At 43.5% G+C, this 72,089-nt stretch overlaps 1 protein-coding gene across 1 annotated transcript; it reads right to left on the bottom strand.

The window, feature by feature from the left end:
• Positions 1 to 27,440: 27,440 nt before the first annotated feature.
• Positions 27,441 to 67,776, bottom strand: TNFSF11 (TNF superfamily member 11). Its single transcript, XM_065901612.1, has 5 exons — positions 67,561 to 67,776; positions 60,226 to 60,393; positions 34,907 to 34,952; positions 34,728 to 34,826; positions 27,441 to 27,862 (listed from the first exon to the last, which is right to left on the bottom strand). Exons 1-5 carry the CDS (start codon positions 67,774 to 67,776, stop codon positions 27,441 to 27,443), a joined length of 951 nt encoding a protein of 316 aa, XP_065757684.1.
• Positions 67,777 to 72,089: the final 4,313 nt, after the last annotated feature.

Here is a 72,089-nt window from a genome sequence, read left to right as displayed (position 1 = left end):
TTATTTAATGCCTCTAGGTTTGCAATTATTGTTTTAAAAAAAAAGGAAATAATGTCTGGTAGGATGGTTCGAGAACTGGAGTCTAGAGTGATGAATGTCAGTGGGATAGTTCTCCAAAGCTACTGATTACTAAGCAAGTGTTGGAGGGTGTGCAGGGTGGTGGCTTATACCAGGCAAAACTCTTGTGCGTTAGGTTGTTCTCTGTTACCATCTCTTCCAACTAGGTGAGTTCAAGCACATCGCTGAAAACCTCAGGATTTTTCTTTTCTTCTTTTAGAAACAAACTTCAGTGCTGTTTCCCTAGTTCCCCAGGGATATATCTGGGCAGAGTGGGTTATAGCTGCCCAGCCTTTTCCATGAGTGATACAATCGATCTAAGTCCCCCAGTGGATGCCTGAAGCCACAGATAGTTCTATACCCTGTATATACTGTGTTGTTTTTATTTCCTACACATTGTTGTTTCCTACACATTGTTGTTTAGTCACTGAGTCGTGTCTGACTCTTTGCGATCCCATGGACTGTAGCCCACCAGGCTCCTCTATCCATGGGATTTCCCAGGCAAGAATACAAGAATACTTCTTCATCCTACACGTACATACCTGTGATAAAGTTCAATTTATAAATTAGGCACAATAAGGGATTAACAATAAAAACAATAGACTAATTGTAACAATAGACTCTGGTAAAGTTATGTGAATGTGGTCTTTCTTCAAACATCGTACAAATTGAATGTCTTTTTCATCTTAACTAAGCCCTTATTGTGCTCTGTGGCCTTATCTTTTGCAGTTTGAGGCGCAACAGGAAAACTAGTACAAATATCTTTTTCCTTCTTTAAAATTTCGTGGATAGAAGATCCATTCTTACCATAGATCTTAGTTATCTCAGCATAGTTTTCTTTCTTTCCTTATTAAGTCAAAACCTTTCATCTTTTTACTTAAAGGAAGCACTTTATGGCTTCTCTTTGGCATATCCAAACTGTCACCATTATTTTGGCTTTTATTTTCCTTCAGAACGTCATTAAATAAAATAAGGATTGCTTCTACACAGGCACCATGATTCCAAGACAATCAATCTGAAAACCAAGGAGATTACTAAGTGACTAAGGAGCAGGATGGGGCTTCCCCGGTGGCTGAGTGGTGAAGAACCCACCTGCCAACGCAAGAGGCATGGGTTCAATCCCTGGCTCTGGAAGATCTCCTGGAGGAGGGCATGGCAACCCACTCCAGTATTCTTGCCTGGGGAATCCCAGGCACAGAGGAGCCTGGTGGGCTACAGTCCATGGGGTCACAAAGAGTCAGACACAATTTAGCAAATGAGCATGCACAATGTATTATAAATGATATAGAATTATTATCACAATCATTGAATATTAGGGTGTGTTTGCTGGGGCAGAGGGATTAAGGAATTGTGTTTGCAGAGGAGCTTGTAGATGCAGGCACAGCTTGGATCATGAAGGATCTGTGAGTCATTAGACTTGATCTTAAAAGCAATAGAAACCATTAAGAAGAGCAGTGATGGAATCAGACATGTCTTTTTAAAGGACAGCTCTGATTGCTGAGTAGAGACTGTACTAAAAAGAGTCGAGACAGGAAGCAGGGAGGCTAGTCATTGCTGGTGTCATTGATGCAAAATACCTATGTAAGGACACAGGAAGTGGGTGGGGTAAAGAGGTGATTTAACCTGCACTCTTTCCAATGAATGATTGAATGTATGAAGAGAAAAACGATTTTAAGCAGATCATGAAAATACTTTCTGAAAACAATCATGACAGCCATGTATAAAGCATGAGAAACATGTTTGCCAAATGGCTTCTGGAGAGAAAGCAAATGTGGGCAAATTTTCAATAGGCCATTTGTCTTCCTGTAACTGCCCACTTTGTTAGTCTGGGGGTGCCTTAGCAGATGTCTGAGGGTTGTTTTTAAGCTCTGGCAATCGGCTGGTGGTTATTCTTCTAGTTTTCCTGTGAAATTTGAAGTCTTCTGATAGATGTCAGCCAAGCATTGAGCAGGTCTTATGGCATTAAAAGATAAGGAAAAGCACTTAGAGTTTCCTCAGGGCATTTTTTTGGTCTAATGCTTCCAGCTTTGAAAAAGCATTGGTCATTGGAGAAAATATGAGTACTGAAGAGGGAGGGAGAGAAACGTGTGATTGTGGTTATATATCTTGAAAAAAATAGCCAATAGGTGCCTGTTTGATTATAAAAATACTATTTATGCAAAGTAAAATCAGGAAAATATGGGAAAATACAAAGAAGAAACTATAATTATTCATACTATCACTATCCAGAAATAAATGTTGTGATATTTAATTTTTCAGCTTCTTTTTATGCCTGCATACATTTTTTTACATTATTTTTTAATTGGAGGAAAATTGTTTTACAATGTTATGGCAGCTTCTGGCATACAACAACAATGCGAATTAGCCATAACTATACATATATCGTCAGGCACTCTATCAGATCTAGTCACTTAAATCTATTTCTCACTTCCACTGTGTAATCATAAGGGATTTTATTTAGGTCATACCTGAATGGTCCAGTGGTTTTCCCTACTTTCTTCAATTTAAGTCTGAATTTGGCAATAAGGAGTTCATGATCTGAGCCACAGTCAGCTCCCAGTCTTATTTTTGCTGACTGTATATTGCTACTCCATCTTTGGCTGCAAAGAATATAATCAATCTGATTTCAGTGTTGACCATCTGCTGATGTCCATGTGTAGAGTCTTCTCTTGTGTTGTTGGAAGAGGTTGTTTGCTATGACCAGTGCATTCTCTTGGCAAAACTCTATTAGCCTTTGCCCTGCTTCATTCCGTACTCCAAGGCCAAATTTGCCTGTTACTCCAGGTGTTTCTTGACTTCCTACATTTGCATTCCAGTCCCCTATAATGAAAAGGACATCATTTCTGGGTGTTAGTTCTAAAAGGTCTTGTAGGTCTTCATAGAACTGTTCAACTTCAGGTTCTTCAGCGTTACTGGTTGGGGCATAGGCTTGGATTACCGTGCAATTGAATGGTTTGCCTTGGAAACGAACAGAGATCATTCTGTCATTTCTGAGATTGCATCCACGTACTGCATTTCAGACTCTTTTGTTGACCATGACGGCTACTCCATTTCTTCTAAGGTATTCCTGCCCACAGTAGTAGATATAATGGTCATCTGAGTTAAATACACCCATTCCAGTCCATTTTAGTTCGTTGATTCCTAGAATGTTGACATTCACTCTTGCCATCTCCTGTTTGACCACTTCCAATTTGCCTTGATTCATGTGAAAAGAAGAGAAGCGAAAAGGAAAGATCTTCCCATTTGAATGCAGAGTTCCAAGGAATAGCAAGGAGAGATAAGAAAGCCTTCCTCAGTGATCAAGGCAAAGAAATAGAGGAAAACAACAGAATGGGAAAGACTAGAGATCTCCTCAAGAAAATTAGAGATACCAAGGGAATATTTCATGAAAAGATGGGTTCGATAAAGGACAGAAATGGTATGGACAGAAGATATTAAGAAGATATTAAGAAATAGAAGATATTAAGAAGAGGTGGCAAGAATACACAGAAGAACTGTACAAAAAAGATCTTCACGACCCAGATGATCACAATGGTGTGATCACTCACCTAGAGCCAGACATCCTGGAATGTGAAGTCAAGTGGGCCTTAGAAAGCATCACTACAAACAAAGCTAGTGGATGTGATGGAACTCCAGTTGAGCTATTTCAAATCCTAAAAGATGATGCTGTGAAAGTGCTGCACTCAATATGCCAGCAAATTTGGAAAACTCAGCAGTGGCCACAGGACTGGAAAAAGCCAGTTTTCAATCCCAAAGAAAGGCAATCCCAAAGAATGCTCAAACTACCACACAATTGCACTAATCTAACATGCTAGTAAAGTAATGCTCAAAATTCTCCAAGCCAGGCTTCAGCATTACGTGAACCATGAACTTTGAGACATTCAAGCTGGTTTTAGAAAAGGCAGAGGAACCAGAGATCAAATTGCCAACATCTGCTGGATCATCAAAAAAGCAAGAGAGTTCCAAAAAAAAATCTATTTCTGCTTTATTGACTATGCCAAAGCCTTTGACTGTGTGGATCACAATAAACTGTGGAAAATTCTGAAAGAGATGGGAATACCAGACCACCTGACCTGCCTCTTGAGAAACCTATATGCAGGTCAGGAAGCAACAGTTAGAACTGGACATGGAACAATAGACTGGTTCCAAATAGAAAAAGGAGTACATCAAGGCTGTATATTGTCACCCTGCTTATTTAACTTCTATGCAGAGTACATCATGAGAAACTCTGGACTGGAAGAAGCACAAGCTGGAATCAAGATTGCTGGGAGAAATATCAATAACCTCAGATATGCAGACAACACCACCCTTAGGGCAGAAAGTGAAGAGGAACTAAAAAGTCTTTGATGAAAGTGAAAGAGGAGAGTGAAAAAGTTGGCTTAAAGCCCAACTTTCAGAAAACTAAGATCATGGCATCTGGTCCCATTACTTCATGGGAAATAGATGGGGAAACAGTGGCTGACTTTATTTTGGGGGGGGCTCCAAAATCACTGCAGATGGTGACTGCAGCCATGAAATTAAAAGATGCTTACTCCTTGGAAAGAAAGTTATGGCCAACCTAGATAGCATATTAAAAAGCAGACATTACTTTGCCAACAAAGGTTCGTCTAGTCAAGGCTATGGTTTTTCCAGTAGTCATGTATGGATGTGAGCGTTGGAATCTAAAGAAAGCTGAGTGCTGAAGAATTGATGCTTTTTTTTTTTTCATTTATTTTTATTAGTTGGAGGCTAATTACTTTACAATATTGTAGTGGGTTTTGTCATACATTAACATGAAACAACCATTGATGCTTTTGAACTGTGGTGTTGGGGAAGACTCTTGAGAGTCCCTGGGACTGCAAGGAGATCCAACCAGTCCATCCTAAAAGAGATTAGTCCTGGGTGATCATTGGAAGGACTGATGCTGAAGCTGAAACTCCAATACTTTGGCCACCTCATGCGAAGACTTAAGCCATTAGAAAAGACCCTGATGCTCAGAAAGATTGAGGGTGAGAGGAGAAGGGGATGACAGAGGATGAGATGGCTGGATGGCATCACCGCCTCGATGGACATGAGTTTGAGTAAACTCTGGGAGTTGGTCATGGACAGGGAGGCCTGGCGTCACAAAGAGTCGGACACGACTGAGCGAACGAACTGAACTGATACATATATCCCGTCTCTCTTGAGCCTCCCTCCCCTTCCCCCATCCCTCCCTTCTACGTCCTCGCAGAGCCCCAGACTTGGCTCCCTGTGTTATGTAGCAACTTCTCACCAGCCGTCTATTTTACACATGATAGTGTATATATTTAACGTATAGTGTATATATTTAAAGGCACATTTTGGCTTGGGATTTCTTTTGTGTCCTGAGTTTTTAGGGTAGCTTGGCCACTATTACCACGAGACCCCCCAATGCAGTGGTTCCATAATGATACCTGCCTTTTTGTTTTCTGTGATCGATGCGTGGTGGACAGGGTTTCCAGGGGCCTAAGGCAGCTCTGTGCCTGTGGTTGCCCAGGGACCCAGGTCTGCACCCACATCCCTGAGGCATTGCTCTGGTCCACAAGGCTGAAGCAGATCTAACAGCATCACATCGCAGGGCAACCAAAGTGAAGGAGATACAGAAGAGGAAAGCAAGCAGCTTCCCTCTTTTAAGGATGTGCTTTAGTAGTGATTTTGTTCTTTTCTTAATTCTGCCCACTTGCCATTTGCCAACATTCAACCACACGGCTACATTTAGTTCTAAGGGAGGCTGGGAAAGGCTAGTGCCCCATTGCCCCACCATGTATCTTGTAAAACCCCAGCATGGCATAGCTTGTTACTAAATGTAAGGAGAAAATTGATACTGGGAGCAATTGCCATCCCAGCTCTCAAGTCTCCTGATCACTGTGTGTCCTGCTGACCATACATAGAACAGACTCACTCCTTCACCAAGGGGACAGCCTCAAACACCATTCAACTACTGGGTCCAACCCACAGTTCAAGATTTCTGGGTGGCATTAAGTCCTCTCCATCAGGGCTGGAGGTGCCCAGATCTGGGAAATTTTAAACTCATGGACATGTTTTCTGGCATCTTCCCCATACTTCAGTGTTCAACAGGGGAGTCAAGCAAGACAGCTGCAATTTAAAAACAAAACCAAATGGAAAAAGGGTAAATGGGAGGGGGGAAAAAAAATCATTATGGTTCTTAAGAGTGATGAAATCTTACTGGGAAGGAGCTACGACGGCCAAGGAAGAAAATTCCTTGGTCTGCAGACACTGCTTCTCTCCTCTGGGAGACAGCCCTTTGTCCACTGACCTCTCAGAGACTCTGCCTGTCCATTAACTTCTGTGGCCACAGTGAGTGTGGGGGAGCATGCCTTACTTGGGGACACACAACTCTCCTGGGGGTTGCTTTAGGGACCAGAAAATTACAGCTTCGGCAGGCCAGGTTTGTGGTTTCTTTGATCCCATAATTCTTTCAAAGTTCTTAGCAGTTTCCTAGACTGTCTGCTCCCAGTCACTGCCATGAGCATGTAAGGATAGCCCACGATCTCGTCTGCATCGGTCTTAAGTTTATGAATGCATTTGTTTACTCATCTCTAAACTTGGACCATTCTCTCTCTAATTCAGTAGCAACTTTGAGGTCATTGAAAATAACAGGCTAGGGTGAGACAACAACACGCTTAATTCTATATTTGCCATCGTATTGGCTCCTCTGGTTCCATTAACAACAGGCCCTGGAGAAAGGCTCCGAGACACAGTTTATCTCTTTCTGTTTATGGTTCTGAAGCAGTTCAATTTTCCAGCTCCATGAGGCCTAAATTACAAGACTTCTAGTCAATTCAGATGGCAGCCCCAAGCACAGGGGACATCCCTACCGGGGTTGTATTTCCTCCTGTCTCAGCTGGAAACACAAATCCTTGCCAAACTGTGTCGCCCTCTGCTAAAAGCAGCAAGAATCAGCCGCCAGAAACCAGCATTCTAGTTTTGTCTCACTTTACCCCAGAGAAGCAGAACTGGTAAGCATGTAACCTGTCTTCCAGGTCATCACAGGAACCAGTCCGACCAGTGTTTCGCTATGGTTTGCCAAAGGTCATCAGCCTTTCTGCCCGCAATATCATCTCCTCACTGCCTGTCCCACAATTGTTAAAGGACCCATCTTAACAAAATTGTTAAGGGATCACACAATTGTTAAAGTGATATAGTGTTGTTTTTTTTTTTTTAACGCCTGCAGGATAGTATTTCTGATCCCAATGTATTTTTTTTTAATGATTCAAAACTAAGCTACTGTTACAGAAGACCCCAAAATACAATATTGCAAAATAGATTGAATTTTTCTCTCATGAAATACGGAGTCTGGGACATGAAAGTGTCTCTGTTCATGACATCATCCAGGGACCCAGGTCTCTTCTGGTTTTTTTTCCTTCACCTGCTAGACTCCTGCTGTAGACAAGTGGTCTGTTCGCTTGTGAGCACCATACCTGCCCCCTAGTTGGGGGCTAATGGAGGGAGGTGATTCCTTTCCTTTAATGGGTGTGACTCTCAAGTCGCTCTGGAGAAGGAAATGGCAACCCACTCCAGTACTCTTGCCTGGACAATCCCATGGATGGAGGAGCCTGGTAGGCTGCAGTCCATGGGGTCACTAAGAGTCGGACACAACTGAGCGACTTCACTTTCACTTTTCACTTTCCTGCATTGGAGAAGGAAATGGCAACCCACTCCAGTGTTCTTGCCTGGAGAATCCCAGGGATGGGGGAGCCTGATGGGCTGCCGTCTATGGGGTCGCACAGAGTCAGACACGACTGAAGCAACTTAGCAGCAGCAGCTCAAGTCACTCACATCATTTCTATTCACTACTCCATTGTGAGGCTAGTGGGAGACCACTGTGTCTTGTTAAAACTTAGGGGGTGGGGGTCTGATACTCAATGCAAGATGGATACAAGCTTGCAAATAGAGCTCTTCCACACCAATGAATCACTAATTCCCAATGCAGGCTGTAATATGTAATACTTTACTGATCTTCTTTATTTAACAGTTTTTATATACATCTCTGGCTGACTTACTTAAGAGAGGTATACTTGGAAAGAGAATGCCACATACAAACACTTAAAAGAATTGACTACTTGCCTTATGAAAAGAGTGTAGTGGGTTGTAATTTCAGTTTAAGTAGTAAATCTGCCTTCCCATATAATCAGTCTCCAATGCTTAATATTTTTATATTTAAAAAACTTCCCCCAGAGGGGCATGATCAAGATAGCAGAGTAGGAAGATCCTTATATATCTTCCGCCAGAAAAGTACTTAGTTATCCAACAAAAGAATAATTACATAAGTGATGGTATTAGAAACACAGTATAGTCTCAAGATTAAGAATGAACTTTGGAGGCAGCCAAAGTTGACTGAACTTGTCTGAGTTTGCAACCCAACTCTTTGTTGGATAACTAAGTACTTTTCTGTATTTTGCAGTTGTAACTAATGATTCTTTGATAAACATCTTTTTACATATATGTTTCTCTCTCATACTGGCTCTTCTATGATAGAATTTCTCTGTCTAAAGATGCTGACTTTTTAGGAAATGATACATTTTGACTGCACATTTTTTTAAAGAAATGTGAATTATCCAAAGAATAATATTAATTTTTAAAATTCTAGTAATAATTTTGCAATATATACAGGTATGAAATCATCATCTTGTATACTTTGAACTTACATATGTTATGTCAATATCTCAATAGGGCTGGAAAAAATGAAATTCAGCCCTCTCAAATTCTAATAATTAATTAAGAATTTAACATGTTCCAGAGCCAATATTACAATTTTAGGTAAAATATACAATTCATAAGGAAGGCATTCTTAGGCAATGTTTATAAATTTAAACTGTCTGAGGAATACTTCTATTACAGACAGCCATGCAATATATTTGTGTTTTTATATTATATATCTTTGGCCGCATCTTATAGTCAGATTAAAGTTGATCCTTATATCTGGAATATATCTGGAACCCACAGCAATTTATTTTGAGGAGCCATTTTCAGAAAAACGAATCAGATCCAAAAAAAAAAAAAAGTGGCCCTGTCTAAACAAGGCACTCCCTGAAGGTGACATTAACAGCAATTGTATGGCAACAGAAGAGTTAAAACTGACCAGAGGGTGATGTTTTCTCAGCGGTCCTTCATCTAATAACATGCATGTCGAACAGTGACATGTGAATAGTATTTCTTCTCCACCAGAAGCTTCGGTGAAAAATATAGATGGATGTAAATGGCTCCCTAAAGCCAGCATGTGACCCCAGTGTGGAAGGCAGCCTTTACTTACGTTTATTTTCACTTAGCATAATCACTTCAGTGCTAGAACATCAGTGTAAAAACCCTCCTCAAAATAGGTGGTTGTTATTTAGTTGCTCAGTCGTGTCTGACTCTTTGTGACCCCATGACTATAGCCCGCCAGGCTCTTCTGTCTATGGGATTCTCCCGGCAAGCATACTAGAGTGGGTTGCCATTTCCTTCTCTAGGGGATCTTCCTGGATCAGGGATTGAACTTGCGTCTCCTGCATTTGCAGGCAAATTCCTTACTACTGAGGCACCAGGGAAGCCCCCTTCCCAACAGAGGGTGGGCAGCAAAAGCCAATACAAAGACCATTCTTGGTCTGGAGAGGACAGAGGGGGCTGAACCTGTAGATCCAAAGCAGGGAACCTAATAAAACAATCCTTTGTGTTCTCAGTCTATAATGCTACCTTTGGGAGACTTCCAGACAGATATCCAGCCCCATGTCCTCCACCAAGCCCGCCAGGCTTTGCTGCAGAGTCTCCCACCCAACCGCAGCTGCCCAGAGTCTGAGCCAGGTCAGGTCTATGCAGTCCTGCCACTGAGGGTTTTAAGGCTCTGCGGGCACTGGCTTACCCTTCTTAGTAACTTTATCTTTGGATTGCTTTGCTTTACAACTAATATTTGATAGGACAGTGGAACGTGAGCTGGGAGCTTGGAGTGTCAGCTCACCTGTGGTCCCACCTCCCGCTGCTTCCCCCATCCCTGCCCCATCCTTCCAGGACACCCTGATGGTGACGGGGTTGTGAGGGGATGGGGAGGGAGGAGAAGCCCACTCTCAGCCCTTGATCTCTGCCCCTAGCAGGCATAGGCAGGGGAGAGAGAAGACCAACTTGCTCATTTTCATTTTGTGCAAGAAGTTCCTGTCCGCTTATGCACCTTCTTCTTACACACTTCACCACATCATTTACTACTTCACGGCTGTGTGGTCAGAGGGATCTCTGTCTGAATGCTGTCCTCCTCTGGCTGGTGGCTGCCGCTCTCCCTGCCTGTCCCAGCCATGGGGGGCAAGCCTGTTCACTCTTTTTCTCTCTCCTACAATTCCATAGTAATGAAGATGCATGCATGCCAAGTCGCTAGTGTGTCCAACCGTTTGTGACCCTATGGACTATAACCTGCCAGGCTCCTCTGTCCGTGGGATTCTCCAGGCAAGAATACTGGAGTGGGTTGCCATGCCCTCCTCCAGGGGATCTTCCCAACCCAGGGATCAAACCCGTGCCTCCTGTGTCTCCTGCATTGGCAGGCAGGTTCTTTACCACTAGCACCACCTGGGAAGCCCCAGTTATCATTTACAGGATTAGTATCTTCATTTTACATGGCTTCTTCGGGGTCACAGAACTAGCAAATGCCAGAGCACAGACTTGAGTCAGATCTTGTGACTAAATCCAGATTCCAAATCCAGCCTTCTCCCACTGGGAGTCACTGGGGGCCTTGATTAGGTAACCGTAAAGGATGATGAAGTCTGACCTCTCCTGCCTAAAGGTAATGACTGCATTTAACTCCCAGTAACTCCTGCTGCCTGCTGTTAGACAGAATGTGGATAGAAAATGCAAGACAGTGTATACCTGGCCCATCGTATTGTGTCTAATACTGTGTTGCCTAGTGACCTGTGGACTATAACTGCCTGGATTTGAAATCAGACTCTGCCGCTTACTATGTGCCCTTAGCCAAGTTTCTGACCTCTCTTGCCTCAGTTTCCAAATCTTTAAAGTGAGGATAATAATAGTAACTATTTTGCAAGGATGTTAGGCTTGATGGGTACCTGGTAATCACTTGGTAAATGTTAATTATCTTTATGTAATAGTATATAAATTATTGCTACAATGTACTCTCACTTTCTTGCAACTTGGCATGGGTGGGGTGGGATGAGATATGTGTTCATGTGTCCTTACTACTTACTGTTTGAACATCAGTATTTTGGATGCTGAAATCTGACCCTGCAGCCAGAACCATCTGACTGTTCTCCCCACACTCTTACTTTCCCACCCTCTGGTCCCCATAATCTCTATTTAGCTTCTAAAGTGACATCATATAGGAAATTCAGCCACCTTGAGGTAGTCATGCTATCAGAAAGCCTCTCAGGCCAACAGCATCAATGGCCAGCCATGAGTGAAGACATCTCTAAATGATTCCAGCTAAATGGTTGCTTTACACAGTGAAGTTTTGGTTGTGTGTGTGTGTGTGTGCGTAGTAATAATAATCAGAGCTGTGACACAAATATTGAAGTTACTGAACATATGAAACACAGATTAATCAGTTCAAAAATAGATGATAAGGGAGAGTAGTTCAGCAGAAAACTATTTATGAAAAAAATCAAACTGAAATTCTAGAACTAAAAAGCACCATAACTGAAATTTACTCCTGAAAAGAGGTTAGTAGCAGTAAGACACAGTGCCAGCCAGGATGAGAGAGCTGGAAAACAGTAGAAAATACCCAGACTGGAGCATGGAGATAAAAAATGACGGAAAATGCAGAAGGGAGTGTGGGATGCACATGGAAATAGCAAACGACCTAATGTGCGTGTGATTGGAGTCCTACGGATAGAGGAGAGAGAGGATACTGTGAAAAGCCGACTTGGGAAGGAGAGCCGAGAGAAACAAAAAAAGGCCTGATCATCTGACTTCTGCATTCAGGCTCAGGGAGATGTGAAAACAGGGGCGTTTCTCTGGACTTTGTGTTGTGACATCCAGGGTTCAGAAATGACACAGAACTAAAGAGAAGGGGAAGTTTATGACTTGAGAAAAGCAGATGGAATCTGAAGTAGAGTAGACTGAGCTAACTAAATTGAAACAGGCCACCAAAGGCCATGTCTAATTCTTTTTTTTTTTTTTTTAATGGCACTTGGCACATGCCTAGCACAGAAAAGATTCTCGGTATAACATTTGCAAGTGAGAAGCATCTGTTCTACAGAGGGAAGGCTGTGGCTTGGGCTGTTTAGGCCGGCTATTAAAGAGCTGCCTGGGGCAGGTAGACCCCCTCCAGATGCTACGGTTCAGATCTTTGTAGTACCCGCAGTCTTCATTATACTCTTGGCTAGAGATAAGACTCAAGAGGGAGATGAGAAGTACCGGCATTTAGGACTGGAGAAGGAAATGGCAACCCACTCCAGCATTCTTGCCTGGAGAATCCCAGGGACGGAGGAGCCTGGTGGGCTGCTGTCTATGGGGTCACACAGAGTCGGACACGACTGAAGCGACTTAGCAGCAGCAGCATTTATGACAGCAGGTTGACCAGCTTCCTTCATTCCCGCCTCCTTCCTTCTTCCTTCCCTCCCTCCCTCCTTCCTTCCTTCTCTCATTAAATATTCCTTGGACAGCTCCTAGTCGCTGGTCACCAGGCTGGGTACCGTGGCCACAAAGGTGGATAAAAAACCATCCCTGCTCTAGCAAGAAGAACAAACAGGAATACAGTTCAACTTCTGGGCACTAAACTAAAGTGCCACAGGGGCCCATAGGAGGGACCAGCTGGCCGATGGTCACGAGAATAAAGATAGCTCCTTGCAGAAGGTGATGTTGGAGCTGCAAGTCTGAGGATGAGGGGCAGATACGAGATGGTGAAGGGGAAGTTCACCCAGAGTAGCAGGCACAATCATAGAAGCGTGAAGGTGTGTTTTATTTTTTTTTTTTTTGGTCACACAGCATGGCTTATGGGATTTTAGTTCCTCGATCAGGACGGAGTCCTAACCACTGAACCTTAGGGAATTCCCCACGGGTGGCATTTTGGTGCGATGGGAGCATAGCCTGTCGAGGTCAGGGGATGCAGCGCTCAGGAGAAAAGCTTGCAGAAAAAGAGGCTGACGCCAGTAGCTGTTTTGCACTTCATCTGCTGTCACTGAGAATGATGTATGGCTCCAGTGAGTGACACGACTGTGACCACGTTTTAGAAAACTGTCCTGTCGTGTGAGAATGTGAAGGAGGTTTGGAAGCCGGCAGAGCTGGGGGTTGGGAAGGGAAGAACAGATGGGGGTTTGGCCACATCAACTTGCCGACACAAATCTGACTGTGAGTCAGTTGAAGCGTGTTTCTCCTCCATCATCTAAACGACCAATTTTTGCAGTTCTTTGGGCCAGTTGCGCAGTTGATCCAAAACAATTGCTAAGTCATCTCAGAATTGACATGACTACTGGGTTCACATTCTGAGCAGCCAAACAGGTTTGGAAGAACAAGCCTCTGGCAAGCCAGGAAGGGTGCCTATTCAAAGAACAGGAAGTTTTTGTACCAGAGCCTCAAGTGTATTGGCTAGAGTGGAAAATTGAAGGAGAATTTCAGATTTCAGAAAAATGTGTGCAGGCTGGAAATCCAGCCCCAAAGCATTACTTTTAAGCCAAGTAAGCAGGGAGGGAAAGGTTCACGTGAAGGTCACACAGCTGGGAGTGGATGAGTGCTCTACAGGGCTTTGCTGCAGAGAAATCTTCCAGTTTGCCTTCTGCACACAACAGTGGCATAAAAACCCTTATAAATATGGTTTTCCAGAAACTAGGCATGGAGTTCCCTCTGCTCTCATCTGGCTTCTGACTAGATGCCGGTTTGTGGGAACTGCAAAACTTACTCCCTTCACACTGGGAGTCCCTCACGGGCATTGGCTGAACCTGGGCCAGTCGTGCTTATTATTTTTTCCTCTGAACATTGTTGTATCTGGATTGGATGCCCAGAACTGCTGTGACCATCTTCTGACACCTAGAGGGTGATGCCAACACACAGAGAACGGATCAGAGAGAACAGTAAGAAGCAAATCCAGAGCCTTGACGTACTGTACCTGTAGTCTGATCATCTGTTGGATTTCTTATGATGCAAAAAAAGCAAATTTCCTAGTCCCCTATATGTTTAAGTCACATTGAGGGGGTCTTCGAATTGGGGGTCTTTTGTTACTTGCAGATTTAAGCATCCTGAGTTATACCTCCCAAATACACAGCAACGCATCACAAAATATTTCTTTTCTAACCAACTTTTGCTTTCTGAAATGCTTCTCTTTATGAGCTATTCTTTTTATTGGGGAATTTTCTTTCTAATGTAATACATATATCTCCAGGAGATCCTAAGACTTTTTATTTTCCTAAAAATTGTTTTAAATTTTGTTCAATATTTTATTGAGTCCTTATGAAATGCTAGACACTGTAAGCTTACGAAGATTTTAGATGGGGATGGTTTTTAAAGACACATTTTTTTTTTAATGAAGAAGAATTATCTCAGCTGCCGTCTCCATGGACTCCCCTCATTTTTACTGAAAGGCTGATCAGCTCCCCCAGGCTGAGGGAAGGAAGTAAAGAAGGACTTGGTGGAAGGGGAGAAGAAGATGGATTTGGTCCTGAGACTCTAATTCATTGCTACATCGAGGACATTTTTACTTTGCCTGCAGGATAAAGAAAGTGATCCATTGCTACTATGGTGAAAATACACTCTCTGCCTTGCCTCCTTTCTCTTCCACTTTAAAAAGGGAAAGGTGGGAAGAGATGAGCTCAGCCTCTGAGATATGAAGCCAGAGCTCAACAAGAGAAAAACCATTTCAAGTGTCAAACTGAGGTAGAACTCCTTTGAAGATCTGAGTCAACATAGAGACCAACACAGGAACCAATCACATGAACCCCTAAAATCTTCCCCGGAAATGATTCCTAGTCAGGAGATGGTGCTAAAGAGGGTGAGAATGAGCTGGACTTCAGGACTTCAGCTGCTAGATGCCCATCAGGTCCAGTTGTGTAACTGGTCTAACTGCCTTCAAGAATTATGACATATTTGACACCACAGTACAATTTATTCCTTCTGACATGTTTGTGCATTCACTTGACTTGAACTCTGAAACACATAAGGTAGGTAAAGTGGTGATTACTATTTTAACTTTGTGAATACAGTAGTGGAGCTACAGAAAGGTTAAGTGTCTGATCCAAAGTTTGAGACAGTTGTTGCAGAGGTAGACTGTCTCTCTGATCTTGAAACATCAAATTTGTTCTCTTTTCCGTTCGGTCCTATCTGCCCCCTGCCATGGGATTTGAAGTGAAGGCACTATACCTAGACAAGCTCCTAATGTGGACCTGGCCCCATTGGTTTCATTCCCCTTCCCACCACTCACCCTGTCCTGGGGGGCCTCAGCAAGAAGTTGGCGCCAAAATTCAGAGAGTTTTTAAGAACTAAATGCACAAGTTGGGTGTAGCTGCTCACGACTGACCGAGGGCCCAAGTGACGTCATAAATCATTTACTCAAAAATCCTATATCAAATTCTTTTCACCCTTCCCCCGTTCTCTGCTCCACATGTTTGGGAATACAGGGGAGGCACAGAGAATGACTCTCCTATAGTGAAGCAGCTCACAGCCCTCTTGGAAGGCAAGACCAAAACTTAGGAGACAATCAAGAGTTGATAAGAGGAATTCCCTGGTGGTCCAGTGGTTAAGAATCTGCCTCCCAAAGCAGAGGACACGGGTTCAGTCCTTCCTCTGGGAAGATCCCACATGCCTGGATCAGCTACTGAGCCCACATAGCCTAGAGCCATAGTGTACAACTGGAGAGTAGCCTCCACTCTCTGCGACCAGAGAAAGCCTGCCCAAAACAACAAAGGCCCAGGGCAGCCAATACATACGCATTTTATTTTATTTTTTTCTTTTTTAAAAAATTTTTTTTTATTTTTTATTTTTTCAGTGGGTTTTGTCATACGTTGATATGAATCAGCCATAGAGTTACACATATTTCCCATCCTGATCCCCCCTCCCGCCTCCCTCTCCACCCGATTCCTCTGGGTCTTCCCAGTGCACCAGGCCCGAGCACTTGTCTCATGCATCCCACCTGGGCTGGTGATCTGTTTCACCATAGATAATATACATGCTGTTCTTTCAAAACATCCCACCCTCACCTTCTCCCACAGAGTTCAAAAGTCTGTTCTGTACTTCTGTGTCTCTTTTTCTGTTTTGCATATAGGGTTATCATTACCATCTTTTTAAATTCCATATATATGTGTTAGTATGCTGTAATGTTCTTTATCTTTCTGGCTTACTTCACTCTGTATAATGGGCTCCAGTTTCATTCATCTCATTAGAACTGATTCAAATGAATTCTTTTTAACGACTGAGTAATATTCCATGGTGTATATGTACCACAGCTTCCTTATCCATTCGTCTGCTGATGGGCATCTAGGTTGCTTCCATGTCCTGGCTATTATAAACAGTGCTGCGATGAACATTAGGGTGCACGTGTCTCTTTCAGATCTGGTTTCCTCGGTGTGTATGCCCAGAAGTGGTATTGCTAGGTCATATGGCAGTTCTATTTCCAGTTTTTAAAGAAATCTCCACACTGTTCTCCATAGTGGCTGTACTAGTTTGCATTCCCACCAACAGTGTAAGAGGGTTCCCTTTTCTCCACACCCTCTCCAGCATTTATTGCTTGTAGACTTTTGGATAGCAGCCATCCTGACTGGCGTGTAATGGTACCTCATTGTGGTTTTGATTTGCATTTCTCTGATAATGAGTGATGTTGAGCATCTTTTCATGTGTTTGTTAGCCATCTGTATGTATTCTTTGGAGAAATGTCTGTTTAGTTCTTTGGCCCATTTTTTGATCGGGTCATTTATTTTTCTGGAATTGAGCTGTAGGAGTTGCTTGTATATTTTTGAGATTAATCCTTTGTCTGTTTCCTCATTTGCTATTACTTTCTCCCAATCTGAGGGCTGTCTTTTCACCTTATTTATAGTTTCCTTTGTTGTGCAGAAGCTTTTCAGTTTCATTAGGTCCCATTTGTTTATTTTTGCTTTTATTTCCAATATTCTGGGAGGTGGGTCATAGAAGATCTTGCTGTGATAAAAACCATATGATTATCTCAATAGATGCAGAGAAAGCCTTTGACAAAATTCAACACTCATTTATGATTAAAACTCTCCAGAAAGCAGGAATAGAAGGAACATACCTCTACATAATAAAAGCTATATATGACAAACCCACAGCAAGCATCACCCTCAATGGTGAAAAATTGAAAGCATTTCCTCTGAAATCAGGAACAAGACAAGGATGCCCACTCTCACCACTGCTATTCAACATACTGTTGGAAGTTTTGGCCACAGCAATCAGAGCAGAAAAAGAAGTAAAATGAATCCAGATAGGAAAAGAAGAAGTGAAACTCTCGCTGTTTGCAGATGACGTGATCCTCTACATAAAAAACCCTAAAGACTCTTCCAGAAAATTACTAGAGTTAATCAATGAATAAAGCAAAGTTGAAGGATATAAAATTAACACACAGAAATCCCTTGCATTCCTATATACTAACAACGAAAAAACAGAAAGAGAAATTAAGGAAACAATACCATTCACCATTGCAACAAGAAGAATAAAATACTTAGGAGTATATCTACCTAAAGAAACGAAAGACCTATACATAGAAAACTATAAAACACTGATGAAAGAAATCAAAGAGGACACAAACAGATGGAGAAACATACCATGTTTTGAATTGGAAGAATCAATATTGTCAAAATGGCTATTCTACCCAAAGCAATATATAGATTCAATGCAATCCCTATCACACTACCAATGGTATTTTTCACAGAACTAGAACAAATAATTTCACAATTTGTATGGAAATACAAAAAACCTCGAATAGCCAAAGTAATCTTGAGAAAGAAGAATGGAACTGGAGGAATCAACCTGCCTGACTTCAGACTCTACTACAAAGCCACAGTCATCAAGACAGTATGGTACTGGCACAAAGACAGAAATATAGACCAATGGAACAGAATAGAAAGCCCAGAGATAAATCCACGAACCTATGGACACCTTATCTTTGACAAAGGAGGCAAGGATATACAATGAAAAAAAGACAACCTCTTCAACAAGCAGTGCTGGGAAAACTGGTCAACCACTTGTAAAAGAATGAAACTAGAACACTTTCTAACACCATACACAAAAATAAACTCAAAATGGATTAAAGATCTAAATGTAAGACCAGAAACTATAAAACTCCTAGAGGAGAACATAGGCAATACATACGCATTTTAAAGGTGATAGGAGACGAGATACCTGATAGGTTTGGTTAAAACACAAAAAGAGCAGTGCTAAATAATTCTTGGTTAAATGAATGAATTATTAGACTGAATACTCACATTAGTTGACTTGGACAGTATATGTCAGTCAAAGTTTAAGGAGAGAAGAGGAATCACTAGGATAGACACACATGCACACATGCACACAACCACAACAAACGATGGAAATTCAATTCACAAGGAAAAGATGGCCGGTGGGTTCATGGGGGCGGTGGGGCTCACACAGCGATCTGAAGGGTGGTGGAAATGTGGCCAGGGAGAAGGGAGGGGACATTTCAGGTAGAAGGAATGGCATCAGTCACAGTGTCTGTGACTGAGGAGTGCTGAAGAAAGCCTGGTACACTGTTATACTCGAATCCCAGTCACACACACACAGACAGGCAGGCACACACACACGTACATCATTCATTATTTATGGGTCTCTAACATGCGATCATAAGAGTCACTACATAGAATTGCAGTGAGGATTAAAATAGATTATGTAAATATAGCCCTAGCATCATGTTCAATATAGAGGAGGCTCTCAAAAACTAAAAAGAGAGTTGCTCAATCATGTCTCTTTGTGACCCCATGGACTATAGCCTGCTAGACTCCTTTGTCCATGGAATTCTCCAGGAAAAATACTAGAGAGGGTAGCCATTCCTTTTTCCAGGGGAACTTTCCGACCCAGGGATTGAATCCAGGTCTCCTGTACTGCAGGTGGATTCTTTACCATCTGAGCCGCCAGGGAAGCCTGATAAAGCACAGATAAGAAAGATTTTCTACCATGTATGCCTGTTTCCTCCCTTTAGCCAGCTTTTAATGATAGAAAAAGCAGAAATTTTGCAATGGTTTTGGGTCAGAGGGTTTCCCTGGTGGCTCAGATGGTAAAGAATCTGCCTGTAATACAGGAGATCTGGGTTTGATCCAGGGGTTGGGAAGATCCCCTGGAGAAGGGAATGGCAACCCACCCCAGTGTTCTTGCCTGGAGAATTCCATGGACAAGGGAGACAAAATGCTGCAGTCCATGAGGTCAAGAGTCAGACACAGCTAGAGACTTTCACTCACTCATTCACTGTGCTTGGGTCAGAAGCTTAACCCTCTTCTCAGGCCAGTAGATGTTCTATAGACACTAAAGCTCACAGGGTTGGACTTCTATGGCCAGTTTTTCAGATTTAAATAAAAATTCCCAGATTTTAAAACATTGAAGTTTCTGGTGTGTGTTTGTTTGGCCGTGCGCGCCATGCAGCACGTGGGATCACACTTCTCTGGCCAGGAATCAGATTTGTGCTCCCCTGCATTGGGAACACAGAGTCTTAGCCACTGGACTGCGGGGGAAGTCCCTGAAGTTTCTGTTATAACAAAGCCTTTATCACCAATCCTTATTATATCACAAACAAAAGTGTTCAGCTGACTTGTTGAGTTCCTTTTAACAATCTAGTTTAAAAAAACAAACAAACAAACAAAAACTCCACACACTTTATTAACCAGCCATGCCACCAGGATGTCATCTTTTCATCTTTCCCCAAGGAGCTTGCCTGCTAAGGGAACATTTCAATTAACGTGTCCCTGTCTGTCAAGTTTAGTCCCGTGTTGAGGGCAGAAAACAGGATGAGCAAGTTGTCAAGCCATCTTTAAAAAATTAACTCAATCCTCTTGGGTTTAACACATTTAGGAAAAGATTCTTCCTTAAACTGTCCTGCTCCCTCATCTTGTCCTCTAAAGTCAGGACGATGGTAAAAAGATGAGTGTCAGGAGGGAATGAATGTTGGATGCTAAGCCAGGTTCCTGCAGGGCATGTTGGCCCCTAATTTCAAACATAATCTGAGTGGAAGGCTGTAAACAGAGACAAAACACTACGAAGAAGTCACTTCCTCTCATTCTAACACACGGTTTCCCCAGGTTTCTAGGGCATTCCACTTCAAAATCACAGACCATTGACCTAGAGATGATCATATTAAGTGAACTAAATCAGACAGAAAAAGATAAGTATCATATAATATCACTTATACATAGCATCTTAAGAAGTGATACAAATGAACTTATTTACAAAAAGAAATACTCACAGGCATAGCAAACAAACTTACAGCTTCCAAAGGAGATAGCAGGGTGAGGTGGTATAAATTAAGAGTTTGGGATTAACATATACACACTATTATATATAAAATAGGTAAACCACAAGGACCTACTATATAGTACCATATACCTACTGTATATACTCAATATCTTGTAATAACCTGTAACAGAAAGGAAGCTGAAAAGGAATGAATGTACTTTGCTGTATACTTGAAACTAATGCAACATTGCAAATTAACTATTCTTCAATTTAAAAAAAACACACAGGGCTACATCATGGGGCTCTAGACTCATTTAGTGTCAAAAGCTTCAGTGTTGTTTCTCTATTGAAAAGACCAGCTTTAATGCTCTTTATTATTTAATTCAATGGTAGTGTAACAACAGTCAGGGAAGTTTTGAAAAGAACAAAATATCCATAATCCCATCTTCATAACACAGCAACAGTCTCATATTTGGCTGTCCCCTCGGGGATCTGCCTCCATGCATGTCACAGATCCGGGAAATTTGGATCACTCCTATAGTGACAGTTTCCCCACTCCCAGCTCTTCCCAATCCCGCCCCGGACACAATTGCCCTTGAAAGGAGGATACCAGGGCATCTGTCCAGTTAATGGTTGGGATTTGGAATATTTCATAGGTTGAATATGTGCATGCTCAGTGCTTGTCGGACTCTTTGTGACCCCTGGACTGTAATCCACCAGGCTCTTTTGTCCATGGGATTTCCCAGATGAGAATCCTGGAATGGGTTGCCATTTCCTCCTCCAGGGGGTCTTCCTGACCCAGGGATCAAGCTCACATCTCCTGCTTCTCCTGCATTGGCAGGCGGATTCTTTACCACTGTGCCCCCTGGGAAGCCCTGGGATTTGAATAAACCCCTTTAGATGTCCGTAGCCTATTTCATGATGTAAATCCTCATTTGGACATTTTTGGTAAGACTTATTTATTTGGTATTTGTGCTTCCTCTTGAGTTGTGTGTGAACTTTTCTCCTTTTACTTATTAGGGTCAGGATGCTTTCCTTCTAAATCTGAATACTCTTTCTTCAACCTGATCAGATGTCCTCAGGACAGGTTTCCCACCCGGAGAAGGCTCAAGGACCCCGCCTCACAGTACCAGCACTTCCACCCTGAGGTTACGGCTGCAGCCAGCTTTTCCCTCCACTCCTGCTTCTGCAGGCTTTGTTCTGTATCTCACGGTGTTCGGGGAAACACTGTCCTTCCCACTGGTTCCTACCAGAAATGCAGTAAAACCGAACTCATGAGGATGCTGGTAACTTACCAAAGATTCGGGGGTAACTCACCAAAGGGTGACCACAGGGTATGGTTCTGAGCTCTCACCCCCCGCCCCCGCCCTTCCTGCCATCAGCCACGTGACCACCCTGCTGCCCTGGAGATGGTCACCGTCTCTCCCCTGCTGTCCCCACGGTGCGGAGCACAGTGCTCTGCTCGGGACAGGTCGTGCCTGGGCAGCTAGAGAGAAAGGCCACTGTGTCCTGACCTGGGACTCAAGACACAGTAAATGGGATGAAAGGATAAAAGCCGTGGCTCCTACTTGAGCTCCTCCAATGCTCTGAGAGTAGGAAATGGCAACCCACTGCAGTGTTCTTATCTGGAAAATTCCATGGACAGAGGAACTTGGTGGGTGACAGGGCAGTCGCAAAGCCGGACACGACAGAGCACACAGCGTACGTTGCTGATCCTGACAACTCTTCAGCACAGGGAGACTCCTGCTTTACAAGGGAGAAAACTGAAATTCAAACTGTGGCCAACCTGCCCAGAGCTAGCTTCTAGGTGACAGAGCTCAGATCCCAAACGAGTCTGGCGGATGCCCACATCTGCGATTCTTCTTCCAAAATACCTTCATGTCTCACGAGGTGCTTTCATTCCAACCTGGGATTGTTGAGATCAGTCTTTTGAGGAAATGAAGCTTCTTCAGAATCCATAAGAAAAGGAAGAAAATGGACTTTGCCCAACAGAATGACATCTCATGATTTTAAGATCCTGAGAAGGGAGACTGAAATTTCTACTATTTTGTATCAGGAGAACTTACTGTCTCTGAAATCAGTCATGACCCCCAATATCTTAGCTCTGGGTGCTACCAATGGAGTAAGTAACTTCTAACTCGTTCCTTTGCCAGCAGCAAGGGAGACCTCTTTGAAGTTTCAAAACAGAAGATTCTACAGGATTTTTCTATAGATATGGAAAGCCAGTAGCATATGAATAATGATGTAAGTGGTCCACATCTGATCATATCAAAGAGCTTCTTACTGCAAATACCAGAGTGCTGGTCAATGTGCAGTAAGAACAGGAGAAAAATCAGTCAACAAAGGTGAGGGAAGATGATTAGGAAATAGAATTTTTAAATTATAAGACTTGGAGAGTAGCAGTATCATAAAAGTATTATTAATCAAAAGGATAGATTTCTGTTTTATAGTTAACATCTAACACTCACTGTGTACAAATTTTTTTATTGTACAAAGTGACACATGGTTAAATCATAATAATGTGAATCAATAACTAATTAGCATTTATAAATGCAACTGCTAGGGAACATATTTCAATTTCATTGCAAGGAAGCTAGAGAATCTATCAACAAAGCTAAATAGGAAATCAGCACATTCTTGGAGAGCCCCCAGTGACTCCACAGGCAAACATGGAACTGCAGGTTGGGTCAAAGCTGAGTCCCTAAAATGTGTATGTATAACCCCAGGCAACTATCTCCAGCCGGGCTTCCCAGGTGGCTCAGTGGTAAAGAATCTGCCTGCCAATGCAGGATACTCAGGTTCAATCCCTGGGTCGGGAAAGATCCCCTGGAGGAGGAAATGGCAACCCACTCTAGTATTCTTGCCTGGAGAATCCCACGGCCAGAGAAGCCTGGTGGGCTACAGCCCATAGAATGCCAAAGAGTCAGACACGACTGAGCATGCATGCACCATCTCTAGTCACATCAATAATTAAGCACAGAGAGAAGATGAAGCATGAGGTGCTTAGGTTCCCCCCAAGTCATTGGGGAAATGGATCTTCTCTGGAAAGTTCTCTAGCATGGCCTGATGGAGACGAATGAGACAAAAGGAAGCAGGAGGAAAGAAAATTTGCTAGACAAGAATGGCTGCACATAGAGTGTTTTGGGGAAGACACATGGATGCACGGACCTGGGATAGTTGTGAAAACTGACTCAAGAGGACAGATGACTTCAAATTCGACATGCTTCCCTTGCTTCACATTTGGCAGGTGTTGGGAAGAAAATTGAAATGGAGTAGTTAAAATGAGCAAATGGTTCCACAGCATCCAGTACGTGTTGCTTTCCTGACATACAGTGTCACCCTCAACATTCACTGCACTGTGCCGAGTGCCCACGTGGTCCATCACAATCAAGTGCAGAGACCTTCGGTTCCCCAAGGGCCCTGGGAGAATTAAATGGTCCTCTGAGGCCAGAGCCAGGGATCAGGGGGGGAAAGAAGAAAGGAAAGGATTAGCATGCTAAGAGGGTAAGAGGGAAAGGGGGTGAATGAAAAGGCAGGAGAGTAAAAAGTAGCATGTGAGTGGGAAAACTGGGGCTTCCCTCGTGGCTCAGACAGTAAAGAATCCACCTGCAATGTGGGAGACCCAGATTTGATCCCTGGGTTGGGAAGATTCCCCCGAAGAAGGGAATGGCAACCCACTCCAGTATTCTTGCCTGGAGTATTCCATGGACAGAGGAGCCTGGTGGGCTAGAGTCCTTGGGGTCAGAAAGAGTCAGACACAACTGAGACTAACCTCCACTTTTCACTTCACATTCAGATCCTGGAAACCCTTGAGCATCACTGGAGAAGAGAACAGCCTTTCCCTGACCTCCTAGCATATCCACTTGTTCCAGCATATCAGTTGCATATCAGTTGCCTCCTTCAAGGCATAAGCCGACATTTCATTGTCACAGATATATTCCAGTGAAGCTCTAAAAATCTTTGACCTATCGGGTTGTCAACATACACAAAATTCACATTATGGTTCGGCTCAATTTCCAAGGTCTCCTCTAGAGGATTTCTCGATTTCTTTTAGCATTACCCATCATCCGCCACATTAGTTCTCCAGTCTGGCAGGTGCCATCACCTATCATCTTACTAGATTCACCTTTGAGAGACTGCAAGTTAGTTGCCTCTAAGATAAAAGTGGGGATGAATATTCCATATCCACTTTGGAGTCATGCAGCCCCCCTCCCATCCACTTTGATTTCCTTTCTAGACCTTCTGTGATCCCTAAGATTGGGTCCAATGGCCTCCTTGCTATTCCTACAGCATTCTGTAGGTGCCCGAGCCCTGGAACTCACCACACTCTTACTAGGCTGGCTCTCCAGTGAAATGAAGATTCCTTCAGGGCAAGAAGAATATCCAAGACCATGCATGCATGCTAAGTCACTTCAGTCGTGTCCAACTCTGTGCAACCCTATGGACTGTAGCCCAGCAGACTTCTCTGTCCATGGGATTCTCCAGGGAAGAATACTGGAGTGGATTGCCATGCCCTTCTCCAGGGGATCTTCCCAATCCAGGGGTCAAACCTGTGTCTCTTACGTATCCTGCATTGGCAGGCATGTTCTTTACCAGTAGCGCCACCTGGGAAGCCCATGGTATCCACAATGCTTGGTAAAATTCCTATCACATAGTTGGTGTTGCAAGTGATTGAATGAATGTTGAATATTCATTTTCGGAAAAGACAGAATCATATTCTAGAAGCTGGGGAGCTAATAAGACTCTCTATGTGACAAGATTTTGTGTCGGTGGAGAAAAAAGAAATTCTCCAACTACCCCTCAAAGTTAATATTTTATTAAATGAAGAATAATTAGTATCAGCTATTTGGATATGTAACACTGAAGTGGCATTTTTTACCAATCTTGTTGTTCTGTTGTGTCCAACTCTTTGCGATCCCATGGACTGCAGCACACCAGGCTTCCCTGTCCTTCACCATCTCCTGGAGCTTGCTCAAACTCATGTCCATTGAGTTGGTGATGCCATCCAACCATCTCATCCTCTGTCATCCCCTTCTCCTCCTGCCTTCAATCTTTCCCAGCATCAGGGTTTTTCTAATGAGTCAATCTTTACATCAGGTGGCCAAAGTATTGGGAGTTTCAGCTTCAAAATCAGTCCTTCCAATGAGTATTACGAAATTGATTTCCTTTAAGATTGACTGTTTGATCTTCTTGCAGTCCAAGGGACTGTACCAATCTACCTCAGACTTACTGACAGTTGGAAAACAATAGGTGTATTTTGGTCAATGGTTAAGTCCCACCATCAAAAAAAATTGCAATTTTTTTCTTTGTAACCTCTGCTATTAATATTTCTTTTCTCCTTCTATCCTGTTACAACCATCAAGACACATTTATCCACAAATGGCAAGTGCCTTGAATTATAGCTTCCCTTGTCTTCCCAAGTGTTCATTTTCTTCTGTCTCATGTGGAGTAATCAACATGGGATTGACGGCTCCCTCACATAAATTTCCACGAGGACAAGCATCTGTCCTGTGAGTTAACATCCCGTCCTGTTCACAGTGTTAACCGCACTGTTAGTGACCCTTCACCGTAGTGAAGGATGCAGTGTTCAGGGGTTCCTCCAGGTCAAATGATTGTTCTGTGGGGCCTTATGAACGTGCGCAAAGCACTAATCTTTTCTCACGATGTAAGCGTACCAATTTTTTCTTTTTTGAGTGGCAAAGTCTCTATGTTTTATCCGGCTATAGTATTGCGTAAAAATCCCTTGTAAATTATTTTTCAAATTCTGAGGTTCATTAATTTAACTGAATCTGTTCCTAATTTTAATTAAATCTGCATTTCTCCCTACTGGGAGAAATAACTTTTGGAAAGATAGAAGCCACATTACCATATTGGAGAGAAAGGATCACAGAGCAAGACAGACATAAAAGAGATGCACAAAATCACAAGGCAGGTTTTCCTATAAATTTATTTTCATACCGAAAAAATAACATTCAAAGGCAATGTTTTTATTGTATAGTATAAAATGACTTCCACTAAATTAAAAATGGAATTTCGTTGCTGTAAGCCACTGATAACTTTTTCATTAAAAAAATTTACAATTTGCAGCACTTGTAGAAAAAAAACACCTGTTTAATAATTATATAAATACTCTTGACAGAGCCCAGTAGCCCATTATGTATCTTCTTGGCAATGTCAGCTTTCTAAAGTCAATTAGCTTCTAAATTTGAAAGGCACCTGGTGGCCAACATTCTGCTTATTATTCAAGGCATCCATTTTAATTTTTTTGCACAGACTTGACAAGTCTGAAAAATCTATTAAGTTAAAAAGAATGGGGAAATATAATACAGTTGATATTAGCAAACAACATTTTTTCCCCTTAGCCGCAAGTTTTCCCCCAGGGGATTTACAAAGTGCACCAGTTAAATATGTCTGTACATTTAAAACATTAAATATGTCAACAGCAAGACAGTTTTAAATATTTTGAATCAAATACTATAGCACAAATATAATTTACAATATTTTGCACAGGAAACATTACATCTGAAATATAACTTTAGATATCATATAAAAATACATATATTCTTCTCTCCTCACTAGAAAAAGTATTTATTTGCAGGTTCCAGCAAGATGTAACAATTCAAAACAATTTAACCCTTTTTCAGAGGGTTATCAGTTTGCAATTAGAAGACGCCCTCTCCACTTCAACTGCAAGATGGTATACAACCAACAGATTATAGAGCCAGAGAATTAACCCCTCCCATTGCCCAAAGGCAGTTTTTCATAAAGGCAGCCATAACTGCTCCAATCTGCTTTAATTCTAGGAATTCATTACAAAATTTATGAACCATTATGTAAGAAAACCCTTAGATTTTTATACACCTTGAGTCCAACATCTCCCATTGGCTGTGAATATATTTGCTCCCTACAGAGTCAAAGGCATGGATAGGGTCTTCTTGTACCCTGTGGGTCATGGCTCTGAGTACTTTCACACACCTATATACATCTTTCTTGGCTTGTTTTGGAAGTTTTCTATACATCCTAGGAAACAGGGAAAACTCTCCCCGACATGGGGCTCAATCTATATCTCGAACTTTAAAAGCCCCAAAGTACGTTGCATCTTGATCTGGATCCAGTAGTGAAGGGTTGGAGACCTCAATGCTTATTTTCTCGCCAGACCGTAGCTTAAAAAATCCTCCCACGTTTATGGAGTAAAAATGGAATTCAGAATTCCCCGACCAATACTTGGTGCTCCCTCCTTTCATCAGAGTGTGAGAGCTGGGGATTTTGATGCTGGTTTTGGTGACATATACCATCAGCTGAAGATAATTCGCACTGAGGTTTCCCGAAGTCTCATGATGTCGGAAGCAGATGTTGGCGTACAGGTAGTAGAAGCCGTCTTGGTTAACTATTAGTTTCCCATTGCTGAAGGTCATGTTGGAGATCTTGGCCCAACCTCGGTCATGGTACCAGCAGGACAGAGTCACTTTGTGGGAACCTGAGGAAAGGAGAGGCATGCGATTTGAAACTTACTCCTGCAACGAGAAGCATAGCCTCACAATTCTATGAAGTTGCAGAAAGATGTACTGAGATGTCATTGTTCCACTGGGAGAATGACTTCTCAAAATTTATTTTCTAAAAGGAAAGTACAAGTACAATAAGATGTCCCTGTGTTGTCTGCTGGGCACCTGAGAGGGGATAAAGACACAGTCTCACTTTTCCCTCAAGGAGCCTGCAGCACCAAAGGATAAGCATGATATATGTTCAGACAGGAAGCAAGGCACGGGCCTGGATAAGAAAGGTGCGGATGTTGCAAAGGGAATTCAAAGGAAAGAGATTACTTCCTTCCAGAAGGATCAAGAATGATTTTGTTGGGCTTGTGTGTTCAGTCGCTTCAGTTGAGTCCAACTCTTTGCAACCCCCGGGACTGCAGCCTGTCAGGCTCCTCTGTCCATGGGATTTTCCTGGCAAGAATACAGGAGTGGGTTGCCATTTCCTTCTCTGGGGGATCTTCCCAACCCAGGGATCCAACCTGAACCTCCTGCAGTGCAGACAGATTCTTTACTGCTGAGCCACCAGGGAAGCCCTACTGAGCCTAATAACCTAAGGAAGTAATAGGAGTCAGTCTACAGAGCATAAAGGTTGAAGGAAGAGAATCAGCCAAAGGCAGCTGAATCAAGAAAGCAAAAAACAAGTATAGGAAGAGAATATCCAGATTTCACATGGTCCCACCTTCTCTTTTAATTCATGGAGAAAGGTACATAGAAGGAGCTGAAAATCTGGGTCACAGCAACTTTGACTAAAAAGTCAAACTCTTAAACTATATTCTCATCACCATTGATTCTCTCCTCCTCCAACAGCCCAAATGCCTCCCAAGTTCACAGGAATGAAAAGCTTCCCCTAGGGAAGTTCACAGAGAAAACATCCTTGGCATTGCCCTCCCCAGGTTCACAACTTCATGCAGTCTTTTGTGAAGACCAAAGGATGGTAAAAATGTCTTCTGAGAAACCAGAATTCTCCTTTAGCCCCTTCTCACACTTGAAATGTGACAACCAATGTTCATGTCACTGTTTTTGGAGTAGTGGAAGTTTCTAGAAGTCATCTAAATGTGTACAATGCTTTGAATGTTTCAGGTCTTTCAATGTATTTTACTAGGTCTTTAGAAATTGTTGTTGTTGCTGTTTAGTTGCTAAGTCATGTTCGGCTGTTTTATGGCCCCATGGACTGTAGCCCACCCAGTTCCTCTGTCCATAGGATTTCCCACGCAAGAATACTGGAGTGGGTTGCCATTTTCTTCTCCACGGGAACTTCTCAACTCAGGGATCAAACCCATGTCTCCTGCAATGGCAGGCTGATGTTTTTTTTTTTTTTTTTTTTTTTTTGCCACTGAGCCACCAGGGAAGCCCTTCTTTAAAAATTGTGACATGATAAATCCATGATAAACCCCATTAATCAAATATTTGTATTTATGTGGATATCCATTATCCAACTGGGAAAGGTCTCATCTCGTGGAGAAAAAAGCTGTTATACTGCAGAAAATCCAAAGTTTTCCACCAGAGGATTTTGTAACTACTTATGCTAAATCAAGGTTGTCTTCTCCTAGAATTCCAACAAGGCAAAAACAGAGCCGAGGAGTCTCAGAATGGGGTTAGGAGTAGTTTCTGCAGCCAGGGAGAAGTTCTTGGCTGCCTGTCAGCCAAGAGAAATCAGTCTATGAAACTTACACTTACAGTAGATTCCATGGATCCACAGAGCCAACAGCCCTTTGGTTAGAGTGGGTCCTTGGGCGAACCCTGTAGAATCAGAACATTTCAAGACTGGCCTGAATCCTGGGGAAACCTGAACACCTACATCATCTTTTTCTAGAACACCTGCAGAGGGCCACTGAGCAGCTGGAATATGGTCTGGGGACCCCAACACCAGGCTGTTCCTCCACCAGGAAGAAAAAAAATGCAGGATGATCCAAGCTACAGTAGGGCCATCCATCCTTAGGCCTCAAAGGCAAAGAAGTCAATGCTTCCAAACCCTCTGTTCAAAAATAGGACAGACTTCCTGAACTGCACATCTTATCCACAGGAGGGCGCTAGAGTGAGTCTGAGACGCCATCACAGGCACTGCGGCCTCCAGAACCAGCAGAACACACACCCTTCTTCATCCAAGGTCCTACTTCAGATCATCCCAAACTAAAGCTCCCCAAATATAAGTATCATTCCATGGTCCCAACTGACTCAGAAATGAGACTCTCAGGCTCTATTCATCACATCCTCATGAACACTAGCAAAGTTACTTCTCTGGGCTGGTAAACAGCCACCCAGTCCATTGACAAAGCTAATGAAACTCAAGGTGTTTCCTATCTCAGATCATCACATGGTTACCTCCTTCTTCCCCTACTTGTGTATTCAATCCTTTATCAAACCAATTACTGGCCTTACACTTCATCTTCCTTTCATGATGGCCCTTAACAGAGAGCAGAGGAATGTCTAGGGTGAGGTCTGTCCTCCCAATGTGATGGATCAGCTCACCTTAGACCAAGGGCTGGGAGATTGGTCTGGGAAGGCAGGGAAGAATATAGAAACCTTGGCTGCATGCCACTCTCATTGTTACCTCAAGTGGAAGGAGTGCCCTAATTTCCTGCTTTACAGACTTACTTTTATCCATTTCCTGATTGATTCAATCATTCAGTAAATATTTGATTGGTGCTTCCTATGGGCATTCATTCTACCCATAATTAAGAATTATATCAAGCAGAGTACCCACAAGGCACTTACGACTTAGAAGTGAAGAAAATAAGAAATGGGCATGCAAAATGAAAAATGTAACATTTTCATCTCTGCATGTCACAGAACACATGGTTGAACTTCAGTTAAAGCAACTTGCAAGTGGAAGCTGCAGAAATTAATGGCGATCAGGCGAGCTCAGCCCAGTGACAGAGAACAGGAAGGACTTGGGTCAAATGTGGATGGGCTGAGAAAAGGCAGAGTATTGTGAGCATTGTGAGCGAGAGAAGCTGTTCAAGCAAAGAATGGAATGCACACAGTATGCAGAGGAGGAAGGAGAAAAACCATCAGTGTGAACTGAAGGGTTCATGAATAGATGCCAGTGGGAGAAAAGAAGAGAAGAGCACCCCCATCAGGTTGGAGGACCTCACGACGCAAGCCTGAGCATCTATCACTAGAGGACTTTCAGCCTTCCCAGCCTCCCCAACCCCTAGAGTCACTGCTATTAGCTATTAGAGAAGTCTCTCTCCAGCTATTTAGCCTGAAATCCCCTTAAGAAAGCCATGAATATTCACAAAATACTCACAAAAATACTCCCCAATAAAAATTCAAGAAGCTTTGAAATATATCAGTATAAGGCAGATTCTGATTTCTTTCATAAGTGTAAACAAGTAAAAATAAGTATGAAATGGCTCCTCTGTCCACAGAATTTCCCGGGCAAAAATACTGGCGTGGGTAGCCATTCCCTTCTCCAGGGGATCTTCCCAACCCAGGGATCAAACCTAGGTCTCCTGCAATACAGGCAGATTCTTTACCATCTGAGCCCCCAGGGAAGCCCATGGCTCAGATGGTAAAGAATCTACCTGCAGTGTGGGAGACCAGGATTTGATCTCTGGGTTGGGAAGATCTACTGGAAGAGGAAATGGCAACCTACTACAGAATTCTTGCTGCAGAATCCCCATGGACAGAGGACCCTGGCGGGCTACAGTCCAAGGGGTTGGGGTTGCAAAGAGTCGGACACAACTGAGCAGCTAAGCACAAGCATGAAACAGAGACGCCAAGTGAACATGCAAACGTGAAGCCATCTTTCTCCCAAGTGTCCAATCTTGGTACAAACTAGGAGATAGATGAACTCAAGGAGGCACTGACCAAGCCAGAAGATCAAACTCTATTTTCTTAAACAGAAGCACACACTAGCTCATTTCACTCTGTCTCAAGCTCAATAACCATCAGAAAATGTCCAGGAGTTTTGCCTTGTTTTTGGCAATGATTTGATGCTATGTGCCTGGAGGGAGAGCTTTATAACTAAAACATGCTTGTTATTGCCAAATAGACTTTGGCACACAGTCTAATGCAATATTTATCATATGCCATTTAAAATGAACTGAAAAGATAAATGCAGAGTACATTCACAGCACACACAGATGATAGATCAGTATTAATTTGATTGCCTCTGCTAACATGCAAAATCGTTTTCCACTCAGAAAATTAAAACAGTTCCATAAGGCACATACACAGAGATAGAGAGAGACAGAGAAAGAGTAAATTTGTTTATGAAGCAAATATCTGGGACAGGAGAGATAGTTGAGGAAAATCTTCTGAAAATCAAAGAGTTGGTTGCTCATTTTCTATGTCTGCAGTCAGGCAAAATTCCTTTGTGGTCCATACTATTAAATATAATAGTGGCTTCAAACTGTTTACTAAAACTTGGATTTTTAAAAAAATTAGCACTTCCCATATGGCCTTGATTCCTGGTTCCATACAGGCGGCCCAGGTTCGACTCCTGGTATGGGAGTGGTAACCTTTTGGGTTTCCCAGGTGGCTCCGTGGGTAAAGAATCTGCCTGCAATGCAGGAGACTCAGGTTTAATCCCTGGGTTGGAAAGATCCCCTGGAGAAGGGAATGGCAACCCACTCCAGTGTTCTTGCCTGGAGAATCCCATGGACAGAGGAGCCTGGCGGGCTACAGTCCACGGGGTCACAAAGAGTCGGACACGACTGAAGTGACTGAGCGCAGCACAGCACAGGAAAAATTTGCCTTGAATCATTTTTTGGGGAAAAAAAGAATATTTATTTAATTAAACTTTCAATAACAAATTACATTCACTGAGTGCTTACTCTATGCTCATTTCCATGTAAGCATGTTAGTACATGAGCTGGTTAAATCTTCATAGCTGCTGCAGGAAGTAGATACTATTACCATCCCCATGAAGAAGCTGACATACAAAGGATTTCGATAATATACACAAGGTCACCCAATCAGGAAGTAGTTCAGTGGGGCCTCAAACCCAGGCAGTCAGACCTGAGACATCTGCTACTAAAACGGCATTCATCTACTTCTTACAGGAAAAGAGGAACATAAGAACGCTGCATGTATTTCCCTCTGACAAAGCCAACTGGCCACAAGGTGCTTATGTGATAATCTACAGAGCAAAAAGCACGGACTTGGGAATCAACTAGAGTGGAATCCAGTTCCTAAGCCTGCCATGTTGTAGCCTGGATCAGGTAACTTACACTAGGTACATCTTGGTTTCCCTATTTGCAAAATCTGGTAATCACTATTTTGCAGTGTTGTAGAATTAGAGATAATTAGATGTAGAGATAATGAATACAAAGCAAAATGCTTGACAGATAGTGTGTATTCAACAAATCGTATAACAATAGTAATGTTCCATGTTAACTCTATTGTTGACTTAAAAAATTTTCACAACAATTGTGAGAGTTGCAAGTTAAGTTGTATGCGAGGTAAGCTTTATTTGGGGCAAAATGAGGACTGCAGCCTGGGAGACAGCACCTCAGACAGCTCTGAAAAATTGCTCCACAGAGGTAGGGGGAAGGTCAATATATATGGTTTTGGCGAAGGGGGAGTTCAGTGCAATCAAGCAATATCTTTGCAAAAGTTTTCTGTTAGTCACGAGGAGCTGAGGTCACCGTGAAGGGATTTGGTGCTTTCCTGGATATGAGAAGATACATGGATCGAGCTCATAAAATCAGATCCTGCAAATGTCTATCTGTCTAAAGACATGTTCTGCCAGTTTTCACAGAGCACAGAGTGCCTCACTCCTGATCTCCACCCTGAACTCCCCCAGGGGGTGTTGAAGGCCGACAGCTACAGCGGCCCACGATCCAACCCTTGTAGAGGCAGATGGCAAGTGCCAATGTGGAGTCGACACTATCATGAGGTTCTTTGCAATCTTTTTTATGCTCACCTAACCTGATGTGAAGTAACCACGGGGGATTATACGATGGAGTACGTTGGGTAGATGTAGACGCAGAGCTGTGAGTCTCCTCATTTCCAAAAGAAAATCAGGTCTCCACTCCACTGAGCTAAATTTCTAGCCAGAAAAAGAGTGATAAACCCCTGGAGAAGAAGAGAGCCTCATTTTCTAGAGGGCCCCTGCCTCTGAAATATCACTCTGCTAAGCTTCCACCTGGCACTCTGCCGGAGACAGCTGAGTGTATGACTGTGCGTGTGTACTCAAGCACTTCAGGCGTGTCTGACTCTTTGCGACCCCGTGGACTGCAGCCCACCAGGCTCCTCTATCATGGGATTCTCCAGGTGAGAATACTGGAGTGGGTTAACATGCCCTCCTCCAGGGGATCGTCCCAACCCAGGGATCAAGCTCACATCTCCTACTCCTCCTGCATTGCAGGTGGATTCTTTACCCACTGAACTACCCGGAAGGCCCCGAGTATATGACCGCCTGGAGGAATTCATGCACCTCATAGGCCAACCATGGGGACATGTCAACTTTGGCTTGGGTAAACAGAGATGAGTATACCAAGAGACCCTTCTTCTCGGCTATGCCACCTCAGCTGGCAGCTGTTTAACATAAAGTCACTCTGATGGCCTGAAAATGAATATAGTGATGATGTGTGTTCCTGCATGATTGAGAATCACTGTTTCCATGGTGTGGATGACGAACTGAAGACCAGATGAATATAGCGATGCTGTGCATTCCTGCGTGATTGAGAAGCACTGTTTTCATGGTGCGGATGATGAACTGAAGACCAGAGGACTTTTCTTCTGGCCTAGAAGTTACAGGCTCTCAAAATTTTGGTAACAGGCTAAAATAGACTGAGTATTCAGTTGGGCTGACAAATGACTCTTGAAATATTGTTCAGGCTGGATGCAATCGAAACTTACCTGATGGGATGTCAGTGGCATTAATCGTGAGATGGGCAAAGGGCTGAATCTCAGGCTTGTTCCTTCTGTCCAGATCTAACCACGAACCTTCCACCATGGCTGGAGATAAAAGAAGTCATGTTAGCCCAAGGAGGAGTCACCTCAGGGGTTTTCAAATATTTGAACAGGTCCACGCTTACCTTTTTCTGCTCTAATGTGCTGCGATTTAACAATATGTTGCATTTCCTGCAATAAAAAGAAAAAAAATCTTATTTATACACTCACTCTTTAGACAAGGCAGTTAAGAATTCAGGACTGTTAGACATACCATAAATTAATCCTCTTTCCCTCAAAAGATGCCAAAAATACATAGGTAGTAAAATTTCTTGATGTTCTAAGTAGCCATCAGGGGACGTTCATCCCCAAAGAATTATCTTGATGTGCTTAAAAAGTAGATTAAACACATACTATCTAACAAAATAGTTCGGACAGTATGAGGAAATAAAAGACAGTGTAAATTATAAAACATGGAATCACCAAACATAATTAAACATTTGTAGCAGGTACACAAATGAAGATGAAGTTAACTAGGAAAATACCAATTATCACAGAATATATGACCGTCTTAAATCTTTAGGGAGGCTCTTTTTATGTCTATTTCATTAGTGAATTCCCGTTATAACATTGAAACTCAGCCCATAAGAAAGAGAAAGATGCCTGGCTCCCAGTGGTTAATTTTTTATTTTAAAAAGTCACAGTGTATTTAAAGTACTACATGGACGTCCAGGAGCTTTTAGATTACCAATAATTAACTTAAAATATTGCCACAAATAGAGGTGTAGAAGCTCAAGGCAGAAACAGAAAGAGCTCAAGTACATAAAAAGCATTGTTGTTGTTTAGTCGCTAAGTCGTGTCTGACTCTTGGCAATGTCATGGACTGCAGCCCGCCAGGCTCCTCTGTCCATGGGATTTCTCAGGCAAGAATATGGAGTGGGTTGCCATTCCCTTCTCCAGGGGGTCTTCCCGACCTAGGGATCGAACTCATGCCTCCGGCACTGACAGGCAGATTCTTTGCTGCTGGCTCCTGGGGAAACCCCACACAAAGAGCTCAGCTAAGTGCATGTCTCCATTTGAGCCCTGACAGTGAGGGGGCCAATAGGTAACTGCAGGCCCACCAAAATCAAGACCTTAGCTCCTATTACACAGTAAAGCGATGTGGATGAAGCTTCAGGCTTTGACTTCAGGTCAAATCCCTTCCCAGTCCCCTGGGTGTACTCACACACATACTAACAGCACCTTGATCACAGGTGGCCGCTATCACAGGCGGTTGTGAAGATTCAGTGAGCTCACACACGTAGGCACTTAGCAAAGGGTCTGGTAAATCCATACATGTAAATACTACTAGAGGGACTTGCCTGGTCGCCTTGCAATGCAGGGGACACGGGTTCGATCCCTAGTCGGGGAACTAAGATCCCACGTGCTGAGGGGCAGCTAAGCCCTTGGCCACAAGTGTGCAGCCTGTTGCCACAAGGAAAGATCCCGCATGACACGATGACCAAGACCCGATGCAGCCAAATAAATAGATAAATGGACACTTTACAAACAAATAGTCATATTAACACTAGAAACACTCTGGAGAGAATCCGAACTTCTGTGTTATTGGGGTGATGATCCGTGCTAACTACCCCACCCTCCACGATGTTTAAGATGGGCCAGATAGCTCAAGTTCTTTGAGTGTCTGGAGACAAGGACTTTGAGACAGATGATGGATGGGTAGATAGAGGCAGAAACACAGTTTCAACTGCTAAGAGTTAGAAGTGATAAAATTACACTGATTTTTCTGTCTGCCCTCAGGACCCCCAAGAGAGAAGAGAACCTATGCTATTTTTTTTTCTGTTTTTTTTTTTTCTATTTTTTTTTAACTGGAGGATAATTGCTTTACAAGAGTGTGTTGGCCTTGCCACACATTAACATGCATCAGCCACAGGCATACACAGGTCCCCTCCCTCCCGAACCCCTCCCTCCTCCCTCCTGAACCCCTCCCTCCTCCTTCCCCCCCACCCCTCTAGGTTGTCACGGAGCACCGGGTAGAGCCCCCTGTGTCACTCGGCACATCCCCACTTGCGATCTGTTTCACATGTGGTTGTGTATCTGTTTCCATGCTATTCTCTCAACCCGCCCCACTCCCTTCTTCCCCTAAGAGAAAGACAAACATCACATGTTAACGTATGCGTGTGGAATCTAGAAAGACGGTACCGATACACCTATTTGCAGGGCAGCAATGGAGACGCAGGCATGGAGAATCTTATTTTTAAAGGCCCCTGGAGGACACAGCAGAGCTGTCTTCAATTACCTGTTCTAACAGCCTAAAGAAGTCACAGTGTGACTAACTTTCTTTTTTTGCTCATTGGGATCATTAAAAAAAAAAAGATTTTATTGGCATATAGCTGCTTTACGCTGTTGCGTGAATTTCTCCTGTTCCGCAAAGTGAACACATATCCACATACCCCTTCCCTTTTGGACGTCCTCCCCCTTCAGGACACCACAGAGCGTCAAGCAGAGTCCCCTGCGCTGTACGCAGGTTCTCATTAGTTATTTCACACACAGTATTGATAGTGTATATATGTCAGTCCCAAGCTCCCAATTCCCCCCATCTTCCCCTTTCCCCTTTGCTATCCATAGATTTGTTCTCTGACTTTAATGGAAACTTTTCAGCCTCATCCAGGACTGCCTCCTGCCCTTATTGCTCACGGGCGTCACTGCAGGGCATTTCTAGGCAAATGGTGGCTGGTGCTCTGGGGCTGTGCGGTGCAGTGGTCCTCACCAGGCCCTTTCCCTCTCCCCACTCCATCCAAGATTTATTTCTCTCCCCTGTTGACTGCCCATCCCTCGACTCTCTTCTCATGATCTCTGGGTTCCCAATGGGACCCTGATTTCTGGAATTTCCTAGTCTTCCCTGCAATCTCAACAAAGATTTATATATGCACTACCTACCTATTTTACAGTGTGTGTGTATTTATGTACTTATATATACACAATGATACATTATATACATCTCTTGCAAATGTGTAATATATTGCATACATAATATATCTGTATTCATTATATATATTTATACATATAAAATGGAGATATATATTGGGTTGGTCAAAAGGTTTGTTCAGATTTTTTCTGTACCATCTTATGGATGAAACTTTTGACCTACCCAACACATGAAATGTATATACAGTGTATATAGCTTTATATATTTATGGTTAAATATATCTTTATACATTGTGTATCTCTTTATCTATTTATATAGGTGTCTATAACGAAACTTCATCTGATCACTACCTCTGAGAAGACTGGAACAGGAGTTGGAACCTGGATGACAGGAGTTCTGAGACTTCAAGCTGCCTCTCATTTTCCCTCTAGCCCTGATGGACCTCATCATCAGAAGGAAGAGGGGGCAACGGGGTTCAAGAGGGCGGAGTAGAAGGATGCACTCATCTCCTGCTGGAGCCCCAAACTCACAACCAGCTGCTGAGAAGGAAGTGGGGAGGGAAGAAGGAAGCAGGGCCCAGTGTGACAGAGGCCTGGGAAGGCCTGCTCGGGGCTTTCCTACTGAGAATAGCACACTTGTTCCTGAGAAAGACAAGGAAAGAGCCGTCGTGCTAGCTCCGCGATTCTCAACCTTGCACGTGAAGCCTGACTTCCCGGGGTGGAGTCTGAGAATTCACATTTCTCACAGATGAGCTGGCGTGGATGACCTGGGGCCTCCATTTGAGAAGAGCAATCCCACTCTCCTCCCCAAAGATCTCAGAGGTGCGCACCTCTGAGATTTTCTCAAAGCTTGAGACCGGCCAAAGAAGCAGCAGACAAAAGCCACCGATTAAGTGGGCAGAGAAACTGTGTTCTCTCCCACCTGGGAATGAACTTCTGTCCATTTAATCAGCAGCTGCTAGGTCAGTGCTGTCATAGAATCTCTTTATTATAAGAACATTCAATAACCAGAGCCATTCAGAAGCACGTTCAATGTCTGCTTAAAAAAAAAAAATGTGTCATGACCCAGGATGAATTAAAACTCAAGCTAAAAACCCATGAGGTAATGCTACTTCCATGTTATACAATTTTGGGTACCCAAGAATTGCAGTTTCTTCTCAAAAACCATATAGGGAAGCATCCACATGAAAAGCAAAGTACAAAAAATGTAGACTCAATGTCTGTTCTTATGTTCTTACCCCACCTCCAATCTTCTGAACTCTAAGATCACTCTTATTTATGTGTACACATATTAACCATGAACATAACAAAAAGACTATAGTTTCGGGGTGCCCCGGCCCAACTCCAGCCAGTCTAACTCAATTAGATATTGACTTGCTAGTTTTTTTTTTACAATAATCTCCCCAGGTGATTCTAATATGTAGCAGGCATAGAGAAATACTACTATTCGAGCATTTCCATGAATGGTGGTTTGGTGAGAGCTCTATTTAGTCATTTATTATTTTCTCACGAGTTATCTGGGAAATCCCACAGATAAGGAGCCTGGTGGGCTACAGTCCGTGGAGTCACAAAGAGTCAGACATGACTGAGCATGCACATGCTCCTCTTTAGAAGCCTCTAGGAGGCTGGCAGGAAAGTATCAGTGGCCTGTAATGGAGTTCTGGACACACTGCCCCCAAAATAGTGATTTAGCAAATGGAATATTTTAAACCATATGATTTTGAGAAATGGCAGATGCTGGAGGAACTACCTGGCTTCCTTCTCCTCCCCTGAAGTAGGTCATAGACCCTCAGGTGAGAGGTACCTTCCCCATCTGGAAGAAAGGAGCCTCTTTATCTATTAAGACAGGGAGGACACCCAGAGGAATCTGAAGGAGAATGGATATATATGTATGTATGGTTGAGTCACTCTGATGTCCATCTGAAATTATCACAACATTGTTAATCGGCTATGCATGCATACCTGCTAAGTTGCTTCAGTCAGGTCTGACTTTTTGCAACCCCATGGACTGTAGCCCACCAGGCTCCTTTGTCCAGGGGATTCTCCGGGCAAGGACACTGGAGTGGGTTGCCATGCCCTCCTCATTAATCGGCAACTATATGCCAATATAAAATAAGAAGTTTAAAAAAAAAGGTTACACAATTTTCGTATAAAGGAACAAAGACTATGTGGGCAACAAATATTGGAAAAATCATATTACAGAGCTGTGTCAGAGGTTGATTAATATAAACAGTATCCTGTTTTTTTCTATTTGGGGAAAAAAGTGATTGCTGCAAGATCTAGCTTAAATATGAAGGAAAAAAAAAATGAAGGAACAGGCCTTGCCAAGTTTCCCCCAGTGTACCCGCCTTCACTCAGACCCTGTCCTGTCCTGTCCCATTTTTTCCTACACCTCTCCACTCTTCATCAAACTTGAGTATAAAAACCACTCAGCTTAACTATTCCTGTGGGTCTTCATTTCCTTATGAAGGCTCCTGTGTAGCATAAAACTTACATTAAATAAATTGGGATGGCTTCTCTTATTAACTTGTCTTTTGTCAGTCTATTTTATAGGACCCCCACTGGTGAACCTACGTGGGGGGAGGGAAAAAGTCTGTTTTTTCCCCTCTCTCCACCTGTCAAGAAATCCTTAGAGGGTGGTTCCCTCCCTGAAATAGTAATTCTGAAAGGAGGCCCACCTTGACCAAGAATCTGACAAAAAGGAACCTCAATATCAGGAAACATGGTCTCAGAATTCCTGGGGCGGGGGGAAGGGAGTCTTCAGAGAACAGCAGGCTCAGAACCTGCCCAGGCGAGTTCAGAGCTTGCCTGCCGGGTGGCAGAGCCCCCAGATTCGGCCATGAGGACCCCGGGCATGGGGGCCTCACACCTCCACTAGTGACTCCTCAAGGCCCCGCCACGGAGCAGGGCCAGCACCGTCACTCTTCTCAAAGATGAGATGCTTGACTGTGCGCATACCATGCAGTTCTCTCTTGAATGGCCCCCTAGTATTCTTAATTTTCAAGATTATAGGAGACTCTTCTGAAGGAGTACAATTCTATTTATCTCCCAAGCTTTGCATTTACATTTATTTTCATCCACAGTCGTCCTCTCTTTTTGTCACATTAATTAGAGTGTTTTAAAATTCGCAGAGTTCTTTAGTCCTAAATCTTATCATTCCGACACTGCTTCTGGTTTTTTTGAATTCAGAAAGATCTGATCTGTCTAATTTGGGGAAGACACTACAAAGAACATCCCAACTCCTTTCCTCTGAACAAATTATTCACATGAAAGAGATCTTTTAAAGAATGTTATATGGGTTTTATCTTATTTTAAACCCAGCTGTAAATTTCTTTTTTTAAAAAGTTAACTCCCTGGATACACACTGAGAAATGGAATATTTCCTGCTGGATCAGTAAACAAGGATGCCACCTTGTTCACCGGCGATCGTAGCCACCACCGATGGTGATGGGATGGTGAGGGAGCCCAGGAAGGGGAGAACGCCTGCCATCTAGCAGCCACCAGGCTGCAGCCACTCCCTGTGGTGAGACACTCAGGACGGGAAAACAGGAGTGTGGCCCCAGATAGCTGAAAGCGTGAAAAGTGAAAGCGTCAGCCTCTCAATTGTGTCTGACTCCTTGCGACCCCATGGATGGTAGCCCACCAGGCTCCTCTGTCCATGGAATTCTCCAGGCAAGAATCCTGGAGTGGGTACCATTCTCTTCTCCAGGGGGTCTTCCAGACCTAGGGGTTGAAACTGAGTCTCCTGCACTGCAGGCGGATTCTTTAGCATCTGAGCCAACAGGGAAGCCCCAGATGGCTGAGGGGCATATCAAGGGAATGATTTGAGTGAGCCCAGACTCTTGCATCTCCCCATACATAGAAAATCACTAAATGCCTTAACTTGGGTTATCCGTCTCTTTTAATTAACAGTAACTTTTTGACGTTCAGACTCCCTGGCCGTTGTCACGAAACTTCTGTCTAACCTGGCTCCTGCCTTCGCCTCCTCAGGGACGTTCTCTCACGGTCACTTGAGATGCTGTCTCCTGGCTTGAGGTCCTAAAAATTCCCATTGAATAAAACATAACTCTCAACTTCTAGGTTGTGAACAGTTTTTAAGCTGACACACACAATACAATCATATGTTGTCTCCCTCCTGTCTCCCTCCCTCCAGAATGCCCACAGCTATGTATAAAGAAGTATAGAGAGTTCTGACACACCTCCCAGCAAACAGCCTCCAGCAGAAGCCAAAAAGTCTCCCGGGTGAGAAAGCTGGGCAGACTGCCCTCTCCGCTATCTTCTGTTGGCTGAGAACTCCTAAAGAGGACCCAGCGTACTGTTCCCCAGGAACATCGGCGATCTGCCTTCTCAGAAGAGAGCATGTTTAGCATCTGTCACATTCAAGGACAAAGAGAACTACCCCCTGGCTTCCAGAACCTACTCAGGACCATTAGGATCGTTACCTGTAAGTCCCTAGGAAAATCCCACGAACGAATGAACCTATTTGTGGTCACACTATAACAACTAGGCTTTTCAGCTAATTTATGCATTTTAAAATAAGCATAATTTGCGTCTAAATTGCGAGAGCTTCATTTAACCCTTTTTCAAAGTGGGACAAAAGAGAAAAACCAAACTACTAGTAGACCGCCAAAGAAATCACTGCCAATTCAAGGATAAAAGAAATCCTCTGACATGCTGCCACCTAGCGGACACTGTTTAACATCGACGAGCCAGACTTCCAGGTTTGAAACCGCCGCCTGACCCGACTCCACAAAGTTCTAAAAACAATAGAGATGAGGAAATTACAAAACAGTTTGAAAATCTTCTCCTTGTGGTATTTTCCTATTTAGACTGCACTGACTTTTTCATCTTCGCCGTCACAGTACATTTGAACAGACAAGAAAACAACCGGTATGATTTTTTCTTTTTCTTTAATTTCCACTTTTTCTTTCACTCATTGAAAAATGTTGGGATTTCACAATTTCTCCTTCAAGAGAGAGAGGACACAAGAGATCAATAGGATTGTGTAAATGTGGTCTCTCGGATGACTTCTCTTCAACTTCCTCCTTAACTCAACATCTAAGTACAATTCCTGGGAGTGTGATGGGGAGACTGTTCTGCCAGGCGCCCGTGAGCATCTTACAATATTTTCGGATCATTTTGCCAAAGAGAAGCAGGGGAGAGACATCCCAGAACTGGCTCAATCTTGATATATCAGAGCCACTTAGGAGAGATCGTACTCAATAAAAATAAACACCTGTCAGTACTTTCAGCTCCTTTTGAACAGTCATGGGAATTTTGCTCCAGGTTATTTAAACTTTGACAGCAAACGCTTAAACCAGCCTCTGCAAACTCAGCTGGATAACCGCCCCCAACAAGACTTTGAGAGCCTTCCAATTCAAGAGTGAACGTTATTAATTTGGTCTTATAAAATCACATGGATAAACAGATACAAATCTTCACTGAAGATACTCCCAACTGTAAAGATGACCCTGAGAAAAGTCAATTCGCTGGAGTCTGGTCTCATCAGATAGAAGAGCCCACCTGGGCATTGTGACGTGACTGGCGCCATCCATGCGGTAACTATCAGTCAGAGCGCAAGAGGAGCGATTTGTCTCGCCAGATGCCCCTGGCACCAGCTCCTAGCTGGGGTCTCAGGTGGCTGCCTCCCTCTGCAATCCCAGAGGCAGCTGCAGGGACATCTGGCTGGTTGAGCAAGGATTTAACACCCCGTTTGCCAGATATAATGCAGGGTTCATACACTTGTTAACATATGTAATGCATTCATTTTAACATCTTAATGATACCCTTCCTGTAATTCTTCTCCAACCTAGTTACGAGAATAGTGTATTCATCAGCCGAGTTAGCACATGAATGCCACACGCAGGTTGTTTCTGAAAATGAATAGCCAGTTTCCCATTCCTGCAGAGAAATCCTGCAGACTTCCACCTTGTAAAGAGCTCAGAATCCAGCCTCATCTCTCCAGCCACTGCCTTCCTTCAACCTATCATCATTTCTCATTAGGGTTACAATAATAGCCTCCTACCTGCTCTCCTGGGCTCCTGCTTTCCTCAAACCAGCCCATTGCTGCTAGAGCAAACGTCAGAAAATCCGAAAGGGAGCAAGGCCCTTATCTTCTATTTTCTAAAAAATGGTGGGTTTTTTTTTTTTAATTTTATTGAAATATAGTTTATTTACAATATTGTGTTAGTTTCAGGTGTACATCAAAATAATTCAGATACTATGTATCTATATATAGATATATATGTGTGTGTCTAGTCGTTAAGTTGTGTCCTATGCTTTGCAACCCCATGGACTGCAGCACCCCAGGTTTCCCTGTCCTTCACCATCTCCCGGAGTTTGCTCAAACTCATGTCCATCGAGTTGGTGATGCCATCCAACCATTTCATCCTCCATCACCCTCTTCTCTTCTTGCCTTCAACCTTTCCCAGCATCAGCGCCTTTTCCAATGAGTTGGCTCTTTGCATCAGGTGTAGATAAACTTTTTCAGATTCTTTTCCATTATAGGTTATTATAAGTTACTGAGTAAAGTTCCCTATGCTATATATACAGTAGGTCCTTGTTGGTTATCTAGCTTATACATAGTAGTGTGTATACGTTAATCCCAAACTCCTAACTTATCCCTCCCCCATCTTTCCCGGTTGGTAACTGTGGTGACCCCAGGACAGAAGAGCAGATAAAACCCAGGAAGGCCTTGGACTGCAGGAACAGAAAAGCCAGACCCTTATCATCCTTCCCTCCCCCGTGTTGTAACTATTAACGGATTTCAGGTCCTCCTGAGCGGTATAACCTGTCTCCCCTCCTAGTCCATAGGGAGAAGACATTTGCCTTACTCTTTCCCGACCCAGTATAGGTGCCTCATCCAAATGACCCGCAGGACCCCTACCCCACTCCTTGTATCCCAGGTATAAAAGTGGACTAAGGACCCCTGTTCAACGTCGGTTCCCCCTTGAGCCAGCCCACCGTTCTAACAGTGTCTCCCACTCTAATAAACTTTATTTCCCTCTCATTCTGCCTCATGTCTGGAAATGCTTTTCCAACCGGACCACGACAGTAACCATAAGTTAGTTTTCTATGTCTGTGAGTCTATTTCTGCTTTGCAAATAAATTCATTTGTGTCTTTTTATTTAGATTTCACATATAAGCAATATCATATTGTATTTGTCTTCCTCTGTCTGACATTTCATTTAGTATGACAATCTCTGGGTCTATCTCTCCATGTTGCTGCAAATGGCATTATTTCATTCTTTTTATGGCCAATTAATATTATGGCCAAATTACAGATAATGGTCAATTATATACAAATATATATATGGATAATTAGTATAAATATTAATATTTATGGCTAAAGTAATATTCCACCTTGTATATGTACCACATCTTCTTCATCCATCCCTCTATTGATGAAGTCCCTTCTCTTCTGAAAACCCTGCAGGGGCTGCCTGCAGACTTCAGGAACAAGTCTAATTCCTAACCTGGACTTGTGAGGCTGTGCATGACCGGGCTGGTTACCACCCCAGGCTCTCCTGCCATTCCTTCCCTGCAGCCCCAAAGCCCATCACCCCCGAGAACACTCTGGGCATTCAAGCCTCATGGCACCACTTCAGAGTCATTCCTTCTGCAGGTCTCCTGCGCTTCCATCCACACAGACGTGGGGAGGGATCTTACTGTCCTATGGATAGCTCATCTTTAGTCGTAAAGATTTTATTTCCATGGCATTCTTGGCTCACAAAGCACAGAAAGACTAAGTACCAGATGCTATACAACAACAAAGAGACAGGATCTTTTTTAGGCCGAGCTACCTGGCATGTGGGCTCTGGTTCCCTGATGAGGGATTGAACCCACGTCCCCTACACTGAGAGTGCAGTCTTAACCACTGGACTGCCAGGGAAGTCCAAGAGACAGGTGAAGACCTCCTGGCTTGTTGTGAAGAGTCAACAGGTAACACTCTGAAAACACCTCAAGCAAAGAGCTTTAAGGGCAGGAGCCATTAAGGGGTTCCCTGATGCTGGGAAACATTGCAGGCAAAAGAAGAGGGCGGCAGAGGATGCGATGGTTGGACGGCATCACTGACTCAACGGACATGAATCTGAGCAAACCCTGGGAGATGGTGAAGGACCGCAAGGGCTGGCGTGCTGCCGTCCACGGGGTCACAAAGAGTCAGACATGACTTGGGTAATTGCGCACCACCACCTAAACATTTGTTATTCAGGCAGAGTGGAGCCTGTGCTTCCAGGCCCAGAGCCCCCAGGGTATGGGGGTACCAGGACCGGGGGTGGGGGGAGGGGGGAGAGGGGAGGGCTCCAGGGCCCAGCCAGTGTCTGGGTGGGGGACGGGGGCAGGAGATACAACAGACGCCCCACTAACCCTGAAGGTAAGAGCCATCTCAGACCTGAATTTGTAATTTTACCCTTTGTTCCCTAAAATTCTTTATTTTTAACCAAACACTATTGCTTTAAAAAATTCTCTCTCCCAGATGGTTGGGGTGAAGGGGTGGGAGGGAGGCTCAACAGGGAAGGGAAGGTATATACACAAATAACTGATTCACTTTGCAGTAGAGCAGAAACTAACATGACATCATAAAGCAACTGCTGCTGTTGTTCAATTGCCCAGTCGTGTCCAGTTCTGAGACCCCACGGACTGCAGCACACTAGGCCTCCCTGTCCCTCACCATCTCCTGAGGCTTGCCCAAGTTCACGTCCATTGCATCAGTGATGCCACCCAGCCATCTTGTCCTCTGACACCCCCTTCTTCTGCCCTCAGTCTTTCCTAGCATCAGGGGCTTTTCCAATGAGCTGTTTGTTGACATTAGATGACCAAAATACTGGAGTTTCAGCCTCAGCATCAGTCCTTCCAACAATAAAGCAACTATCCTCCAATTAAAAAAAAAATCCCTCAAAGCCAAACAGGGGTTCTACCTCCCCGCCCTCACACACCCCATTCTGAATCTCCTCATCTCTGTTTCCTCACTGAATCACCCACCCCAGCCACAACCATCCCTGGAAATTCTCAGGGAAGAGCTTTACCAAGATGTGGCCCAGTCTCCTCCTCCCCCGCTAAGTACAGCTGGCGAGCGGGGGCTCATTTCTCCCAGAAGAGGCTGCTGATTGGAAAAGACATGTCTTTGCACACAGATAATGGACTCTACCCACCGAAGGGCTGAAGAATACAGTGCCCTTGTTTTCCTAAAGCAGAGTGATGCCTTCCTGGCTGGGCAATGGCTATCCTGGGAATAGAAAATTAGTTTTTATTGTTTAACCTTCATGGTTTAAATGAGGAAGTTTCTGCTACAGTTAAAGGTCCCCTCGAGTTTTCATAAAGTAGCCTTATGACAGCAATATTAGTCTTCATAAAGAGCTCAGTTTTAAAATGTCTTGCGCTCGGGTACTTGTTGCAAAAGTTTCATCTAAGGGCTTAGCTGACTAACTGCAGTGGAGCGTCTTGGGCTAACTCTGCTATTTACTGCATCTCTGCTCTCTTTTGCCACTTTTATTTTTTTGATTAATTAATTCATTATTTACTTCTGGCCACGCTGGGCCTTTGTTGCTGTGCACAGACTTTTCTCCAGCTGCAGCAGCGAGCAGGGGCCACTCTTCACTGTGGTGCGTGGGCTTCTCATTCGGTGGCGTCTCTTGTTGCAGACACAGGCTCTACCGCACACCGGCTCCCGCCTCTAGCCCACAGGTTCAACAGTTGTGGCGCATGGCGCCCCACGCATGCAGAATCTTCCAGGACCAGGGATCGAACCTGTGTCCCTTGCATCAGCAGGTGGATTAAGCACCGGACTGCCAGAGAAGTTCTCTTTCGCTACTTTTCAACATAATCATGTCACCGCACACTGGCAGGGTTTCTGACATCCACAAAGCCTCATCCCCACCCCACTCCCTCCACCGAGGAAGATTATTCACATAGTCTCTCCCCACAGTATCTCTGACAGCTAGGAATGGAGCTCGAAGCCGGACAGAGGTGCAGGCCAGCCACTGTGGACCAGGGAGGGAGGGGAGAGCTTGGCCATGAGGGTTTTCCAGCCTCACGGTCCCTGTCACGTTCATGCCTTAAAGAACCATGCTTGGGAACACCCTCCAGCCCTTAAGGAGAATCTTCTGGGCACTGATAATGTGACCAGCTTCTGGCAATATTAAACCGTCAGCTGCTTGATGACATCAAGAGCAGGGCTGAGCACAGATCACTCATAAATTCATTAAGCTGGTTCTTTAAATATTCCTTGAGCATCAACTGCATGCCTGCCCCTGGGTAAAGAAACACAACATCACAGAGTCTCTTCCCTTGGAAAGCTTGCATTTGGGTGTGTCAGGCCAGCACCAGGCCCCTGGCGTCGATGCCATGCTGGAATGAATGCAAGAAGCCCCAGGTGTGCACCACAGGGTTTCCTGACCCCAAAGGTGGGCAGGCAGGCATCACGGGGGCTTCCCTGGTGGCTCAGGTGGTAAAGAATCTGCCTGTCAATGCAGGAGACCCAGGTTTGATTCCTGCATGGGGAAGATCCCCCGGAGAAGGAAATGGCACCCCACTCCAGTATTCTTGTCTGGAGAATCCCATGGACAGAGGAGCCTGGGGGGTTACAGTCCATGGGGTCACAAAGAGTCAGTTGTGACTGAGTGATGAACACTTTCACTTTTTTGTGTGTAAAGTAACGGCTGAGCTAAATTTTGAAAGACAAATAAAAACTGCACACAAAGAGAAGCCTGGAATGGCACATACAGAACATGCACGGAGACCTATACTTCATCCATCCATCCATCCGTCCATTCCACAGAGCTCGCTGGTGGCTGCAAGGGCCGGGTGTCCTGCAGGAGGTCAAGACACTCTGCATCCAGGACAAACATCCTCTCCACCCTCACTGCACTTAAGTCACAGCAAGGAGGCAGGAAGTGGCGGAGGGGAAGGGCGCAGCCAGGCTAGGAACTTCTAACCCTTTAGTGAGATGGGGCCGCTGAGCACAGCCAAGGGAGGGTGAGGAGATGGAGCCAGAGGATAATGAGGCTGGAAAGGCAGAGTTTGGAAGGAGAGTCCCAGAACACAAAAGACTTGGTGTTCCATTTTCAGCAGCTCAGACTTTATCCTGATGACTACAGGGTCCACTGAAGGATTTTTGTAAGCAGGAAAGTAAGTGACACGTTCCAGTTGGCATCTGAGAAATCGCTGAGTTGTAGAGGGTGGGCTAGAGGCAGTGTGAGTAGGACAGGGTGGCTGCCTAGCAGTGGTCCAGATGAACAGTGATGATGGGGATGGTGACACCTGTACGGATGGGCCAACGGTCGTGATACAGAGCAGAGAGAAGCGCTTGAAAGTTTAGGAGGGTGGGAGAACCCCCAAGGTGAGGATGAGGTAAAAAAGTTAGAGGAAGCCTGCAAGACCATCTTCTGGCTTCTGGTTTGAGGTGATAGGGATGATGGCTCTGTCCTTCACCACGAAAGGGGAGATCAGATGAGATACCCATGGAGGAGAAAAGGTTCTGAGTGCATCAAGTTTCTGATGAATATGAGCTTTACAGTTTCTAATTATCATGATTATTTTTACTGCTGTTTCTGCTATAATACCACCACCATCATTCTGACCATTACCAATACCACCACCATCACCACCATCACCCCACCATCACCAATACCACCACCATCACCACCACCATCACCCCTACCATCACCAATACCACCACCATCACCACCATCACCCCTATCATCACCAATACCACCACCAATACCACCACCATCACCACCACCATCGCCAGCATCACCACCATCACCCCTGCCATCACCAATACCACCACCATCATCACCACCATCACCCCTACCATCACCAATACCACCACCATCACCACCATCACCAGTACCACCACCACCATCACCACCATCACCCCTGCCATCACCAATACCACCACCATCACCACCATCACCCCACCATCACCAATACCACCACCATCACCACCACCATCACCCCTGCCATCACCAATACCACCACCATCACCACCATCACCCCTATCATCACCAATACCACCACCATCACCACCACCATTGCCAGCATCACCACCATCACCCCTGCCATCACCAATACCACCACCATCACCACCATCACCCCACCATCATCAATACCACCACCATCACCACCATCACCCCTGCCATCACCAATACCACCACCATCATCACCACCATCACCCCTACCACCACCATCATCACCACCATCACCCCTGCCATCACCAATACCACCACCATCATCACCACCATCACCCCTACCACCACCATCATCACCACCATCACCCCTGCCATCACCAATACCACCACCATCATCACCACCATCACCCATACCATCACCAATACCACCACCATCACCACCTAGTGCACTCAAAGAGCAAAACCTGAGAACTGAGGGAGCACCCTAGTGATAAGGAAGCTACATGAGGATGGACCTCTCAGACCTTGAACCTTGAAAAGTTCAAGCAAATATTTGCTGCCTGGTCACCTCAGATATGGGCTTCCCAGGTAGTGCGGTGGTCAAGAAGCTGCCTGCCAATGCAGGAGCTGCAGAAGGCCCGGGTTTGATCCGGGTCGGGAAGACCACTGAAGGAGGTTATGAGAAGCCTGGAGAATCCCCACAGACAGAGGAGCCCAGCGGGCTACAGTCCACGAGGTCGCAAAGAGTCGGACAGGACTGAGCGACTGAGAACAGCACACGTCTCAGATCCTGACTGTTCTGTGCAACTTCCAAGGCCCGTCTTCCATACCACATGGGCTGAATCCTGCTTCTCAAATACAGGCATGTCACTCACCAGTGGCTTCCCTGGCCCCCGGTGGCGCTCACCTCTTCATAAGATGCTTGGTGGTGGTTTAGTCACTCAGTCGTGCCCCACTCTTGAGACCCCTTGGACTGCAGCCCACCAGGCTCCTCTGTGCATGGGATTCTCCAGGCAAGAATACTGGAGTGAGGTGCCATGTCCTTCTCCATAAGACACTTAGAACACCTCTTTGGTCAGTATTTACCCTGAAGCCTTCCTTTAGAGACAGACCAGCCCTTCTAAGAAAGATTTCCCAAATCATAGAGTCTCCTCCTGAACTACCAAATCAGAATCTTTGTAACAGATCTGGGAGTCTTTTGTTTCTGTTTTAAACAAGCTCCCCAAGTGATTTTTAAGATCAAGCCAGGTTTGGGAAATGCTGCTCAAGGTCACAGCACTCTCTCTGGCTCCACAGGCTGGCCTCTCCTAGGATGAGACACTCCTGGTGGAGCAATCCAAGCATCCTTCACCAGGTCCCCTCCAATTGAGGACCCTCAGTCTTACCGACTTCTGCAACTGCAGCCCAAGAGCCTATGTCACATAATGAGATGCTCCTCTTTTAGGCATGCCCTTGGTCTTCTGTTTTCTTTTGCAATGTCAAGCCAGAATATCTCTTCTTCCACCCCTGGACTACTTCTGGCAGGAAGATAAGCCCACCTCCTACAGCACCACTCACTGGTTATTTCCCTTTTGCAAATCCTACCTTTTGCCCTGTGTCTCCCCTGTGACTGAGCCCATCACAGCTAATGGGTCGTTGTTGGACGAAAACCAGTAGATGGCTTGGTTTTGTAGGAAAATTCTGTGGGTCATGCTTTGGCTTTCCCATAAAGGCAGCTTTTATAAATGCTAGATATGATTGGGGTTGATGGAATTGCAGTTCCCAAAACTGTTATGGCAGAGATGAAATCCCATTGGAAAACCACTACATGACTAACATCTTGACTTGGGAACGTCACTGCCCCCAAACCCCAGTTGCCTTGTGGGTTTACAAGAAACTTCCTTGGGACACATACTCATATACAAAGGCAAAGAGATAATGAATGGGGTTTAATTTTTCCCCTTGTTTTTGTCATGTGAATTTAACTAAAAAGCAAATGAAAAATAATGTCTATATTAACAACTGCAACGATTATAATTTCATAAGTAGTTAAGATCTACTCAGTTTTACTTGCTTTTTCGTGGACTTTAGTTTTAAAAGTGGAAATATACTTCCTGTAATAATTGACATCGGAATTCTACGGACCCGGCTTTACAGATGGAAAAAACAACCACTCAGTCTGATGGACTTTCTGGTTTTAAATTTATGTTCTTGAACCCACAAAACCTACCAAAAACTGGGAAAGTGAGAATCAAAATTTATTCAAAGATCTCAGATGCATAGGATTAAACAAAGCTTTGGAAGTTCCTCAGAAAGATGCATGCTATTAAATCTACTTTCAAATTTCTCTCTCTTTTGGAATCTAAATAATCCTAAAGTATACTTTAACTTTTAGAAAATAAATTCTTGACTGTTCCAATTTTTTGTATACTTGTATATACATAGAGTTAACTCTTGTTCACATGGTGAGCCCACTTTCCTGCCTAAATAGGATTTAGTGAATATCAGAGACCAGTCATTGTCCTCTTAGAATTCATCCTTTACTCTTTGCAACTAGTTACAGGCAACCATCTTTTCTCAAGCTTTGGTGAAAACAGCAGCTAAGCCAGAAACTACAATGTGTAGTCCGCCTTGCATCAAAGTGTCTTCTTATGAGTAAGTTCCAGACAAGAAGACACTACTAGAAACGATGATGTCTCAGCTTCCAAGTACCGCCTTGACCCTTCCTTCCTCCCTTTTCACTATCGGAATGACAACATATGGAGAAGACAACTTGGATCAGAGATGAAAGTACCTGTTGAGGATGGAGGTGCCTTCCTGCCAGCCCTGAACTTCCACCTTCAGATTTCTGCACATAAGAGAAAAAACTTCTATCTTGTTTCTTCCACTGAGTGATGGGTCTCTTTGTTACAGCAGCACAGACTGCACTAAACAAGTGAACGTATGACCAAGGATCAAAAGACTGCAAATCTCTGGCTACATCATTCTCAGTATCAGGAGATAGTTTCACACAGGAGATAGTTTTCACCCTGAAGGAGATGAGGCCAACTAATGTGCTGATTCCTGGGGAAGAAAATAAGAATTCCAGGTAATAAGAATCAATAATTCAATGATTCTGACTCTGGTCTGACTCCCCGTTTTCGGTAAATCTTTTGAGGCTCAGTGACCTACTGACTCCATGAAATGGTTAGTTAGGAATGTGCTAACGACATAGTTTATTGGTAGTCATCACCACTGGCTTTTATATTCTGGGGTGAAATAGAGAGTTTTGTAAGAGCATATAAGAAGCAAGAGCCATGTTTTCAGTTCCCATTATAGCCCTGCCTCTATATAGGTTACAAACCATGAAGGGGCAAAAAACATGATTAAAGCAAGAAGTTCAGCTGAAGATAACTTTCAACAAAATATGATTGCATAGAAGCAAAAGGAGAAGAGGGCGGCAGAAGATGAGATGGTTAGACAGCATCATCAACTCAATGGACATGTATCTGAGCACAGTCCGGGAGATGGTGGAGGACAGGGAAGCCTGGTGTGCTGCAGTTCATGGGGTCGCAAAGAGCTGGACAATTTAGCAACTGAACAACAGCAACAATGGAGGCATTATGGCTTTAGGCTATACTAGTAATAATTACCAACTATACCATTGGTAAGCAACCAACAAATGAAAATCAGGTGTATAACTTTATGAATGGCTTTATGAATTGATTGATGACCCATGTTTAATTAAAAAATTAGTTGACGGAATTTAAGAAGTCATCAGTTCTTTATTTGTTTTTTCTCCTTCCATCTTGAGCCTAAGTCAGATGTGATATATTCAATGTGAGCAAAAAGGCTACAGCTATTGTCTTGAAGGAGCTGCAGTTTTGTTCCAAGACCTCTACTAAACATTTCTGACTGGGCAGGTTCTTGAGAGAAGGAAAAAATTCAATGCTCCCAAACTTACATATTTTTTACTTAAGTATTAAAACATTGTTGAATATTAGATACATTATAAAATATTCACAAAAATATTCTAACGCTAACATTAAAAAATACATATACATATAAGGGCTTCCCAGGTGGCGGTAGTGGTAAAGAACCCGCCTATCAAGGCAGGTAGATGTAAGAGATGCCAGTTCGATTCCTGGGCTGGGAAGATCCCCTGGAGAAGGGCATGGCAACCCACTCCAGTATTCTTGCCTACAGAATCCCATGGACAGAGGAGCCTGGCAGGTTATAGCCCATAGGGTCACAAAGAGTGGGACACCACCAAAGCCACTTAGCATGCACGCATTCATACATGTAAGTCACCATGCTTCCTTCCCACAACCTAGGGGGTCACCTTGAATGCACTGAACCCCTCACACTGGAGAACAAGGTGATTGATATGATTTGTATATGGATTCTCTGCCCCATATCACCCTTTCAGATACATTTCAAAATAAGTTTAGGGAACTTTTTCATGTGAAATTAGCAAGCGAGCACAGAAACAATCAGAGCTTCCCAGGTGGCACAAGCGGTAAAGAACCAGCCTGTCAGTGTAGATATAACAGGCATGGGTTCCACCCCAGGTCAGGAAGATCCCCTGGAGGAGGGCATGGCAACCCACTCCATCCTTGCCTGGAGAATCCCATGGACAGAGGAGCCTGGGGGGCTATGTACGGTCCATTGGGTCGCAAAGAGACACGACTGAGCGACTAACACTTACTTAACAGTAACATCAAGTAGAGTTACCGCCCCGGTCTCAGGATATATAAATAGTGTATAAACTGAGCCTGGCCGGGAGGTCTGAGGGCCACGCACTCTGCTCAGGCCTGAGCGCCCACATCGCTCTTCAGCCTGGCAGAGGCCAGAGAGGCCACCAAAGCCGGAACAAGAACTGCTTTATAAATTGGACACTGTATTTGTGCTAGTGTTTTCTTTATTGTCATAGACTGTTATGACAGACTTCGTAAATTGTGGTTGGTAGGGCTGGATCACTAAGAGGCTTTCAGAGTTCTGTGCTAAAGGGGAAAAAAAGCCAAGAAAACCCAGCCACAAACAAAAAAGGGAGAAAAACAGCATTACTAGTCTGACCAAAGAAGGGCTGGGTAAACACCAGCTTTTGCACACATAGAATGTGATACTGTGCTTATGTCTAGCATTTGTTACCACTGGACGGGGCGAGCTCTCAGTAATGACTGCAGCCGCCAACGTGGTTTTGTTTCATGGGTTCACCCAATATCTGTATTAGAACTAAAACTAAGAGACACACCTACCTTTGCATGCCTGCTACAACTATTCTATTTTTAGCATCAGCAAGAGAAATGAGAAATCTGATTATTCTGGCAAGATGTGTAGGCTGTCACATTAACCAATAATCTTTATCATAGGATAACACATTTGGCAAATCACTATTTGGCCAAGGTAATGTGGTTCAGCTGGTAAAGAATCTGCCTGCAATGCGGGGGACCTGGGTTCGATCCTTGGGTTGGGAAGATACCCTAGAGAAGGGAATGGCTACCCACTCCAGTATTCTGGCCTGGAGAATTCCATGGACTGTACAGTCCACGGGGTTGCAAAGAGTCAGACATGACTGAGCAACTTCCACTTTACTTCACTTCAAGGGAAAGGTAAATCTTTGGTTATTGGAGAAGTGACAGCAAAGTGCCTAGCACAGTAGCACCCTTAATAAACACTGCTTGACTCTAATGATAAGATATGAATAGCACACATCTTCTGCCTGAAGAGTCTCTTGTCTGGGGGAAAAAATGGCATCTTCTGCTTTCAAACACCCAAGGGTATATTATGAGAGCTTCTTATTCTTTAAAAAGGATTACCTGTGTGTAACATTGTTACCAATGAATAACAGGTAAAATTCTATAGCACATCAAAAATAAATGTGAAATTAATAAAAAGTTCTACTCATCCCATGGGCTTCCCCAGTGGCTCAGATGGTAAAGAATCCACCTGCAGTGCAGAAGACCCAGGTTCGAGCCCTGGGTCGGGAAGATCCCCTGAAGAAGGGAACAGCTACCCACTCCAGTATTCTTGCCTAGAGAATCCCATGGACAGAGGAGCCTGGTGGGCTACAGTCCACGGGGTTGCAAAGAGTTGAACACGACTGAAGTGACTGAGCACGCACTCAGGACATAAGGTAACACTATCACTTTTTTAAAATAGCAAACAAACTGTCCTAATTCCATTCTTTAATAACCTAAACTATACCCACTTATACAAAATAATTTTATATTTTATTAAATTATATATATACTTATATATACACACAATCATATTCACACACACATGCAATGAGGTCTACTTTAAGGTGTTTGTTCTCTTTTATGGATTATGACCTCGCACAGTCATACATTATCCAATTATCCATTATCCATCTTTACATTATCCAATTCTATTTTAAATGTCTCTGTAGAGTTTTCTAGTTTTATTTTCATAAGCTTTGTATACTCCTTGTTAATGCATTTTTTGACCTTTTTAAAAATTATGAATGAAATCTTTCATTCATGTTTTCTAATTATTGTTTGACATGGAAACAGCTAGTGATTATTACCTACTACTTTTGTAAACTGATTTATTTTTCTTGTAGCCTCTCAGTTCCTTTGAATTTTCCCAAGTATACAATCACATCACATTCAAATTTTGCCTTCTCTGTATTTTATTTCATTCCTATATGTAATTGCATTTGCTAGCACATTCTGAACAAAGTTAAATAACATGGGGACAGTGGGTATCTTCGCTGTGTTCCTGATGGTGAGAGAAATGCTCCTATTTTTCATCATTAGCTAACTTTTAGTTTGAGCTATTTAGGATAACATCAAGAATCCAACTAGTTCTACTTTCTAATGGATTTTAAACATCAGAAATATGTGCAAAATTTTGTCACTCACTTCTCAGTATCTAACAAATGATAATGTTTTTATTCTTTTACCTATTAAAATGAATCATCCTTGCATTCCCATAAGTAAACATCAATGGTATCTGTTCTTAATATTACTTATTTTCTAAATTATCGTGGTTGATTTTGAATACTCATTTTTCCTGAAGAAACCCAAAGTATAATTTTTAAGAACCAGGGTACCAATGAAATTAAAAGTTTGTCTTCTTTCCATTGTAAGGAGATTCAATATATATTGATCTAAATAGAAAATTAGGAAGCAATCATTTACATAACCAGAATTACCTTAATTAGGGGTTCAGTTTTGAACTAATACATTACCTCTAATACATGTAATTGTTGTTTATAGATAGGTTACTCAATATCTCAGAGGCGGGATTAAAAGCAGACTAATAAAAATGAAACAGAACAAAATAATAAAAATGAATTAGAATTTGTCTGTCTGACTTACTTCACTATATATATTCTCTAGGCCCATCCATGTTGCTACAAATGGCAGTATTTCATTTCTCTCTTAATATTATATCACTTATACATGGAATCTAGAAAATAATACAAATAAATCTATAAACAAACAGAAATAAACTCACAGACAGAAAATAAACTTATAGTTACCAAACGGATAAAAGAAAGGAGGGCAAATCAGGAGCACTGGATTAACAGATACAAACTACTATACATAAAGTAGCACAGGGGAGTATACTGAATATCTTGTAATAATCTATAATGGACTACAATGTGGGAAAAGTAACTGAACTACATCACTGTATATCCAAAACTAACATCATATTCTAAATCAACTGTACTTCAACAGCAAATTGAGTGTTAAGATTTCACAGTGTACAGCTCAGAAATCCCCTCAGTAAGCATGGATGAGAATTTTTTAAGAGAATTTTAAATTAAGGGTCTTGCAAATGTTATGTCTTTCCTCCCCTAATATACTGTCCTTCACACCACAGCTTATAAATGCCTTAAGAACAGGCTCTCTACATTCTAAATTACTCTATTATTTAAATCAAGCCAAAGTCTTAAATAGACCTGGAAGTTTCCTAAGGATAATAATGTACTTAACACGTTAACTGCTGCTAGTAATAAAAACATCACGATTTTCTGCAACCTGCTTCAGGGTTTGCATTGTCTTAGGAAATGGAAACCCACTCCAGTATTTTTGCCTGGAGAATCCTGTGGGCAGAGGAACCTGGCAGGCTACAGTCCATGGGGTCGCAAAGAGTCGGACAAGACTGAGCGACTTCACTAATGTAATTTTAGAAAAATGATCAAACGTGCTCTATCTAAACTTTAAAAATATGTCTTTGATTAAATCATCAACAATAACAATGAATTAGTAATAATGGTGGTAAAGTAATATATAAACATTTAATGAGTGCATACTCTATTTCCAGGACTGTGCTTAGGTCCTTTACATCTTTTATTCAAATCAACCACACTCCTATTACTGAGGGATTGGGAACTCCAGTTTTTAAAGGTGAGGAAGCCAGAGTGAAGAAATATTAAGTCCTTTCCCAAGATCACATTTATTCAAATATAAATCTGTCTGACTTCACATGCTACAATTTCTCCCACAAAATATACATGACTTAAGATGATATGAGAGCGTGTTGTCGCTTCAGTTGTGTTTGACACTTGGCAACTTTATAGACTGTAGCCCGCCAGGCTCCTCTGTCCATGGGATTCTCCAGGCAAGAATGCTGGAGTGGGTTGCTGTGCCCTCCTCCAGGGGAATCTTTCTGGCCCAGGGATCGAACCCCTATCTCTCACATTTCCTGCACTGGCAGGCGGGTTCCTTATCACTAGCACTACTTGGAAAGACCTGAAAGTGACAGCGAAAGTGCTGGCTGCTCAGTCGTGTCCGACTCTTGTGACCCCGTGGACTGTAGCCCTCCAGGCTCCTCCGTCCATGGGATTCTCCAGGCAAGAGTACCGGAGTGGGTTGCCATTTCGTTCTCCAGGGGATCTTCCCGACCCAGGGATTGAACCATGTCTCCTGCATTGGCAGGCGTATTCTTTACCGCTGTGCCACCTAACCTAAGATGAGGTAAATACAGTATAGCTGTCATTCAATTTCAATTCATTTCAATTCAATTGCTTCCAATAGTGAAAAATCAGATGTTACTCATTTTTCTCTTATTTTTAGTCGTTTAATTTTTTGCAAAAGCAGAGAAAGAAAATGCCATAGAACATTTAAAAATGAATTAGACTAATGGAATTACTGTTGCTATATAGCTCAAAAATTACAATAGAAGATCAAAAGAACAAATTTAAACCTACATTTTAAAATAGGCATCTGCTGCATAAAGCTAAGCACATACACACTAATTATAATGAAAATGCAATATTTTTAAACAGCATTCTTATAGATATTAGAACAATATATAGTTCCTTGATTCTATGATACATATTTTTTTATATTTCAGAATCTCTGAACTGGATGCAACTAGAATCTATAATGATTATGTTTTAATTCTTTAGTCAAATTTTTTTTCTCTCTTTGTGATGCATGAAATCATAAAGTAAGTTGAAAATTCATGGTATCTTAAATTTGTTGAAATATAGGGAATACCAGCCTGAAGGGTTATACAAAACAATTTTATCTCTCCCTGCCTCTATATCCAATACATATCCTCTTTTTTAAAAATGCGATTACTACTTGTGAATTTTTTAAAAAGAAACTAATCAAATTTCAACTTAAGTTTAAGGCATTTGAGAAATTAAGAATTTACTGTGAGATGATCAGAGATAGCCCAGGGAGTTGCAAACTAGAGGTTGGGATGTCCGAGCAGACGCAGGAACCCATGCAGATGTGTGTTATGTGAGGAAGCAATGTGGACCAGTCCTTGGTGGAGTCAGTAAGTAAAATAACACCAAGGGACTGTATCCAGGAAAACAAAACAGGCAGTTATTCCAGCGTTTCCCCATTGAGGCTGTCTGAGTAGAGAAGTCATTTGTTTTCTGTGTCCCCATTCTCCTCCCTTTTCACTCAGCCCTCCTGGAAAATCAGAAAAGGACCAGAGAATTTCGCTCTCCCCCAACATCAACTCCTGCTCTACTTCTCTTCCCCACGAAAGTCAGATGACAACAGAGGACCAGCTAATACTTGTTCTCCACAGAGCCCTGGATCCACAGATGGGGATTAGGGGATCTTCCCATTCCAAAACCCAACATAAAGGAAGCAGCCAGCAGAGAATCCTGTGAGCAGAGATAATGGTTTCTAAGGCAGGGAATTCAAACTAGCACACTGACTCACTGAACCACAAACCATCCCTGTCCTCCTTCCAAGAGTGAATTTAAATGCCTCCTCCAAAATAAGAGAAAGAGAGAGAGGAAGGGAAGAGAAAGGAAAGAATATTTGCATGAACATCGCTGGTCACTATAATTAACCACTCAGTCATGTCCAACTCTTTGCAACCCCATGGACTGTAGCCCTCCAGGTTCCTCTGTCCATGGGATTCTCCAGGCAAGAATACTGGAGTGGGTTGCTATTCCCTTCTTCAGAGGATCTGCCTGACCTAGAGATGGAACCCAGGTCTTCTGCATTACAGGCGGATTCTTTACCATCTGAGCCACCAGGGAAGCCCAATTAACCACTACCAACCTCAAAAGAATTCTGCTAATCCCTCAAAAAAAATTCTCTTTAGCTCTCTTACAAATTATTAAAATAAAAAAGAACAAAGTCAACAGCACTTAGCCAATTTTAATTTTCAGTATTAGTAGAGTCAGTGAGGGCCCTTGACTTATCATCTCCATGTGGACTCACCTTCTGTACAGCTGCTTGAAAAGCCTGTTTAATTCTCTTACACGAATCAGGTATTAATTTTGAGTCTTGATTCTCCAGAGTTGTGTCTTGCAAATCCGTGTTTTCATGGAGCTTGAAAATTCTATTAATGCAGTGAGTGTCATCTTCTGATATTCTGTTAGGATCCATCTGAGAGGGGGAAAAAGTGTGAGGACATAAGAGTGGTTATCATTGATCATTCTGCTGTTGAGTCAAGTGTGACTATTACAACAGAATTAATTCTTGCAAGAATGAATGCAGGTCCCCAACAACTAACAACTAATACAATTACCCTTGAGCTGGTGCAAACACTGACTTCTAATTTGTTTTTATGAGTCTCTGACTATCATTCACAACATACGCATACACATGCAATTCATGGGGAAATTATCAAAATTGTCTGATGTTATTCAAGTCCTCACTGAGGGGAAAGGCATCGATGAAATTACCGGTGTTAAATACAGGAAGAGCAAGCCTTTTAAGTCCTAAGGAGCATGCTATGTGGGATTATGAAGCCCACTTGGATATTCAAAGCATGAAACTTACATAAATCAGGTGAAATTAACATCATGTTCAGGTGCCGTGTTTGCCTAGCCTTTTCCCTTAATCAATGTGTGTTTTAATCAGCCGAAGAAATCCATTTCCTAGCCCCAGAGAAAACCTGAAGCCAGAAGTAGTTTCCCTTTTTGTTGAACCTCTCACCAGTTTTCTTAGACAGGAGAGCTACATCTGTCAGAAGGTGACTGAAAACGTGTTTGGTGATACTTGGTATCAGCTGGGGTGAAGAGGGCTCATGAGTAACCTATACATATTCATGCTGAGGGAATGCTAAAATTCTTGAAGTGCGTGGGATAGTCCCACCCAATATATCCCCACAGAGTTATCAGCTGGTTGCCTAGTTACAACAGGTACCAGCACAAGCATTTCTTTAAGTATTGCTCTTAAAATTGTCTGCCAGCTCCTCCTGGGGCTCTGATGAGTCTTTGTAGAGGTTTCAACTGGCAAGTAAAGAGGAGAGGTAATTAGCTACCTAATTGTTTTAATAATAGTCACTTAATTTATCATTCTCTTCTTTCAAAAACTTCAAGGTACTTCATGAGCATTTGCTTTTTAGGTACAGGCTAGATTAAAAAAAAGGAGGGGGGGAAATTACATAAGTCTGCAATAACCAAAGCACAGTCAGTTAATACCAGGTCTCTCAATTCCTGGTTTAATTATCTTTCTAAACGTCAGTGGAAGATGTGCAGGTTTATTAACCAGCTGTCAGAAGTAAACTAAGTACCCTATCCATATCCAAAACTCTCAAAACAAAATGATAACCTTTCAACAAATGTGCACCCACCAATGCAAATTTTATCATTCCACTCTTGTAAATTAAAGGATTGGTAACGTCTATAATCACGGGAGAGGTGTCACTCAGGACGCAAAACTACTTGCAATCCATACTTATCTTTTATGTCTTTAAGATAATGAGTACAAATCATAATATCTGAGACTTCATATATGGCAAGCTTTCAATTCCATAGTTCTGTTAAAAAGCTCACTTACACCAGTAAGTTTCCCACAAAACCAGAAAGGCTTGGGCAACTGATATGAAGGGTCACTGGGTTTAAACCTCAAGAAAGAAGATTCCTGCGAAGGCCTCAGTTGGCTCACCACCAGAAAGCCGCTGAGCTAAAGGGACAGTGTGGTATTAGTGAGGAAACGCCTGGGGACCCCAACATTGGTTAAGCTTCAGCCCTGCTGACAAGCGGAGCGCCATCAACAGAAACAGTCCCCACGACTCTTGCTATGGGCAGTAAGTCCTGTCACCTTCAGCGTTACAAGCTCAGCCAGATTTTGTTAGAAATGCAGACGCCCAGGCCCCACCCTGGGCAATGCCTGTGAATCTGCATTCTAACTCAGATCCCAGGTGATTCTCATGCACATTAAGGTTTGAGAAGTGATGCTTTCAAATACCAAAGGTACAAATATCAATTGTCTACTATTAAAATGTCTCCAAAGTTCCTTGGACACCCACTTTAAAGTTTTTTCACAAGTAATACCAGCTAGCACAAAAATACTGATATGGTCAATGATGCCTAAAGGTTTAATGAAGAGAAATATGATGCAAAAATTTTAGTCTCTTTTCTCTTAAAAACAGCCCGGCCCAGATCCCACCCTGGGCCAATTTAATTAATATCCCTAAGAGTTGAGGTCAGCTGAATCTCTCTCCCCGAGTGCATCTAACGTGCAAGTGAGAACCACTGTTGCAGCCAGTCTCGTTAGGGCTTGTTTGTTGTTTAGTCGCTAAGTCGTGTCTTACTCCTTGCAACGCCATGGACTGTAGCCCACAGCCTACATGCTCCTCTGTCCATGGGATTCTCCAGGAAAGAATGCTGGAATGGGTTGCCATTTCCTTCTCCAGGGGATCTTCCCGACCCAGGGCTCAAACCCGAATCTCCTACATTGGCAGGTGGATTCTTTACCGCTGAGTCATCTGGGAAGCACAATTAGAGCTAAACACATATAAATATCACCAGTTATTTTCCCAAATGAAAGTGTGATGTCATTAAGTTTGATATTATACTCACGTATTTTGTTTACTTAAGGGTCATACATTAGAAATTTATTTTTAAACTTTATTTTATTGAATTACAGTTAATTTGCAATGCTGTATTATTTTCTAATGTGCACCAAAGTGATTCAGTTTTATATAAATAGACAGACAGATATAGCGGTTTGCATCTGCTAACCCCAAACTCCCAATCTATCCCTTCTACACCTTCTGTCTTGGCAACCACAAGTCTGGTCTCTGTGTCTCAGTCTATGTCTGTTTCGTAGATAAGTTCCTTTGTCATGCTTTAGATTCCACATATAGGTGATATCTTATGGTATTTGTCTTTATCTGATTTACTTCAGTTAGAATGATCCATCCATGTTGCTGTAAATGCCATTGTTTCATTCTTTTTATGGCTGAGTAATATTCCATTATCTATATGTACCACATCTTCATCTATTCATTTGTCAGTGGACATTTGTTTCCATGTCTTGGCTAATGTAAACAGTGCCGCTGTGAACATAGGGGTACAAGTGTCTTAGAAACTTATTTTTAACCTACAACCAAATGTCTTTGTTATTCCGGTGGCCTTGCAACTCTCCTTGCCTGCAAATGGAGACCAGGAGAAGGGGCAGGGCGGAGGTGCAGCGGTGCAGGGCCAGCCATGTGCGTGCGTGCTAAGTTGCTCCAGTCATGTCTGACTCTCTGCACCCAACGGACTGTGGTCCACCAGGCTCCCCTGTCCAGAGCGTTCTCCATGCAAATATTACTGGAGTGAGCTGCCATGCCCTTCTCCAGGGGGTCTTCCCCACCCAGGGATCGAACCGAGGTCTCCTGCACTGCTGGCAGACTCTTGACTGTCTGAGCCTCCAGGAAACCCCCAAATCACAGTAAACTGACTTACAAATGAGTTCACTGTACCTAGAAATGACTGAAAATATTAAGTGAACCTTGAATATCTGATTTAAACTGGACTTCAAAAATACATTTATCAGATGGTGTGGTTCACAGGAAAATAACTCAGTCTGAGAGCTTCCTTGAAACTTCATCGCTTGTAGGGTTAAATGAGGCAGGATGCTTGCCATCTGTGTTACTTTGTTTTCTGTTTTTTCAAGCCGACAGCCCACACACCTCCACATCAGACTTTTGGTGGTGATGGCTCTCCTTCTTGGGTAAAGAACAGCCCAGGGAGGTTGGTGTGCATGCTGGGGGTTTGGGGAAAGAGTTAAAAGGGAAGAGAGATTGAGTTTTCTGACAAACTTATCTTATAGCTAAGTTCTAAACTTTGAATATGGTTATATGGATGTTGTGTGTGTATATGTGTGTTTTTAAATACACATCAATATTTAAAAGCAACTTTTGGAAGGACTTTTTTTCTTTGTAAACCAAAGTATGAATACTATGTGGTAAATATATAGCACAAACCACATGCTATTTTTTTTTTGGCAAGGTTGGTGGGGGAAAAGCCAATCTACACTGAATCTAGTACTTTCATTTTTTTTTTTTTTTCTTAATCTAGGCACAAGCAATCTGCAAACATTCAGGAGGCAGATTCACTTTTAACTATTCAAACATGACTTGAGAAAGGGAAACTTGTTTTTAAGTCACTATAATTTTTTTCTTTTTTACATTATTTGGGGGTATTTTTCTAAATGCATTTAAAACTAAATTGAACTGTTTTTTTTCTCTTTGAACTTTTTTAATGGGGTATAGCTAATTAACAATGTTGTGATTCTTGAGGATTTTCAGGATTTCCCTCTCTCACCTATAAACAAAAACAATAAAACTGGCTCCATTTTCTTTTCTTTTCTTTTTTTACTGTAAACTGCAAACATGCCACCTGATATTAGATGATTTCACTCTAACTCAAAAGCATTCAGGAATCCCAAGTAAGTGACCCACAAACTGAGTGGAAATCAAAAGTCTATCTCTTATTTGGTACCAAGTTCTCATCCAAAGGAAGTGATGTAAGTGAAAACATTCAACCAGTGTCAGGTCAAACTGGGTCTATTCTCCCAGCTAGAACTTACAAAGAAGGCTTCCAGCAAATATAAAAGTGTAAAGAATTGTAGACTGAACCTACAGGTACTGACCATGGAGCTTCAACAGTTAGCAGTACATCCTGTTTCATCTATAAGCAACCATGTTATTATTTTGAAACAAATTCCAAACATTCTATTTCACTTGTAACTTCTTTTGAATGTATCTCTAAATGTCTAGGACTCCTTTAGATATCATCCTCAGCAACACCTAACCACATCTAGTGCGATATTCCTATGAAAACATTGCTCCAAATATTACTTCGTTACTGAAGAAGGCAACTTTTTAAAAATGAAGCCCAAAGGTGGGTTCAGCATAATGGCTAATACATTGTGCATAAATTTTGAAGAATCCCCATCTTCATTACATCTACGAAAACTGTACCCAGAAATTCTCCAAATGAAATTTTTCTAGCCAGGCTTACTAACTTACATGTGGACTTTGGAAAAAATTGTTGAAAGTTTTCACTGTTATCCATGTGACGTCAAGACTGCTAAATGATCATGAGAAGGCTAGACTTCTCAGCCCACCAGACCATTAATACTGGGACTCCCTACAAAGAAGTCAATTTCTTCAACAGCCCAACAAGCCATTGTTTTTGAAATGGTCACATTTCCATGGTTTCTGTCAATCGAAGCTATTCCTGGTCCCTACAATCCATTCATCCCCTAGGTCTTTCAGTGCTGAATACTCACTTCACAATTCCTGCTATGAAAATGCCACAATGCTAAATAAAGTGTTAGAAGAGATAAAAGATGGAGAAGTATTGGGGCTTCCCTGGTGGTCTAGTGGTTAAGACACCGCCCTTCCAATGCAGGGGAGTTGGGTTTGATTCCTGGTGAGGAAACTAAGAATTCACATGCCCCAGGACCAAGAAGTAAAAGTTAATTAATTAATTTAATTAAAAAAGAGAGAACGACTGCATCTTCTCTTTTCTCAATGCTTCTCTCTTATTTGACTAGGAATTTAAAGTCTTTTGTTAGAGTCCCCATCATTACCTGACATCATGCGCGCAACACAGTAGGAGGACACTGTATGTTGACTAAACGATTCTTAACTCATATTCTGTACCATTGAAGTGTCGTGTGCAGTGCAGGCACTCAGTATATAAGTATTAAATGGGGGAGGGGGCAGGACCACACACCGGATGAGAAAATGGATAAATCAGTCATTCTTGGCTGCAGCACAGTCCAATGAAAGAAAAATGTTTCATCACTTTCACATAGATTTGTGTAATCTAAAAGACCCTGATGCTGGGAAAGATTGAGGGCACGAGGAGAAGAGGGGTGACAGAGGATGAGATGGCTGGATGGCATGACAGACTCTATGGACATGAATCTGAGCAAACTCCAGGAGGAAGATAGTGAAGGACAGGGAAGCCTGGCATGCTGCAGTCCGTGGGGTCTCAAAGAGTGGGACAGGACTGAGTTGCAAGTAAACTACTTGAAAGTTGTAGTTTTAGAAAAACTTTCTCAACCAGAAAATATTTTTATTAATATACAAATACAAATTTTCTAAAATACTGTGCATAGTATGTCTACTTCTGTCTCAGTTCATAAACTAGTTCTACAAAATGCAAATTAGTGGATACTGAATACTTCGCAAAAAGTCTATGATTACAAGTTCAGGACTCTGGCACATGTCAAAAACCTGTACAACCCAGGCAATGCCATGTTTCGATGCATCCAATTTGGTTTAGTAATTACCTTTGAATCTGAAAACCAATGAAGTCCAAACTCAACTCTCTTTTCCCATAAAAAAAAAAAATGCACAGTCAGCCCCCCACTTCCTTTCAGAAAGAGTTCACAGCACCAGACAAGAATATTTGAATGAATCCAAGCAACTGCACAGCAATTTCCAAGAAAACACAAGAGCAGAAACCGCCAGAAAGCATAAAGTTACAAATTTACCCCTTCCTTTCTACCATCTCTCTGCAGTCCCTAGCCGGCTTCCCCATCTTTGAAAAGCTTGGTTACTCGCTAGATCGTCGCCAGGCTGTGCCAGGGCAGAGAACTTCACCACCTCCACACACGTCTCGCTTCCTTCCTCCGCCCACCTTCGTGGGAAGACACGTGGGCCCTTCTCTCTGTTCACCCCGAGCGAGAGGAGCCCGTCTCCTAAGACAAGGCGTCCCTGGCCGCGCTGTGGCTTTCGGTCCATCTGCTGCCTTGGGCATCGCCACCCGATGCTCCAGAGGCTGCTCCAGAGGCTGCTCCAGCGCACGCACTGCAGCCTTCGGCTCCGCGCGCAGCCGGGCACGGTGTAAAGCAACCAGCCCCAGGACCCCACAACCTCCCGGGGGTGGGTGGGAAGGGAAACGGTCGGTGACGCCTAACTGGAGACGTTCCATTTTGTTCCTAAGTGAACATCAATAAGTTCAATCTTTGCTCCAAGGAGGATACAGAAGGGGAGAAAAGTGCGTAATCGCTTCCAAAAGAGGTGAGCGACCAATGCGGTCTCGCCGGGGGAAATTCAAACGCACCACGCCGGGCGAGTCCAGCCTGGGCGCACCAGCCTGGCCAGGCTGCGCGCGCGGGGACTGAGGCCAGCGCTCGGGCCCCGCGCCCGGCTGCCCCCCAGTCCCACGTTCTCTTTTTTTGAAGAGTCCCTTTCCCCTCCGGAATATGCAAGATCCGGGGAAGCCCGGCCGGGGGGAACCAAACTCCACCGCCTGCCAAGTGCTGGAGGGTCGAGGTGGGCGCGCCCCGCCCGCGCGCCCCTGGGGGGCGAGCACTCACCTGCGCTCGGAAGTAGAGGAACAGGGCGACGCTGCAGACGACCTGGCCCAGCCCCAGCCCCAGGAGGGCCACGAAGGTGGAGCGGGAGGCGGCGGCCGCCGCGGGGGTCGCGGGCGGCGGCGGGGCGTGCAGCGGCCCCTCGTGCGGGGCGCCCGCGCCGCCCATCTCCTCCGAGCCGCGCAGGTACTTGGTGTAGTCTCGGCTGGCGCGGCGCATGGCGCTCGGCCCCCTGGCTCGGGCGCTCGCCTCCCTCCCGGGCTGGGCTGCCGCGCGCTCAAGTCCGAAGGCGGCGCGGAGCCGGCGCGCGGCCAGGCGGGCCTCGACGCGGGGCGCTCAGAACCGGGCGCTGCTCCGGGGGCGCGCGGACCGGCGGGGAGGGCTCCCGGCCGCCCCAACTCTTATAAACCGCCTAGGGAGGGCTGGCCCCGCGAGCCAACCCGCCCCGGGCGAAGCTGCCTCTTCCACTCCCACCCCGGGCTCGCCTTCCTTCCTTTCGCCCTCCCTCCCTGCCTCTCTCACTGAAAGGCCTCCTCCCTCCCCGTCGGGGCCCTCGTGGGTGGAGGCTGTGGGTTGGTCCAGCGGTTCCCAGACACCACTTGCCCGTCGTCTGAACATCGAGGAGATGGGCTTTCTGAAAGTCCAAGAACTGGGTAGGGGGAGTTGGTCAAGGATGAAGGTGACGTAACAGACGTTCCTGAGTCCGTCCGCATCCCTGAACCTCAGTTTCCCCTACAGGATTTAAAAAGTCGGACTTGGTGATGTCTGAAGGCCCTTCCTGTCTGTCTCACCTCCTCTTCCCTCCCACGACCCCCACCTCCCCAATTTTTTTTTCTGCAGGAAGCATCCTCAGGAATACTGAGGGTGCAGCCTCTAGCATACAGGTTCCAAATATAGATTCTGATTATGTATTTTGTCAAGCTTAGGAAACCAGAACCCTCTCTCCCAAACCCCGGTTTCTGCACCCTCAAAGTGGCTTTAAATGAGCCAGATTTTGAATCTGGCAGCAGGAAGCTTATAGAAACCAAATCAGACTTTTAAAAAAAGAAGAAGAAAGAAACGGTACAGAGAGAGGATCCAGTAATGTCACATATAGGACCGTAGATGTTAAGAGAGTTGGGTCATATGCCATTCCTACCGCTTAGCAGTTATTTTTCTTCAATGTCCTAAAAATAAGAGTATACACTCCGGAGGTGGGCCACCCAGGAGGGCCCACCCTGCTACCAATCACGAAAGGAGAATGTTACACAAAGCTGAGGTGGCCTTAAATGTTGGGTTTCCTTTCTAAGGAAAACTTTCTGGGGCTTTTTAAAAGTCTCTCTTCAGAATTGTGCCCCTTGGTGAGAAAATGAATATATGAACATTGCTCACAGATTTTGATACTTTTTCAGTAGGAGAGAATGGAAGTGCTGGCCAACATAAACACGGTTAAAAAGTTCGGATGTTTTCACTTTGTGTCCGTGTGTTTTAAGTTTGTGTCCTCTTTTTGCATAGTTTTCTAAAGGGCACTTTCAAGAGGGGAGAGTTTTCACACTGGCACGTCTCTGAGTCACCAAAGTTTGTGTTCTCAATTGGTCACTTAGAACTCAGCACGCTTTGAAGAAGAGCAACCAGGATGGGTGAAAAAGGACCCAAACAAATGAAATGATTTGTTCAAATTCAGATCAAACCCAGTGCTCCGTGGCAACCTAGAGGGGTGGGATGGGGTGGGAAGTGGGAGGGAGGTTTGATGAAGAGGGAGGGGACATATGCATCCCTGTGACTGATTCATGTTGATGTATGGCAGAGACCAACACAATATTGTAAAACAATTGTCCTCAATTAAAAGTAAGTAAATTTTAAAAATTGCATTTCGCATTTATATGTGTATGCATCTCAAGTTTGATGGGGTAAACGGGAAAACAGCTTTCAAACTCCGGTGGAGAAACAGCAAACATGGGTCTGTTTCACGAGGTCCTGGGTTTCTTCCTACTCATTTGTTCACTTTGGGAGATCAGGGTTGTTTCTCCTCTCTTCCTCTTCATTATTTTTCTTCTTTTGGGAAACAAGTCTTTATTTCATCCTTTTTGCAAATCTTTATTGAGTTCAAAGATAACTACTAAACCCACAGTGATTTTAATGTATAGCCCTATCCGTTCTATTTCCGTGTTTTTTAAAATCTTTCTTTCTTTCTTTTTGGCTGCCTCGGGTCTCTCAGCTGGGGCGTGTGAGATCTTTCGTTGCCCTGCTGGCTGGCTGAGTAGCTACCATGTGCAGGCTTAGATGCCCTGGGCGTGTGGATCTTAGGTTCCGGGCCGGGGATGGAACCTGTGTCCATTGCAGTGGAAGACAGATTCCTAACCACTGGAGCACCAGGGAAGTCCCATTTTTCAATGCTTTATACAAGTCTTTTATTCCTTGGCATCTTGCTCTTCAGATTACAAGGAGTTCCCTCAACTGTCTGAATCGTGTTTGGCCCAAACTTCCCTAGTGCCTCAGCGGTAAGGAATTTGCCTACCAATGCAGGAGACTCAGGTTCAGTCCCTGGGTTGGCAAGATCCCCTGGAGGAGGAAATGGCAACCCACTCCAGTATCCTTGCCTGGGAAATCCCATGGAGAGAGGAGTCTGGCAGGCTACAGTCCTATGAACCCTGTGAACATGGGTTCACAAAAGAGTTGGACACAATTGAGCAACTAAACAGCAACAACAACAAATGTTTGACCCAGTAGCTTCATGTATAGGCCCATAAATTACATTCCTACAGAATTCTTCATGTGACACTCTTAACTGCATGGCAGTTATTTTCCTTTCTTATCCCAAAGATGCCATCCCACGATGTTCCGACATCCACAGGCTGGATTGGAAAGTCCACTGTCAATCCACATGTTGCTTCTTCAATGGTAATGCAACTTTCCAACCTATTAATTTATGTATTCATTTGGCAACATTTCACTCCCTCATTACTTGACATTCGCCTAATAAATGGGGTGGCCCCATGGTTGGCTTCGTTTGGAAAATCCTGCATTAAACAAAATTACAGTAGTTGCTCTTGTTTAACACAGATCTTATCAGCGGCATTAATGTACACATGTATTTTGTAAATCTCCAATAAGGGGATTTGGAATTCTCTGTTTTCCAAAGAGTTCTCATCTTTTTTTCTGGGGGGAGGGAGGCTTCACATACCAAGGGTTTAAGAAACAAAGTTGGGTCAAAAAAAAAAAAAAAAAAAAGAAGGGTGAGAAACATCTATAGGACACGAATGGACAGTGCAACACAAATGGCCTGAATGTCGGTCAGACAGTCAGTAGCCAGGGGAACTGAGAGGGACTAAAGGAACAGGAAGAGGAGGGACCTGAACAAGGCCACGGAGGATGCTAAAGATTGTGTCAAACTGGAGAAAACCATTCAGATCAATTTATTTTTATTAATTTTGTATTGGAGTATAGTTGATTGACAATGTTGTGTTAGTTTCAGGTATATAGCAAAGTGATTCAGTTATACATCCACATGTCTCTGTTCTTTTTCAAATTCTTTTCCCATTTAGGTTATTGCAGAGTATCAAGCTGAGTTCTCTGTGCTATACAATACTAATCCTTCTTAAAGCATCACGCTGGCTGTCCAAGTTATCGCCACAGGCCTGCAGTTTTCTGTTCTCGCCAGGGCCTCCTGGAGCGCCCTGAAATCCCACTGGCCCATCAGGTGAACTCTCAAGCTGCTTACCGTGTCTTAGATCATCTTCTGGTTCCTACTGCCTTCCTGCTTCATGTTTTCCCCTCCAGCCTCACATTTTATGCCCCAGCGACACAGGACTGCTTGCACCCTCGCATTTTCTTGCCTTTGTGTGTGCTCAGTCACTCAGTCAAGCCTGACTCTTTGCAAACTCCTGGGACTGTAGCCCGCCAGGCTCCTCTGTCCTTGGGATTCTCCAGGCAAGAATACTGGAGTGAGTTGCCATTTCCTCCTCCAGGGGATCTTCCCGACCCAGGGATCGAACCTACGTCTCCTGCATTGGCAGGCAAATTCTGTACCACTGAGCCACATGGAAAGTCCCTCATGCCTTTATATCTTTGGCTCATTCAATGTCATCTGCCAGAATTGATCTGCCCTGACTTTTTCACCTGCTTATTGCCTTATTTTCAAATGTTCAGTTAAGGTCCCTTGTCCTTATGAAGCTTTTCCTGCTAGCCCACCACCCCCAGGATGAGCACTACTTCTGATTCTTTATGACACGATGTGCATATGTTAATCATAGTTGTGAAACTTCTTTTCATGATCTTTCGTTTTCTTCTCTGTCTCTGCCTCACCCGCTAGAGTGCAGGCTGCGTGACGGAAGTCATGTCCTTTGTATTCCTTCTGCCTTCTCACAGTGCTTCATGAAGGTTTGTGGGATGAATGAATAAGTAAAAGAATATAATATGTTTCTGATATTCCAATAACAGAGGGCTGAACACGAAGTATTCAATAGGAAACTGCCTCAAATAACATCACTCTCTAATTATACTGATAACCTAATTTAACTGGGGAAACACACAGCAAATGTAAGGGTCTGTCA

Source organism: Muntiacus reevesi, chromosome 11 (genome assembly GCF_963930625.1).
Source record: "Muntiacus reevesi chromosome 11, mMunRee1.1, whole genome shotgun sequence".
NCBI classification, from domain to species: domain Eukaryota; kingdom Metazoa; phylum Chordata; class Mammalia; order Artiodactyla; family Cervidae; genus Muntiacus; species Muntiacus reevesi.
Note: the sequence above shows the minus strand (reverse complement) of the source record. Positions and strands in the feature narration are given on the sequence as shown.

Excerpts from the sequence above, each read along its gene's own strand:
- TNFSF11 (XM_065901612.1), bottom strand. The coding sequence starts at position 67,776 with ATGCGCCGCGCCAGCCGAGACTACACCAAGTACCTGCGCGGCTCGGAG. Across the intron at positions 34,953-60,225 it reads TTCAAGCAGCTGTACAGAAG|GAAATGCAACATATTGTTAA; the intron begins GTGAGTCCACAT and ends TTTTTATTGCAG. Across the intron at positions 27,863-34,727 it reads TGCCACTGACATCCCATCAG|GTTCCCACAAAGTGACTCTG; the intron begins GTAAGTTTCGAT and ends TCCTTTCCTCAG.